General features: G+C 32.2%; 1 protein-coding gene across 2 annotated transcripts; it reads left to right on the top strand.

The window, feature by feature from the left end:
• Nucleotides 1-11,144: 11,144 nt before the first annotated feature.
• Nucleotides 11,145-42,040, top strand: LOC127714196 (sulfate anion transporter 1-like). 2 transcript variants are annotated; one of them, XM_052220215.1, is made up of 19 exons: nt 11,145-11,246; nt 16,734-17,138; nt 18,269-18,379; nt 19,662-19,867; nt 20,289-20,453; nt 21,308-21,463; nt 22,045-22,127; nt 22,835-22,982; nt 23,679-23,792; nt 25,911-25,988; nt 26,624-26,719; nt 31,772-31,878; nt 32,457-32,526; nt 33,332-33,496; nt 34,794-35,039; nt 36,343-36,397; nt 37,148-37,263; nt 38,001-38,086; nt 40,584-42,040. In XM_052220215.1, the coding sequence occupies exons 2-18, from the start codon at nt 16,787-16,789 to the stop codon at nt 38,082-38,084; spliced, it is 2,352 nt and encodes a 783-aa protein (XP_052076175.1). In that variant the 5' UTR covers nt 11,145-11,246; nt 16,734-16,786; the 3' UTR covers nt 38,085-38,086; nt 40,584-42,040. The 2 variants fall into 2 exon arrangements, with proteins under 2 accessions (XP_052076175.1, XP_052076176.1); XM_052220216.1 differs by lacking the exon at nt 38,001-38,086.
• The last annotated feature ends 9,884 nt before the right edge of the window (nt 42,041-51,924 follow it).

The following is a 51,924-nucleotide window of genomic DNA, read 5'->3' on the forward strand; positions in this document are numbered from 1 at the left end:
CTAAACTCCTGTGTTCCGAGTTCCTACTGTGTTCCGAGTTAAATCGGAATAGATATTTACATGTATATTTCAAATTATTTTAGGTTCAATATTTGTACTAAAATCAACAAAAAATGAATGTAAGTAAAGTATATATCAAGTGTTTATACTGATAGCATCTACATGTGTGTAGTCTCGTATCTCAAGATGTGCTTCAGCGAACACCATGTCCGTAAAAAGTACTTTGTGGTTTGTGTAATTATCGTACGTTAAATGTCGAAAATAATATAAAACATAAGTTTTAACCACAAAACGCAAGTCGTCTGAACTATCGTTTAATCTTAATATAAAAAACACAAAAAGAGACTGACAAGCTATAAAAAGAATTAAACACTAGGTTAAGTGCTTAATTTGTGCACTTACCATACTACATATGTTCATGGAACATTAGATTTAACATAGAATTTTATGTTAAAAACTTGACCTTTTTGTTTGCGTAGGATTACACTTCCTTTCATCATTTGTGAAATGTTAAGACCCATTCATTCGCACTGATGGATACAGAAGGAAATCTGCAGTAGATTTACTAACGCACCATTTGACTATTAAATATTTGCTGACTCCACGTATTAAAATTACACAGACAATATAGGTTCTACTATAAAATCTCCCGCCTAAGTAACTCAAGTAAAGTCGAATAAAAAAAAACCGAAAGAAACGAAAAAACAAACAAACCCCAAAACATAACAATATCAAAGGGTCGGGTCATACTATTTATAAATAGAAGAAGGAAAGAAAACAACATGAGAAAAAAAAAAAAAAAAAAAACGACCAACAAAACATAACACTGACAAATATACATCGAGCAACACGAACACCGCTAACAGCCATTCAAATAAACTTTCGAAATGGTCTAACTTGTTTAAATAATGGAAAAATGATCCCAGTTTTATTTATAAGGAGTTAACTTGTTATAATTTTTTTAAATACGGACGTAAAAAAGCCAGAAGCGCAGACACTTCTTATGCGCCAGACCTTCATTTCATTCGACATTTGAGATCCTCTGACCACACTAAGGCAGATCTCAAGCGACTGTCTGTTGCCATCATTGACCTCAACACTGCTTGGTCTAGGGAGGAGAGAATCATTCGGGAAAGATTTCGGATAAGGAAATTAAAAAGTTTGGCGCCAAATTGGATCAATTAAAAGATTAGTTCAAATGGCACAGGGCTAACCTCAGCAGCTGGGTGTGTTACTTTCAACTTGAATGCATATATACGCAGTATCCATTATAAAATACTTAATTCTTAATTTGCATGAACTTTGAGACTCTAGAATTATTCAAGCGTGGTTCGGTTTTTTATTTGTATGACGTTCAAGATTGTTTTAGGAAAATCAGCATAGATTGATAAGATTCAATTTACATCATACTGATAAAAAATATCCGAAATATTTCTTGATACTTGTATCGTCTATATTATTGTCAACAATCTCTTTTACGAGGGCGTTGGATCGTTATGATATATATATATAATAATATAAACCGTCTAGATAATTAAACTATCTTGCTTACGAGGTCGTTGGATCGTTATGACAAACGAAACTGTACATAATAAATTTGATCAGGGACAGTCTATACTAACTTAGTATATAAGCATAAAAAGTGAATAAAACAACACAAAAATAAAAAAAAAAAAGAAACGGTGAATACAAGTATCAACAATTATTTCGGATAACACATACCCTTCATCACTAAGATGCTGATTTTCCTAAAACAATCTTGAACGTAATACAAATTAAAAAACCGAACCACGCTTATATAGTTATAAAATCTCAAAGTTCACGCAAATTTATAAATACATATGATATGTTACGAAAAAAAACCCCTCCGATGATTAACTTTGGTATAGAAATACAGTCACAATGACCACTTATAATTCCGACAGGTACACCTGTACTTGGAGGAGTCTGGTTTACGGTGCAGGATGTATAACTGTGCATAAAGACCGGTCTGAATGTGTGTCAATAGAACCACAATATTTCATGTAAAAAAAACTTACAGTTAATCCTTGTGGCGTCCAGTGTCCTATTGGGTGGCAGTATTTCACCATTTATCCATGTGTATTCTACATTGGCTAGACGTAAAAGGGGAGGGTTGAGATCTCACAAAACATGTTTAACCCCGCCGCATTTTTGCGCCTGTCCCAAGTCAAGAACCTCTGGCCTTTGTTAGTCGTGTATGCTTTTTTTATTTTGTTCATTTATGTGTTTCGGAGTTTTGTGTGACGTCCATTTTCGCTGAACTAGCATACGTTATTGTTTAGGGGCCAGCTGAAGCCCGCCTCCGGGTGAGGGATTTCTCTGTGTTGAGGACCCATTGGTGGCCTTGGGATGTTTTCTGCTCTTTGGTCGGGTTGTTGTCTCTTTGACGCATTCCCCGTTTCCATCCTCAATTTTACCGTCTTTAATGACACTCTCAATATCCTGAATTTTAACAAGGTTTACTCACCACATAGAACATAGTTACGTTATTGATTTATTGTTTGATTTGTTCTCCTTTGTCACTGGACTACCCCCCCCCCCCCCCTAAAAAAAACAACAAAAAAACATCAAAAAAAAAGAATAAATAAATAATAACAACGAAATCGTTATGACTTAACTATTAAAACGAGACACCCTTTTTAGTAGCTAAGTTCCTAGCGTTCTGTTGGATATTTTTCTCTCTCTAAAATTAACGGTTTCATTCATGAATTGCAAAGTAGTTTATAGGCTTCAGATTTATTTTGACCTTGCAATACTCATCTACTTTATGAAATATTTCTACAAGGTTATAACCACAGTTCAATCAACATTGTTATTAAGGTTCTATATTCATATATCTTTAACTTTATGTCCCTTCTACAACTAATCATTTATGTTAAATGTTTTCATGTCAGCATTTTATCACCATTACCTGTATAAGGTGGTAGACTATTTCAATCTGAAAGTAAATCTAGTGCAATAAAGTTGCTGAAGTTTTTGTTTTTTATTTGCAACAAATTAAAACGGATATCTACCACAAACCTCCTTTGAACGGAGTAATTTAATAACAATATGCTGATTTAGAAATTGTTGCTTATTTGCAACAAATTACTTGTCATAAAGTTACGTTTATTGAAATTTTGGAAGGGGTCATGGAACATAATTAATATTGATAACAAGACTTATTCGATTGATTTAAAGTGCAATTTGTATAAACGTTTATTAATATAAAAATAAGGAGATGTGGTATGATTGCCAATGAGACAACTATCCACCAAAGTTCAAATGAAGTGGATGTAAGCAATTATAGGCAACCGTACGGTCTTCAACAATGAGAAAAACCCATACCGTATGGTCGGATATAAAAGGCCCCTATATGAAAAATATGAAACAATTCCATTGAAAAAACTAACGGCCTAATTTATAACAAAGCAATTTACGAAAAACAAATATGACAGACATGAACCAATGACAACCACTGAATTAAGTTTGCTCGCTGCTGTACTTGCCGAAATCTGATTTTTTTAAATTCCATTGTATGAAAAACATTGATTTTGACAAAAGTGCGATTTTATGGTGGATTAGTTTTCTAAACCGAACTCAGTAACATATATCGCCAACTGTTACTTTCTATAGGTATGAATCGCCGTTCTATATCGGTGCACTCCTACATAGTAGGATGGTTAATGCGCTATATACAAATATACACCCGTACCCACTAAAAGCTCAACATATTGCTACATAATGTTTCTTTAATATTCAATAATCTGTGTTTACCATTTATAGATGATCCTTTATCCCAACATAAACAGTTTTCGAGATCCTATAAAACTATTTTGATGGGGGTTAAAAGTTTTAATATTGCATTTATGTGCTAGTTTCATGTTCTCCCATCATTAAAACGTCTCAGTGGACACTGTTACAAATTACGAAACACTAAATGTATCGTATGTTTAAACGTTTATGTGACATTTATTAACTAAGTGTCGTGCGCATTGAAATCGGTGTCAAACATTAACATTATCACATACATTGCTAATTTGTCAACAGGCGCGAAAAGGAAAAGTGGGATATGAGAATGTTCATAAAAAATTGCGATGCAACCTTTGTGTTCCCTTTGCTCCATCAGATGAGCAGGTACCGAACATTTATCTTTTGTTGACGGGATGTATTTTTTCTCGGGAAATTACCCATAGGCCTTTAGATTTAAAGCGCTTTAATTTTTTCTTTCATTTTGAATCAGATTAGATCATTTAAATTACTGTGTTTTTTTTGAATGAATGAAAAACAAAGGATCAAACTCTTTTTTGAAAATCGACTGGATAAATGATAAGGACAAGATTATCAACCACAAATCAAATATACATTCCAAACCAAATTCCAAACTAAAACGTTTCCCTTAGGCAGTGCGATTCAAAATATATCATGTCAGCATTTCGCCATGATTATCCTTTCCTATATTTCATCAAGAAATATGAGGTGATTATCTCAAACAAATATGAATTGTGATGTAAACTTTGACCAACTGATATATACAAACACAGCTTTTGTACATGTTGTAATTATACAACAAACAACAATCTGTTGCGCGGTGCAATAAGATTAATATTATGCATAGTGATTCAAACAACTGCACAATGTACATAATTCTGAAAGAAAGAAAATACAAGTTGAATCATCATAAGTATTGTCATAATAAATATTTTAGATTATGAAAGACTATCTTAAATTTGAAAACTTTTCAGTTCAGCGGGGACAGGGTTAAGCTGATTTGTCTTATTTTGCATATCCAATTGTATGTAAAAGTATGTATCGAATTTATCTTATAAATTTATGCACAACCGAGAAATAATTCATTCTTTCATAATACAGAGCGGAATTTGTAATGTCAATGGCACACAAGAACTAACAGATTGAATAATAATTCAGATCTGTATGTCTTTATCGAATCGATATTTAATACATGTATGAATGTTAGCCTCCATATGACTAATAAAGTCAAAACTGTATGCAACCCATGCATTTTCTACTTTCAATGAAAAGTATTCAGACAGAACATTTTGCGGTTTCGAATGATGCAAATAGATAGTTTAATTGAATGTTTAGCCGGTAATTGTTTCATTATATTAAGAGGGGCGTAAAGGGGGGTGGGGGTATCTACACGGAAGAACGCGAAATAAAATTGCCATTTCACGATGAACGAACAATTAAAAATTTCTTGCACGTTGATCTTTTTACCGATTTCACGAAACACGGCGAATAACGAACCTTTTTCACGGCTGCACGTGAAATAAAAATGGCAAAACACGTTGCACGAAAATAACCCTTTACTACCCTCTATTAAAAGTGTATACGAATGAATCCTGCTCTGAACGAGACCGGCACACAGTCAGTTTTTTTGCCGTAATAGTCGACAAAAACATTTCGCAAGAAACCATGTATCTATCTCATCCAGTCCCATTCCAGTGTTTCCTCCTTATTCTTCGCAGGAAAGAAACTAATACCAATTCTTATGTCTATAAATGAAAGTTACACTTAATACATTTCTGGATTTACCTTCACCCGGAACGCTAAATACTAAATATGCGGGGATGCATAAATAGGCGACAACGATTATTAGGAACTATATAACCAAACAAAAGAGACCCAAAAAGAATGGCCAATTTTATCTAATGTCAACTTTGCCTGAGATAGTTGTTAACCACAAGTGGATCAGACCCACGCCTTACATCATATAATTTTAGCACCCTCCCATGCACGAGACAAATGCACCACTTTGAATGAAAATGACCTGATATAAGCATGACATAAACACGTTTTAGTACTAGTGGGTATTCTTAGATTATGGTTAACACTTGCAAATTCATTGCACGAAAGTGAAAGTTGCTCAAATGGTTAAGTATCCTGTCTACTGCTGAAGTATTCATTCCAAGTATTTATTGCAACCTTATTTCAACAAACAACATATTTTAAAGCATTTAAAAACAATTCAATTCAGTTTAAATTTTGCAGTTATAGACGTAAACAAAACCACACATAGAGTTATACATATGTTTTGCTGTCAACACTGACAAAAGCAATTTGTAAAACATGAGAAAGTTGTGTACCTCATATTCGTTTTATGTCGTTTACATAATACACAGCAAATATAAAATCGACAACTACGGAAAAGAGGTTCAGCATCTACATAACCAAACCGTAAAATTGATACACTCTACTTTAAAAGGAAACATCGAGGAACTATGGAGGAAAACAAAGCAAGTCAACTATAAGGACTTTAGAAGCACTGAAATAGCGACAAATAATCATATACTAGTATTAAAGAAGCACATGGGACGTTTTGTTTTTCATCGCTTGACACTTCCTCAAAGGTATTCAATGGTTACATATTGAGGAGCACATCTTGTAACCATAAATTACACAAAAGGCTAAAGAAGTATAATACATATACGGTGGTTCGTTGTCCAATAATGGGCACTATTATCCCTGCCATAACAACGTATACTGTCACCTAAGCACTATCAAGGTAAAGTTTACAGAAACATGAAGGTTGAAATTACGAGTTAAAAAGAGGGAAGCGAAATTTCCGTAAAAAACCCTAATATATCGCAAAATTCAAACATTTTTACAATGGTTTTATTTTTGCAAAATTTTCGACGGGATAGGTGGCGCAAAAGCAAAAAGTTGAATTTTGAATTTTGAAAGAATAATTTGCAGTTTAAACATATTTTATTGTCTAAATAAACAATAGGATTGGATACAAGTTATAACAACTTAACATAATCCTCTCCAAATAAATACAATACTAGTATACAAAATTTCAAGATGACAGCAATAATATAATATAAACAATATGAAAAATATATACAATAAATATATCATGTTTAAACAGTAACAGTTGGGTACGAGTAAATTTTAAGATACAGAAATATCAATCAAAGAATTGTTTTGTATGGCGTATATAACTATGTATATTTCTGAAAAGGATTGTGTTTTGTTCAACACTAATTTCGTTTGTTCCAAATAAAACATGTTCTATGGAAATAGCAACTAACTGTTGGATATTTTCAAAGAGCTGATTTCTAAAATGTATGTAGAGTAGAATAATTTGTATGCAGCTTTTCCTGAAGAAAAAAGTCGTTGTAATGACTCTAGTAGGACCAGAGAGCACGATATTAACATACCTTTCGTAAAATCGCACCTGATAAATTTAGAAATTATAAAGAAACTAAGGTTTCAACTCACCTGGACAAAGTTTACCTCCGATTGGATATTCTTTTTATGTCCTTTTTGTTCATAAACTCCTCAAGTATTTAATTTTATAGGTATACATCCTTGGCTTTCAAATTTTTGGGTTTAAACGTTCCTGATAAAGCTAAATTCAGGAAAGCCCGTATGACACACTAACTTTATAAAATGTTATTTTCATTTATATACACACACACTTTTATTTTTAATAATGCCCCAATCAAACCGGACGTGACTGCATATTTTTATCCATTAATATCCCGCATGTCAAAAGGACGCCCTCATGCCAGAACTGTTAATAGGACTCTTTCAGAGCTAAAGAAGCAGTGTGTTATTGCTTTTCCTCGCTTTGCAGTTGAGCACAATCATTCAATGATTAGCTAAGTAAGAGCGAATGCGATAAACATAAATCCCAAAAAGTTATACCAAAGAAGTAAGAGCGCATGTGATAACCATAAAGTATCACCAAAGATATGCTCATGAACTAAGAGCGCATGGGATTACAAAAAATTATTACACGAAATTACTCATGAACAACTAGCGCATGCGTTAACCACAACATTATCAGGAAACATATTATGCTCATGAACCAAAGCGCATGCACTAACAAATCAGATATGCTCATGAATGAAATCGTTAGGTAATTAAAAAAAAACAACAAACAAAAAAGAAGAGATATAAAGCTGCAAAATAGATTTATTAATTCCATCGTTTCCAAAGAGGAATATAGATTTGCGATAAATGCATGCAATAATAAATCATATGGTTACAAAACTTCAAGTTTTTCCTGACTTTTTCCGGGGTGTACACAAAGCAAAACACATCAAACACCGCAACATTCCGTGTAAGAAGCATTTATATATTTTTAAGAAAATTAAGGGAGACAAACACTGGATTTATTGAAGATAAGTACATTCCATATATGTACTTTAGAAAAACATAAAATTATAAATGTTGTTTTTCTTTTTTAATTAAATTATGTCGTTAATCATATCGAAACGAGAAATATTAGGTCATGACATTTAACAGGTGTATACGTCCGGTGCGTTATAATTAGCACTTTGTACGTAAGAGAAGCAAAAAACGCACAAAGCCAACTGCGATTTTTTTTTCTTTATAAATTACGATCAGACAGAATTTTCAATTAAATAAAAACATTTACCAAGCGGTAAGTATTACTTTTTAACAACGTGTATTCATCAAGTAGTATATCTTTTATTCTTTTGAATTTACGACCGAAGCGGGAAAAGTGTGGTACAGAATTACACATTTCAAGGTCATTGACGTTCACAAACCAACATACATGTAGATTGTTTTTAAGCAGTGTTTGTTTCTAATCTAGTGATATTTTTCAATAAAAAATCATGAATCTAAAAGCTGTTTTCAATTTGGACAGATGATTAATCAGAGGATGTAGTTAAACTTGTTTAACCTCGCCACATATGCACGTGCCTGTCCAAAGTCAGGAACCGTGGTAGTGATTATATTCCGTCTTATAATATTGTTTGTTATTTTGAGAATTTGGTTTTAATGGCAGATCTTGGGATCTATATGATTCATTCACAACTTTGGTTAGTCTCGTGGCGATTTAGAGGTTGTCATATTGTAAAAACACGTATTTATTATAATTGTAATCTGTTACAGACTGCATGCTGCCATCTTGTCTTTTGATTTTTTTGTCGTTGTATTAACGTCTCGTTGTCGTTTACCACTAATCTACTTTTATTGTCGTGTATAACCTGAAAAGATGATGATAAACAATGATTGATTCTTACTTGTCGGGAGAGTCATATTCCTCAGAACGATGATAGTTTGTTTTTTAACATCCTGTGGGCAAGCCAAATATAACGAAAAAAACTTTATACTCGGAGTTCCTCGTAGCTATTCTAACAATTAAGATAATAATCCGCATTGTTTTGAATTGTCTAAAAATTAAATTTTCTACATAAACAAAAATATATTCAAAACGTCTAATCCTAGTAAACCGTTTGAATGAAAAAAATAAATTGTATAGATAAAAAGCAAACCTCTTTCTCAATTACATTTTTTTACTAACCCAATGATCATATTTTTTAAAATTGCAATCCTTCCGTTTTTTTTTAAATCCTATATATCATGTACCTGACCACAGCAGGATAATTGCTCATAATTCATTAAGTTAAGAAAAACGATGAAAAATTAGTAAAAACATATCATTTGTATTCATAGAGCGAAATTCGCATATTGCGAATTATGTAAATTTGTGGCATTAACATTATATCAAAAGAAAAAAAAAACCAAGTCTGCACTAAAAGGCGTGTTTTTTGTTTACATATCGTACTGAAAGCTATGACTGGCACCATTTGTCAATGTTTACAACATTTTAATTTTTTCGTTGAATTATGACAATTCATAACAATACTTTCTTCGTGAAGAAAAATATGTTCTAAAGTGTAACAATTTGCATAAACGAGAATTATTTAAATCAGAACACGTCTCTCCCTTAAAAAGATGCATTTACAAGGGTAGGATCCAGGATTTTAAGTTAGGAAGATCGCTCCTGAAATTTGAGAATTAGAGGACTGCGCACGCCCGTCCGCATCCGCGCATGTTTACTGCTGTGTACATGCACTTGCACTTGATTGCTGGTTACTTATCGTCAAGTGAAAGTAAGATGAAGAAAAGATTCTTATTTGTTTGGCTAATCTAGATTAATCACTATAGGTATCCTGGAGTCTACAATAAGTTCCAGCTTTTACGTCCGAAGAGTACGAATTCACCGCATGAAAAGTACAACTGACCTCACGGGGCCAATGAACGTTTAGCAAACAGCAACACAACAATCGTTATACCCAGACTCATTAATATACTTCAGATGTGTGTGTTTGTTGTTTAACAGTAGAACTTATATGAATAAACATATGATTTACGTCCGCTTAATTAAACACGAACTCCTTCTGTAACTAGTATGAATGGATTTTTTTCATTTTTTTTTTCATCTTTTATAAAATGCGCATGTTGAATTTATCGCATGCCTGATTACATGCTATTCTTACATAGAATATATCATGTTTTTGATTACAACCGTCAAGGGTCAAACAGGGATCAAGAAAACATGTAATTTTTTTCATATAAAAATCGATGTCCACAATAAGTCATTTTTAAGTGTATGAGTGATTTTTGTGTCAATTCAAGCTTAAAAATGATTTTCAGGTATCCGTAGTTAAATTGAATCTTTTTCGTTGATTTAAACATTATAATGAAATATAAAGTACAATACGATAGAAAATAAAACAAAACAAGGAGAACAGAAGGTAATGACACCGTTAAAAATAAAATGAAACAAAAAATGACAAAAACAGCACTTAAACTCTTGGATTAACTGCTAGCGTAGTGGCTGCAAGCGAGTCGACTGTTAGCTTAATTCTATTGAAGTTGACACAGAAGTCAAACCACAACATTAAAACAATATTACGACACCGATATCAATGAAAAGAGGTGAAGATGTCTTTTCAAAATTATGCACTAGGTTGAACTTCAGTTCGTTTTTATATTAACATAAATAAAACATTAAATATGAGAGAGAGAGAGAGAGAGAGAGAGAGAGAGAGAGAGAGAGAGGAAATTAAATAATTTATAGTTAAACATCACGTTTATTGATTGTTTAATCGTCCTGAATATACACGAGATATTTTACATGACGGTACTTTTAGCAAATGACAATAAACCAATCGATGAAATGTAAGTAGTTTTCATTTCAAATTATTGAAAAAGAGAGAAAAAAGAAAAGAAAAATATAATACCGCCCATCTCATTGCAACCTATTGAATTTTGCCCGATATATACATCATAACTAAGTTTACCCTGACATTTGAATAAAAAAACATATATATAGATCAATACACACATCTGTTGCAGGATACTTACATGTACGACTTAACACGTCAATAAATATAGTCGCTTTCACTGTAACTCAAAAATCAACCATGGCGTGAAATGGAAGTTTCTTCAAAATTAAGGTAGGGAACTTAATATGAGGTTTACCCCCTGCATTGTTTCAGTGAAGTGTTCATTTTTTAAGTTTCGATTAGGCGAGGTCTTGTCGTCTGTTAGAAAGTTTAAAAGGTCACGGTCCGTCGTGTTGATTTTTCTTTAAATAAAACATGCAGCTAATATACAAGTAATTGACTAGTCACATACACGTTTAAAATATATATAGTAACAAAATATATATTTTGGTGCTTGATTCTCTATTTAAATTTTTTCTCATAAAAATCAATTCATGTATCTATTTAAGGACAGATGTTGACATGTCTGTAAACAGTAAATATAAATATAAACAAATCACAAAAAAGTATATGGTATATTACCCAAAGCTACGTACATGATCTCTGAACGATGAACTCGATCAGCTCAAAACTCACAACGTGAAATTGCACCATAAAAGCAGGATCTTATTTATCTATGCTAAAAAATATGAGTAAGTTTATATAGTATGCTTATCATATTACATCAAAGTCAGTCAGAATATTATAACAAAGCAAGTGAAGAAACAAATTGTTATACTTATTCAAAGATGTCTTTTCTATCTCCCAAAAAGTAAAATTTTATTTTTATATATGTTGAGTTCTAACAGAAACGCAACACATGATATTTGGCTCTTTTGTTTTAAATTTTAAGACATTCCTCGAACATTTGATTACATGCATCTGCATTTTCAAGAAAGTTAAGTTATATTATCATAGGGATCAAAAGAGAAACTCACTATTCGTTTATCAAAATGTCAGTATACGCTACCAAATTCAAAGAATATTTGTCGAACTGCATACGATTTTAAAACTGGTGAGTGAGGGATTTATCATGGCTGAACTGTACCATTCGAAGTTCAAAGTAAAACTTTTTGCAGTAAAATGTGGAATTTGTGAACGATAGGATATCAATATCGAACAGAAATAACAATTCGCAGTTTCAGAATCTAATGCATTCTGGGTAATATTCTCAAACGTGATTGGTTAAAAAAAGTCCTAAATAATGGAAATTCAACCAATGGCGTGATAATATTTTCATGTTGGGTACGGAGAATTAAATTACCCATAGTCCTTTAGATTCTGAAACATAATATCCAAAGAAATCCATAAATCTTACCATGGTAGGGGTAAGTTCCAAAGATTGACTGGTGGTTGCTTAACGTTCAGTGGCAAATAGTTCATGCATGTTCATAAAGATCCAAAGAACATGTTAGTTCGATTTTTTTTTTATTAAATTGAAAATAACCGGATGTTGGGTTTCTATACGCAGTCCGTATATAAAAAAAAAAAAAAAAAAAAGAGAAAAAAAAAGAGAACTCCACGATGACTGCATGGTAACACACCATAACCAAAAAGGAAAATAATATCATAGTTGACGCCATGCACAGTGTGCAGTAGGTCAATCGCCATTGGTTCCCATGTCAGAAGTAACGTACTTGGACAACTTCGCCAAAACGTATCAGTATATACAGACATTGCTATATTAAGAATATACGCTGTTTTTAGTACATTTGTTTTCCGTTTTCATAACATGTACCTTGTAACATGAAAATGTAAATAATTCGCACATAAGAACTTATTTGTAGTATCGTTTTAAACTTAAAATTAAAATTTGATGGTTATATTTTTTCAAGCGGAATTCTTACTATTCAGATTTTTGTATATATCCGTATTAGTGTCTAGTATGATGGGGTTTACATGATAGGGAATAGTGGTCAAAAAGTGCAGATTAAAGGGCTTCGAATTTAGAATATAGAAAGAAATAGGGAAGAATAAAGAATTAAGAATAATAGGGTGCTAAAATATGCAGAAGAGAGAATGATGTGAAAAATAGATAAAGAATACGGAAAAATGATAAAAAAATAAGGATTAAAGAAATGAAAGACCACTACTCCAGGCTCTCAGTACTGAAAAAATCTACATTGTAATCATTTGGCAAACCTGGGCAAGCGGAAGGTACCGGAATATTACGAGGTTTGCCGAATTCCCATAGACGAAGTTATAAGATATTCAACAGCTTGTGAATACTAAATTTATATTTTGTTAAAAAAATAACTCATTTGATACACGTAAACTTCAAGCGTTTATTTTGTAAATAAACTCATTATTGATACCAGGATTGAAATTGTGTACGCCAGACGTGCGTTTCGTCTACAAATGGCTCAGCAGTGACGCTGGTTTCAAAAAATTTAAAGTGCATTTACATGTACATGTATATAATTTAGGATAGACATATCCCTTATTTGAATAAATGTTTGATAAACTATTAGTTAAGTACTACGTTTTTATATATTAGTACAAGTTTATTGCTTTCTTGTTGTATCGTACTGGTAGTTATGAGTTCCTCTATTTTACTTTTTTTTTTAGAATTTCAATGATTTATGATTTTATTTCTCAGAAATTTATTAATAGAGAAATCAATTTCCTGGAATAAAATCTTTTCCATGAACCCATATATTCATGTTCATGTAATACACAGAAAATTAACTGATATCGCTGATGTTTTTGGTGACTTTTTTATATGGTTGGTTCATCTGTAATCTTATACACCCACCCCCTTTTTTTGGGTTTAAATTTCACCAGCATAAAGCTATTGTATATGTTTTAACTTAAATAAGATTTTTCAGCATTATACACTACCCCAAACGGACGCTTGCTTGGGTAAGGAATCGTAGCCTTCCACGAAAGCTCGTTGGAGATAACGAGAATGTAATCCAAGATAATAAGGCATTTTTTTTCGGATAATTTAATTGGAAGAAAAGTCAGTGCAGAAAGGTCAAATAACAATCATATAATTATAAATTACAACAATAATTATGTCCAGGAAACATTAAGAGACAAACGTCTGAAGCTATGACTCAAAAACACTAGTTCGTTAAATCTAGCGGAATTCCATGAAAAAAGGTTAATCCAAATTATGTTGTTTGAAACATGTTATATTGATCAATGCGAATAACAGACTTTACATGGTAATTGTCATTATAAAGATACAGGGTTCTGAGTACAAGTTCTTTAAAATTTAAGAACACAGACGGGGAACCAGAATTTGGATTTGGTATAGTTGTAAATTAGTATTTGTCATATTTTACATGTTTTTAATTATAATATGATATTTTTCACTCAAAGGTCAAGGTCCGAACGATGTTAGATATGAATGTTAGAGAATCTAAATAATGTTCTTGAAACATGTGCTATCAATGTTCTATATATTCTAAAAATGCAAAATGTTCTTCTTGAAAACTCTTTTAAAACTACATAATCGGCAGAATCTATAAATATTGCAGTTAAGAGTCATTTTGAAGCAATCGGTACATCTAAAATAAAAAATGTTAAAACGTCTTGAAATTTCTTGTTACTTGCATATTTTCATTTCAATTTTTACATTAATTTCGTTTCATACATTTTATATGAAAAATCAAGAGACAAAAATTCTATTGTTTCAAATGACTCTTTCTGAGAAAAAAAACCAAGTACAAGTACCTATTACTTAGACTTCCATGTTTTTTTTAAGAACCATACATTATTTATTGAAAAAGGCGCTACTGAAGGGTTAAAAAATTCACATCCTTGACGTTTTACGAATTTGGTGATGTTGTTTAAGAATTGAATGCTTTTTTTATAATTTCATTGGGGTGTAAAAGCGTTGACCGAAGCACAGTTTTCCGCGCTTTATGTTAAATCAACGCTTCATTATTAAAAGACACATCAATTCTTGTAATTACATGTTTATGCTACAACCATGAAATTGAGAGTTATATCAAATTTTACGTTTGTTTTTCAATGCATTATATTTAACATTGTCACGGATAGCATTGCAGTCATAGCTGTTATATGTTATACGGAAATGAAATATGATATTGGTTGACTGGCGATTATTGTCAGTCAATCAAAATTCCCGATTATAGCGAAACATACATATCATGTTTAACCCCGCCCCATTTTTTGCGCCTGTCCCAAGTCAGGAGGAGCCTCTTGCTTTTGTTAGTCTTGTATGTTTTTTAATTTTAGTTCATGTATATGTTTTGGAGTTTAGTGTGACGTCCATTTTCATTGAACTAGTACACATTTTTGTTTAGGGGCCAACTGAAGCCCGCCTCCGGGACTCCGGGTGCGGGATTTTCTCGCTGTGTTGAAGACCCATTGGTGGTCTTCGGCTGTTTTCTGCTCTTTGGTTGGGTTGTTGTCTCTTTGACACATTCCCCATTTCCATTCTCAATTTTATATACATGTAATGTACAATTCCCAATCCGCAATTGCATAATGCTTAATCAACTGAAAAAAACTTATAAAGGAATTGTATAGGAGAAACACTACGGGTGTTTAATGTGAAGAAGGATCTTCTTACCCTTACGGAGCACCTGAGATCGCTCTGGGTTTTTGGTGGGGTTCGTGTTGCTCAGTCTTTAGTTTTTATACGCCCGTTTACGGGTGATATTATGATATACCGTTGTCCGAAAAAAACTCAAAAACGCTTAAATCAATTTGCATGAAACTTTGATGAATTGTTTATATCTATTGACGTGAGCTCCCTTTTAATTTTTATAAATTTTAGATTTTATGTTTCAGAGTTATGGGGTTTTATTCATTGAAAAAAGGGGGATTTTCCAGTTTTCGGACAATAACTCAAAAGTGCTTTGAGCAGTTTTCATGAAACTTTGGTGACTGGTTTATATCTATTTAAATAACCTCCGTTAAGTTTTTTTTTTATAAATTTCTGAAATGACATTGAGGAGTTATGGAACTTTATTCTTTGAAAAAACGACGGGCGTATCATGCGCTCCTCATGGCGCAGCTCTTTATTTAGGTAATGTTTTGATGAATGTTGTTTGTCTTTATGTCTATTTTCATTCTTTGCCATGGTTTTGCTAGTTTGTCTTTATGTCTATTTTCGTTCTTTGCCATGGTTTTGCCAGTTTGTCTTTGTCTAGTTTCGTTCTTTGCCATGGTTTTGCCAGTTTGTCTTTATGTCTATTTTCGTTCTTTGCCATGGTTTTGCCAGTTTGACTTTATGTCTATTTTCGTTCTCTGTCATGGTTTTGCCAGTTTGTCTTTATGTCTATTTTCGTTCTTTGCCATGGTTTTGCCAGTTTGTCTTTATGTCTATTTTCGTTCTCTGCCATGGTTTTGCAAGTTTGTCTTTATGTCTATTTTCGTTCTTTGCCATGGTTTTGCCAGTTTGGCTTTATGTCTATTTTCGTTCTTTGCCATGGTTTTGCCAGTTTGACTTTATGTCTATTTTCGTTCTTTGCCATGGCTTTGCCAGTTTGTCTTTATGTCTATTTTCGTTCTTTGCCATGGTTTTGCCAGTTTGTTCTCAACTTATGAGTTTTGAATGTCCACTTGGTATCTTCCTTTTTTTTTATTTGAAAATTTTCTTTTATTGTGAATTTCAGCAGCGAATTAACTGAATTCATATTTTGGCCTTTTAAATATGTAAATACGTATTGTTTATATCATTGTTTAAACTTACTTTTCCAGACAACCTGAACAGAGAAAATTAGCTGACATTTTCTACTTCTCTAAATACAGCCATGTCCGACTCAAATGGTGACTTAAAAACAGTTCAGCAAACAGTTCAAAATGTGGACGTCGAAACCGGTTCGATTGAGGAAACATCTATATCTAATGGAAACGAACCTCAGAAACTATACCAGGCTAATACCTTCAGAAAGGAATACCGACAACCCCACAGCGAGGAATCTATTAAAGAATCGTGCTGCAATCAATTTAGCTCAATCTGCAATTGTTCATCGGAACAATTGAAGAAGGGCTTCTTTAAAACTGTACCTAGTATTAATATTATGAAAAAATATAAAATTCGAACTGATCTTCCAAACGATATCATTGCTGGATTTACCGTTGGTGTTATGCAACTTCCACAAGGTACGTCTAAATACCAACTATTGTACATTCTCATGACATTAGTCTTTGACAAGAGTAGAATAAGAGTCTTAATGAGAAAGGACAAATAAAATAAACAAAAAAATCCCAATTGTATGTACAGTAATTGAAGAAAATAATAAGTTTAACATGTTGAAGAGTACTACTGTATATATGTATGAGCGGAAATGTGGGGTTAACACCAATGAGATGGGACCAAACGACAACACCACCCTAAACCACCCCACCCATCCAAATAAAAAGACATAACTGCCATTCGGTTTTTTAGTTTTGTTTTCTGATTACACGATAGTCATTCATTTCTTTCAATTGTTTGTTAAAACCTTCTTTTTTTTCTCCATTCCGGGAATGATTTTTAAATTAGCCGATTGTCTCAATAATGATAATTCAGAAATTTCTGTCCACAGGATTCAAGTAAAAGTTAGAAATCTATGTTGCAATTGATACCTTTTAAAGGGGGACAAGATGTTATTTGTTTTGCAAACGATATTTTTTTGGACTAGAATTTTTTTTTTAAAAAGAAGTAAATATATTTGACAACTCAATCCTAAAAATATAAGATTTAAGGATTACATTTTTTTTTGTAAAAACAATATTCTGTATTTACAAATCAAAAATCACCTGCAAAATTTAGTACATGAAAAGATCAACCATACGCTGCCAAATGATATCCCTGACATGGTTATAATGTATATCCATGGGAAACGGGTACTTTGATAGGGTTTTGGGCGAGATAGTACCTGTCACTTGATTTTCCTACCATAAGAAACAAACAAAACAATTGCAGTTAAACCTTACATAAAACAAATGTATACAATTAATATTAAGGGTGCTGTAAACGCCATGACTTGGGGTGAAGTCCTGCTATTTGTTTGGTTTAGCTATTATATAAAACTAAGAAGATGTGGTAAAATTGCCAATGAGACAACTCTTCACAAGAGATTATGTATATTTTCGCATGCACTCTTAATCCGTACGTTGTTATTATTTTATACAAAACTACATTATTCGGAATACATAAACAAATTGCAAATGTCAATATATCAGAATTTAAAGTTTTTAAATATATTAACTGGAATGATTGTGTACTTTTAATGTTATATTTGTTCTAGGTATGGCCTACGCCATGTTAGCAGATCTCCCACCTATTGTCGGACTTTATGTAGCATTCTTTCCCGTTCTTCTCTATTATATTTTTGGAACATCCAAACACATTTCAATGGGTAAGTATTAAATATAGTATTTTCGTTCCATTGTGGGAGATAACTACACATGCCGATGATCCATTTGTTAATTGTCCAATTAAAAGTCTTAGTACAGTTGGCTTCGGAATAATTGTCCAATCAAAAGTCTAAGCACACTTGTCTTTTATTAGATTAAATGTCCAATGAAAAGATGCTCCGATCGTCTATGATCATGATATATAAATAGTTATTTGTGCTCATTCAAAATTAAATTTTGGGAAAGAAGAAAATGTAAAAATCAATCTTTAAGAATGTGAATAAAAAATTGTAATCCAAGAAAAAAAGGATCGTTCCTTGTCTCGTTTGAATTCTTTATATGAACAATTGAAAATAACATACGATTGCAAGTGATACGGTGACCTGTATATGAATACAATATTAGATAAGTCGTATGATTATTCCTGAAATTTGATAACAATCAGGACCAATATGTCGTTTGGTCTCTGGCAGAGAGTTGTCTCATTGGCACATCTTCTTATTTTTATATATAATCATAAAAAGGGAGGACTGATTTCTCTAAAAAAACTACTTTAATCTCGACACAATTCTGTGTGTCTGTCCCAAGCCAGGAACCTCTCCAGTAGTTGTCGTAGTTCATATCGATGTATCATGTGATTTGAAGAATTGTGTGTTGATGATTGATCTTGGAATGTTTCTGTTAACGTTTTCACAACGTTTATAGACATAAAGAGCTCGACTTATTTTATAGACTCTTTAAATACAATGTAAGTAGTGTATAATAACGCTTTCAGAGCAATAATGGGATATCAATATAGATGTTTTGCAAGTAATATGTTTGTCGTAAATGAAGCTATGTCCTTCAAGGAAGTTATGCGAAAGTCAATGTTTAGTTTGTTAAATGGCTTGAAAAAATCATTTGGTTAATACAATTCTCAGAAGTGGTTTTTGTATTTAGAGTATGGTACAATGGATATATCTAAATTTTTAACTATAACTACTATAATACTGTAAATATTTTAACTATGTATCCTTTTCAGACAGAATATTTGGTGTCATGTATATATATATATATATGGATCTTATGAGTCTGGAATAAGGAGCATCTTATCTTATCTTATCTATTATAGACAAATGCCTATTGTTGAAGACAAGATCTTGCCCTCTAAATGTCTTTTGATTGTGTTTGTTATTGGGTTTCTGTCTCATTGACGTGTACCCAACAACTCTTTTTATTCATTTACAGCATCTCCTCCTTTAATATATAGCAATTTGTCTTATCTAATTTATTATTCTATTTAAGGCACTGTGGCTGTTGTGAGTCTTATGACTGGATCTATTGTTTCACAACTGAAAGAAAAGCCAGGAGTTATAACAGTCGAACCCTACAATGTGACCGGTGGCAATTATACCACAACAACACCGGGTACACCTGATCTTATTTCTGCACTAGATGTAGAAAAGATGGCGTTAGCAGCGTCTGTATGTTTTCTTGTCGGTGTGATACAAGTAAGTGAATCTAAAATTTATATTTACATTTTTAATGATTTCCGTCGTTCTATTTTTTCCTTTGCCTTTTTCTTCACTTTTAATTTCCATGTGGGAATTTGGTGTTGGTGGTGTATGCCGTTTGCGGTAACTATTACATGTAAATATAGCTTGACGAACCAATCATAAAGCTTAACAAATAATATTGACACTTGCCATTTTTAAAGAGCGTATACTAAGTTAACTTCAAGATTGTTTTTATCATATTGTTGGGATGCTGTCTTATTGACTGGCCTCTAAACAATAATTTATACTAGTTCAGTGAAATGGATGCCATACTAAACTCCGAAACATTCAAATGAAAGAAGAAAAAAAAAACACCCAAGACTAACAAAGGCTAGAGGTTATAGTATTGTTACTGTATATTAATAATTTATTTCAGGTATTATTTGGTGTTTTCCGTTTGGGATTTGTCACCACATATATGTCCGACCCTCTGGTCAGTGGATTCACCACCGGGGCTGCTGTACACGTGTTTACTAGTCAAGTCAAGTACATATTTGGATTAAAAATAAAACGGTTTCCAAACCTATATCAAATATTTAATGTAAGTATATTTTAAGAAATCAAAAGTTCAGTTTATTTATGTTTTAACTACAGTTGTTGTAAAATGTAACGTTATAGAGGCAAAACAAACCCAGAAAATCCAACTTCCGAAGCAAGATCATCATTCGGCTCTCATAAAGTTCTGTGTTGAATCGCCGGGCCGAGTTTACGAGATTCGGTCAATTTACAGAAAATCCTGCAATTTTGCATTAGTATTACCCCTCTCCCCAAGAAAACAAAACAAAAAACAACACAAATATCGTTAGTCATATCAATATAGTAATTGGATGAATCTTTTTGAAATAATGGAGTACTATTATACTACAAACGAACTAACTTACATCGTGATGAACTGCTAGACTTGTTTTTATTCTACTTTAATTTGAGTGGATACTATATATGTTAAATTATAATACTGACTGAAAGCCAGGAAATAGTCCTAATGAGAAAAGCAGAAAGTCAGCATAATTCTCTGTGATATGTTTAAGTATAGCATATTAGTATCGCTTAGACGTATTACACAACATTCAACACGCTTGTTTGCAAGTGTAAACTTTCAATATTCTAGAAAGATTTTGTTTAATGTATTATTAACAAATTTCTTATTGCTTGATATTAAATTCACGATTTACAATATTTTACAGCAAATCAGCAATCTTAAGATAATTTTTAATAGATTTGTTATTTACAGCAAATTAGCACTTCCTAGTGACAAGTTTAAATACTTTTGTTTACGACAATAAGCACTTTCAAGATAAGTTGAAACATTTTGTTATTTTACAAAAAATACGCAATGTATGAAGTTATTTCATAGTTTTTTTAAGATAAGTTAAATTATCATTTTTATTTTTTCAGACGTACAAAGCAATTATTGAGAACATTGGTGATACAAATCCCGCTACAATTATAATGTCGGCGATTTGTATTGTGATTTTATATATAGTGAAGGTTCAGGTCAACACAAGATTCAAGAAACACTTGAAGATACCTATACCTGTTGAATTAGTAGTGGTGAGTGTAGATTAGAGGGGGAGGTTTTGCGATCTCTAGTTTGAAGGCTTATTGGTAAAAAAAATGTCACGTGGACATCGCGTTTGGACGAGAAACTGGGAATGCAAATTGATATACGGCATTAAGAGCCATGGACAGAATTGTGATAATCTAAAACAATTTTGAAACCATAAAAGCTATTACGGAGTTAATAACCTAACACCATTAGGATACACACGAATGTAACAGCCCACACGGTATGGGGTTTTCTCATTGATGAAGGGCGTACGGTGGCCTATGATATAGAAATAAGGAGATGTGGTATGGTTGCCAATGAGACAACTATCATACCGCATCTCCTTATTTTTTATATTGTAATACAAACTTATGAAATATTAAAAAAGTCATAATAACAAGATTGCAGTATTTATCAACTAATAAAAAATGAGTTGCACGATAGTAAACAATGTTTATATTATTTATTTATTTGTTTTGCTATTTTTTTTACGATATTTTGATTGATATATAAACAAGGACACAGCTGTTACATTAGCTTTCCTCGTTTTTTATATCCCATTTGCTAAATATGTTCTCTACTGTAGGTAATCATTGGTACACTGGCGTCTCATTATGGACATTTTCATGATACATATGGAATGAAAACTGTTGGGAAAGTTCCTGCTGGGTAAACATATACTTATATGATAATCTTGTCATTTAAAGTACTTTATAGTACTTTACATACGTATGCATATTTTGTTATACTAAAATAATCTAAAGTTTATCAAAATAAAGTGACATTTAAATTGTCACAACATTTTTTATTTCATAATCCAAGGTTCTTTCTTTGATTGCTCAACAAAAGATCGCGGACAATTTCAAGAGTCATTTCACAGTCAAGTTAAAGGTTATTGCCGTCCGTCTTGACGAGACCATAAGCTTTCCTCAATGAACCTCGATTTAGATTGATACATTGACAATCAGAAAACAACCTACGGCCAACTTATTTCATCAATAACTTAACATAAAGCATGACGAAACATATTGAATAAATGAGTAACATATACAAAAGTCGTATTTTCCCTTAAGTCATAATTTTAATTTAATATTTTGTGTAGTAGTAATCAAATGTTTTATTTTATCTGTTCGTATACTAGTTTCCAGTCAAAATATATGTTACAGAATTCGATGTTTCAGTGTCTAATGAATTCTAGGTAACGTTTTTCAAAAGCGTATACCAAACCGTTGTGGTTGGCTAACAACTTCATAAACAATAGGAATTCAACCAATGACTTTATGTTTTTTCTATCTTTTTGGGTACGAACTATGATTTACCCACCGTCTTTTAAATTCTCAAACTTCGAATTTCAAGGACAATTAATTTTTTTTCAGGTTACCGGAACCTAAAATCCCTTCATTCAGAGATGCTGCAGATAATTTCAGTGAAGCTATCATTGTCGCCGTTGTTGCATTTGCTCAGTCTGTTTCTCTTGCTGCCCTTATGGCAAAGAAACATCATTACAGAATAGATTCAAACCAGGTATACCTTGTCTAAATATTTTCCGATTTGTGTTTTCCATTTTGTATAGTAAATTCTCTTAATGTCTTTGGTTCGTTTTTGGTTATATCTTCTGTACATTTATATTATCAACAAACAGCTTAAGTACTATATTTATATTTTTAGTACATAGTTTTATAAGATCTCAGTTCTTAGTTTATACAATTTCCATCATAAATCAAGGATTGTTTTGAAAGACAATTTTTTTCTAAGACATAGAGGCGTAAGTTCTGTGAAAAAAACGAATACGAAACACATAGTCTTTTTTAACTTTCCAAAGAATTCAATGCATATATATGACACATAAACACATACAACTTTTAACTAATCTAGGAATTCACCGCATATGTATGACAGATAGAAACACATACTCTTTTTTACTATTATAGGATTCGTTGCTTATATATGACTCATAAAAACACATACTGTTTGTAACTAACCTAGGAATTCATTGCACATATATATGACACATAAAAACACATACTCCTTTTCACTATTCTAGGAATTCATTGCTTATATTTGACACATAAAAACACATGCTCTTTTTCACTATTCTAGGAATTCATTGCGTATACTAGGAACCATAAAACACATACTCTTTTTCACTATTCTAGGAATTAATTGCATATACATTGTATATGACACATATAAAACACATACTCTTTTTCACTATTCTAGGAATTCATTGCATATGGAGTATCTAATATATTTGGATCTTTTTTCTCCTGTTACCCTGCTGCAGCGTCTGTTTCCCGTAGCTCTGTTCAAGAATCAGCAGGAGGTAAAACCCAGGTAAATAATCCATGTTGATTACTGAAAGACAGAAAATGTAATGGAATGATTTAAATCTAGACCCACAAAGGTTGAAGATTCCTAATTGGAAGACAAACTGATATCGTCTAGCAAAAAACAAAGAACGACCAAAAGACAAACAGCAATCTATATGGCACAACACAGAAAACTAAAGAGTGAGCAACATGGTCCTCACCAAAGTCTGGTGTGTGAGGAACATGATCCTCACCAAAGTATAGTGTGTGAGCAACATGATCCTCACCAAAGTCTGGCGTGTGAGCAACATGATCCTCACCAAAGTCTGGTGTGTGAGGAACATGATCCTCACCAAAGTCTGGCGTGTGAGCAACATGATCCTCACCAAAGTCTGGTGTGTGAGCAACATGATCCTCACCAAAGTCTGGTGTTTGAGCAACATGATCTTCACCAAAGTCTAGTGTGTGAGCAACATGATCCTCACCAAAGTCTGGTGTGTGAGCACCATGATCCTCACCAACGTCTTGTGTTTAAGGAACATGATCCTCACAAAAGTCTGGTGTGTGAGCAGCATGATCCTCACCAAAGTCTGGTATTTGAGCAACATGATCTTCACCAAAGTCTGGTGTGTGAGCAACATGATCCTCACCAAAGTCTGGTGTTAATATGATCCTCACCAAAGTCTGGTGTTTGCAACATGATCCTCACCAAAGTCTGGTGTGTGAGCAACATGATCCTCACCAAAGTCTGGTGTTTGCAATTCGGTAGAACAATATGTATAGCTGAACAGGCGATGTGCTGGTTGACATGATTTTTATACACTTTATTGTTGAAGACCGTATGTTGACCTCCATATGGTTTTAATATGGTGCAGGTTGCTGTCTCATATTGACTGGTACCCCACATGTCCTTTTACACATAGATACAATTACACATGCACGGCAGCAGCATTTGCTGAACATTCACTCTAGTATTGTGGAAAAAAGTAAAATAACAAAAATACCACACTCCACTGAAAATTTCAAAACGGAAAGTCCCTTATCAAATTGCAAAATCAAAAGCTCAAACACATCAAACGAATTGTAAACAACTGTCATAGTCCTCCTGACTTGGTAGAGGCATTTCCTTAGGTATAAAAATGGTGGATTAAACTTGGTTTTATAGCTAGCTAAACCTCTCACTTGTATGACAGTCGCATAGAATTCCATTATATTGACAACAATGTGTGAGCAAAACAAACAGACAATAATAGGTAAAAATGTCAAAAATTGCTTTAATATGACCATCGTTTTTCTTCGATTGGAAAAGGCATAGTAGAATATTGAATAACACGCATTTATTGATCCTAATAGACTAATAAAATGATTGTTCTGACCAAAGACATATTTTCTTACACATAATGATTTATTGATAGCTATAACGTTCAAGTCACAATTATAATATTAATACATGATTAACATGTGTTGCATTGCTAATAATGTTATGTCTTTTATTATGAAAACAATCAATTATCAATTGTATACTTTAAACGAAGTGTTTATACGTACACACAAAATGGTCTTGATTTATAAGTTATCTGTAATAGAATATTAGTCTTTAAACGTCAATGTCATCATGCAATGTACTATCCCTTCGGAACACCATATCAACGTGACTTGCCGTGTACAAAACAGAAGATTTCTGCCAATGTCGGCATGTTTGAATTATCAATTAACAATCGGAACTCCTCGACATTTTTCTCTGTGACATAGCTTTGATATATGTTTTGCCTCTCATCACAAGCTACGCTATTGACAAATTCCTTATAAAATGATAACTGTCCTTTTTATTTTGTTTTTATAAATACATTTTTTTTCTGTAGACAGTAACATATTTTTTTTCATTTGAGTGCGAAAAGAAAATAGTAACTGTTTTTCTAATCTATAACACAATAATGAATATTACCAGAACAAAACTTGTATCTGAAACAGTCAATAGTATGATAAACTGTTTTATTAGTTCACTTTAGACCTGGTCGAAGAAACCTATCATTATTCAACGTATAGTTGACAGAAACATCTATAAAAACAGGAAAATTATAAGACGGAAAATTTGATTAAATAATATTCATATTTTAAAAGAAAATTTCTTCTTTCCTTTTAGCTTACGAGTGTATTTTCTGCAGCTCTTGTTCTCATTGTAATTTTGGTTATTGGACCTCTCTTTGAAGATCTACCAAATGTAAGTATTTCTTAAATAGGATAATTTATCCATCTTGCTGATATGTTTATCACTGTTAAACAAAAAGTGACACGAACCTAAATAGAACAACAAAGAGATAATCATGCAATTATTTGAATTATCTTCATGAGGATCTGGATGTGGCGTGTACAAAATAGAGAATAATGGGTCCAAAAAAATAACAACAAAAAGAGAAAAATGAATTAAAATAAAACAAAAGGGAATAATGATGTCCTGAATTATATATATTAAAAAGATACAGAATACTTGGACAAAAAAGAAGGAATAGAGAAAAATAGCCTTAGAAATTAAGGAATGCAGAAATAAAGAACCCCTTCCAGACCGTCCGGTACCTGAAAACCAAACATGTAAACCTTCTTTGAGTATCAAAACCACAAAGGACACAAAAATAACAAACAAAACATAGTTATTGTGACACTATGGATTCACTTATGTACTTAACAAAAAAGTATAACAATGATGCTACTTCTGGATCAAATTATTTACCTTTACTGTCTGTCAAAGCAATTATTATTTTTATACATGAACTATAGCCACTATAGTCATAAAGTTTTTTTTAAAGCATTGATCGAACATCATTCTTCATAAACATTGCAATTAACTTATACTTCCAGTGTGTATTATCATCAATCATCGTGGTAGCATTGAGAAGTATGTTCATGCAGTTGTTCCAGCTTAAAAAGCTGTTTCATGTATCAGCTTACGATTTTGTAAGTATGATTAAGAAACGCCATAGCAAAGTGAAAGTTCCAATTTTTAAAGAGGGTATTTAATATTCGCTGTCTCAAATTATATTGCCAAATATAATACGTAAAACTTTTATAAAAATAGCATGGTGATATTTAATATTTAATAAAATCTAATACAGAAATCATCAGTGATGTAGTCTGGCATTTTCAAAAAATTGGAAGGAGCCAATTTTGCTCGAAAAAGGGCAACCAAGAAAACCAGATAGAACAATTTGCAAAATACCAGAAAAAACCAACAACAGTCCATAAAACACCACATAAATAAAGGCAACAGTAGTATACCGATGTTCGAAATTCATAAATCGATTGAGAAAAAAACAAATCCGGGTTACAAACTAAAACTGAGGGAAACACATCAAATATAAGAGAACTACGACACAACAGAAACACAACATTAAAATGTAACACACACACAGAAACGAACTATAATATAACAATGGCCATTTTCCTGACTTGGTACAGGACATTTTAAGAAAAAAATGGTGGGTTGAACCTGGTTTTGTGGCTAGCCAAACCTCGCACTTTTATGGCAATGTTAAATATAACACTAAATGACACCATTACATGACATGAATACAGTACAACATTACGGACAGAGAATTATGCAAATAAACAATACAATATAGTACCTTTGGACAACGAAACAACAGAAACACTGAAATGAACAAACAACAAACGACAATGCAACACACACAGAAACAAACTATACGATAACAATTGCCATTTCCCGACTTGGTACAGGACATTTTTAAGAAAAAAATGGTGGGTTGAACCTGGTTTTGTGGCTAGACAAACCTCCTGCTTTTATGGCAATGTTAAATATAACATTAAAATGACAACAGTACATGACAGGACTACAGTACAAATAAATGGGAGAACATATAGGACAGAGAAACATACGAATAATAGTTAACAAAAGGTTTTAAATTTAATACGCAAGACGCGCGTTTCGTCCACACAAGACTAACCAGTGACGCTAAGATCAAAAAAGTACGAAAGCCAAAACAAGTACAAAGTTGAAGAGCATTGAGGACCAAAAGTTCTAAAAAGTTGTGCCAACTACGGCTAAGGTTATATGTCTGGGATAAGAAAATCCTTAGTATTTAGAATAATTCATACTTTTGCAAACAGTAAATTTATAAAAATGGCTATATAATAGATATACATGATAACACCGAAGTGGTGACTAACTACAGAATAAAAAAGGATACATAAAACAACATAAACCAGCACTTAAAATTTCACAGCCGAGTTAGCCAAAGAGATCAACGCAAAAAAAAGGGTGACGTCACATTTGAATAATGAACTAAACTAGTTTAACCCCGCCACATTCTATATGTGCCTGTCCCAAGTCAGGAGCGAGTTATTGAGTGGTGATTGTTGTTTTTTGCTGTTTATCATATTTGTTTTTCGTTTATTGTTTTGCATAGTGTGTTCTTGTGTTGTGCTGTTGCACCGCTGTCCCAGGTTAGTGGGAGGGTTTGGCGCCATCTAACTAGTTTAACCCCGACACATTCTGTATGTAACTGTCCCAAGTCAGGAGCCTGTAATTCAGTGGTTGTCGTTTGTTGCTGTGTAACATATTTTTTTTCGTTCTTCATTTTGTACATTAATTAGGCCGTTAGTTTTCTCGTTTGAATTGCATCACATTTGTCATTTCGGGGCCTGTTATAGCTGACAATGCGGTATGGGATTTTCTCATTATTGAAGGCCTCACGGTGACATATAGTTGTTTATTCCTGTATCATTTGGTCTCTTGTGGAGAGTTGTCTCATTGGCAATCCTACCACATCTTTTTATTTTTATACACAGAATACTATGGAGTGAGCTACACGAACCCCTACAAATGCCAGGTATGAAGTCAGGTGTTTTGCAAAACCCATTAAAAACTAGTCATGTGTTTCGTAGGAGTCAGCAGTTCCCGTTCCACTAGTGGCAAACACCATGTTATTCCTCTTAAAATACGTTGATGCATCATATTAAGTGTTTAGAGATATCACAACGCACAATAACGGACTCATGGATGTCTCTTGTCTTACAGTCCGTTTCTATGTATGTTGGCGTTTGCTTTTGTTGTAGTTCAGTGTTTCTGTTGTTCCGTTGTTTTCCTCTTATAGTTGATGTGTTTCCTTCGATTTTAGTTTGTCACCCGATTTTGTTTTTGCTTAATCGAAATATGACTATTGAACAGCGCTATACTACTGTTGCCTTTATTTACCCTAAGATATCCCCAAATCTAGAAACCATTAGAAGATGTAAATTATCAATTCCAAAACATTGACTCAATGGGTCAATTTGAAATTAAAACAATGTTTTGAAGACAAAAGATGACGATTCGGTTACCGTGTAGAAATAACATGGACAGCATTGAAAAATAACACTAAAAAAACTGCAGCAAAAGAAACACATATTATGTTTAGACAATGTGACTACTTCAAAAATACTACGCCATTGGCAATATCCTTCATAAATGATAACTGTTCTCATTCATGCTGAAATGAATGTAAGTGTAAATCGAACCCCCTTAAACATAATTATATTTATCCTGCAATCGACCTTTCTACTATTCTAATGCAGGTGTACAGATAACACGAAGTGATATTCGTATATTAGACGTATATAATCTCCTGGTATCCTGCTTCTGTTGCGAGCGAATGGTTATATCAAATAACTGCTTACGTCACAGTTTAATTTGGGGTCCTTATTGCGGTCCGCGTTTAAGTCATGTCGATTTCTTTCAAAAACAAATTCAACGATTGGGATGGAAAAGAAATGTACAAAATTAATTGCAGGATAAAGACAATAACTGTTTGTCTTTACTCGGCTCAAAACAGGAGTAATAGCTCGCTGAAGCTCGCATTACACCTGTTTCTTAGCCTCGTACAAATACAGCTGATATTTAAAGACACTAAACAGTTATTGTCTATATATACCACTGACAAATCATCAAAATCAAATTTTCTCAAAACCTATGCTTGCAATATTCATATCAATCAATTATGTACCTTTGTGAAATGTACACAAAATAAAATATATATATTTTAAATTGATGGCAATTGGTATAAACACCAGGAGATTTATTGTAATTGACAAAAATGTAAACCGCCTTCAACACATTTGTTGACCTAAAAATTTTATAAACAGGCGTTGTTAATGTGTTGCCTTATTCCTTTTAATAATTTTTTATATATCATAATACGCCATTTCAGAATCTAAAGCACTACATATAATTCAATTGTTGGCAGCCGAAAACGAAAAAGGCGTCACTTCATCAGTTGAATTTCTTTTCTACGGTTGCTGTTAGCCAATCACAACATTTTTGTCTATGCTTTTGAAAATTTCCCCCAGAATGCCTCAGATTCTGAAATGACGAATTAAGGTAGCACAATACAAAGATTTTTTCATCCCCAATCATACAACTTTAAACTGATGTAATTTCTTTCATCAAGCTTTAAATATTATAAATAATTAAGGTACCAAAAGAAAGAAGAAATATTAATCTTTCAAATGGTGATAATTTCATCATGACATAATTATTACATAATTAATTATTATGTAATTAGTTGCTTTATTGTGATGTCCACACATGAATGAAATTAGCTTCTTTGTTATTCATACCATCCCAAAATATTTTATAGATTCTTGTACAACACAGTTTGACCTCCAAAACTGTGTCTCAGATTTTTCCTATCGTATTTCATTCTTTCATAAACCTTCAATGAAGTTTTCAACCCCAATTCATAAGAGATCACTAAATTTAATTAGGTATAAAATTTGTTCTATTGATGTTTTTGGAAATCTGAGACATGGTTTTGAAGATAACTGGTCAAGTAACAACATATGTGAAAATCAGGCATATGGGGGCACCCATCTAGGAGCTAATTTCATTTAAAACTACATTTTCATGACAAAAATGAATGTGTCACAATTGAATAAATAAGGATTTTCCTACTTGTACCCCATTAACTTCGATATAATTCAAACATGTACCATGCTTCAGGATTGGCCTTTAATCAAAAATCAATTAGGTTTTGACCAGTAAGAAAGCATTCCATGTGAGCAATTCTAAATATATAAAGAAAATGCTCACCCTATGCATCAAAAATCAGATCTGGCGGGAGATGTTATATCATTATTGACCTAGCTGTAAGTCAATTGCTACTGATATGGTCAAAACTCCGGCCACCATGATAAACTTTGACTATTAATGATCTCAGAAGTTTAATTACACATTGCATTTATTTTTTTTTCAAAATGGATTTTATTCTTTTAGTATATAAAATAATATATTTTGATTTTTGCTTTGTTACAAAAAGTAAGTTATGCATGTGTACACAAAATGATTAGTTGGTCAGTCTAGAGGATCCTTATGGGGGATTTCTAGAATTACAATTGTATACAATGAAAATATGGTGTTTTACACAAAGTAGATTTTTTTCTTTTTTGCAGTTTGAAAATGAAATATTTAATTTGTATTTTCCTTTAAAAAAGAATTCATATTTAAACATTCTCCTCAGGAAATTCTAGTATAAACATCAGCAACATTAATTGTTGTACAATTATCTTTTTTTAATATCTGTACATTTATATTTTGATTCCCTCTATATCTTCAAATAGTGTTTTTTTTTCTCCTGGCAGCTCAAATATAGAAATGTATTTTTATTTGGAATTCATTATCTTCATTTTTCCATAAATCCCTAATCCACCTCTTTTTTCATAACTGTTATTTTTATTGCTGGTCAGTGGTCATAAAGCTACCAAATGATTCTATTGATAAACCACATGTTCTTATCTTGTATCAGTCAGACACCTGCATTTGTTTATAAAACTAATTATCATCAAAACTCATTAACAGTGCAAGATATGTAAATAAATTTTTCTTCAGTGGTTTTGGAATATTAAGAAGTAACAAAAACAGCTGAAAATGAAATTTTGATAAAATTTAGTTGCTTTTGTATTGTGCTACCTTAACTACTGATATTTACTACATGCATTTTATCTTATACTTTGTAGGTTATATGGATAGTTACATTTATATCAGTGGTAGTGTTCTATGTAGACATTGGATTGTGGGTAGGAATTGGCTTTTCTTTTGTAACAGTTGTCGTCAGGACCCAGGTGTAAGTTTGTGCTAATATAATTGATTGTATGGATTTGTACATTCTCTAAAATCTTTTTTTTTTAATATTTACATCTTGCATGTTGTCTATTATTAAAAATTTACAAAATTTATCAATTTTCTGATTTAAATTGCTTGAAACTCACTAAATCTGCAAAACCGCTTTAAATTTCAAATGGAATACATTGTTATAAAACTGTCTCCATTATTTAAAAAGTCATAATAAGAAAAATGGTTGACCGATGTGTCGTCAAATGGATGTCACGAAAACAACCATACACAAGTCAATCATTCGATTACTTCGAACCCCCCACACAGTGTTTATCGTATGGAAACTGAACTGTTTTTTTAAATCAGTGCGAATCTTGCATTTCACAAATTCCCGACAGTATAAGTTACAAATGTAAGAAAAAAGAAATAATCATTGATATAAATATGACTCATGTCTGCTATACAAGCTGTTTTTGAAATCGTAAAAAGTGAGATCAAATTTGCAGTACAAAAGAATAGCCTTAACATTTAGTTAAAGACATTATCCTAATTGTTGCATATATATTAAATACAGGATTTATTTTTCAGTGCTAAGGCCAGGATATTAAAGAAAATCGATCCTGTTAATGCATTTGCAGATGAATCTAAATATATTAAGGTACATATATAATTGTAATGGTATTTAGTTATGAAACGGAAATTTTGAAGAACTTAAGACAGTTTTTTTTTAACAGAAAAAAATAATGGGGGACACAGTCTTTCTCGTAGATAAAAACCCCATTTTCAGTTCTGACATGAAGTGTCACCGATCATATGATTTCCTCCGACAACTTTATTTTAAACCTAAAAATATGGTACAAGAATACAGAAATGTAGAAAATACCAAATAACAGTATTTGAATGGGGTAGAGTTTCAATGTAGAAAAGTACAACAAAAATATCGAACTCCAAGGTAAATTCAAAAAGGGGGAATTCCATAAAAACTGACAAAATCAAACCTTATCAACCGACTACTTTCCAATATATTCTCTTGGGTTTAGCAACCATTTGATGGGACTTCTCTATGGTAGTCAGTAACCCATTCACCTCCTGCTCCATGGTATGATAAGGAACCCGTACAACAATTGGTCACATGATAAATTAAATCGACTTCCAATTATCTCAGAAAACTTCAATAAAACATAAGTTCAAATGAAAGTAAAGTTGAACAGTCTGGATATTCCCAAATATAATATATAGCAGCACCATAATTGTCATCATCATGAAACGAACAACTGTATAACTTAATTTCATTTAACTTACAGACTCGTCATCATGATAAGCACATTTGTATAACTTAATTTCATTTAATTTACAGACTCGTCATCATGATACGCACATTTGTACAACTTAATTTCATTTAACTTACAGACTTATTATGATGAAACGAACACATGTATAACTTGATTTGATTTAATTCACAGACTCGTGGATTCTCGGGAATAAGGATTGTTGGTTTCAACGCGCCACTGTATTTTGCTAACGGCGATCTTTTCCTCCGACAAGTGTATACCTTATCCGATACCAAACCAGAACGTGTAAGGAAACAAATAAAAAGGCTTGGATCCATATCGGAATTCAGAAGACAGGTATGAAAGTAAACTTTCTTAAAAAGATGTTTTAAAACGTGTTAAATGTATAAATGAATGCGATCTTTATTAAGTATCGCTGAAGTTGCAAGATTCTAGACAATATAAATGAATTGTTATGATGAGGGTTTCAAAGGAACTCACAAGTTCCTACTAGCAATTGTCTCAATTATTTTGTTGAGTATCGTATATATATTTACCAATTTTCATTAAATCGTGAAAAGTTTATCAGTTAACACATGTAACACATGCGATCAGACACAATATTACCTATCACGAAATATATACAACAAAAAAATGTCTGTTTCAATTTTTTCCTTCCTAGATATCAAAGGGACGACAGGTCGATGTTTTTTCAGTTCAAAATTCGGAAATATCAAATCTGATTAAAATACAAATCCTGTGTCCATACTTTACTTACAATGATCTGACAACACTCTGTTCTTCTTTCTGTTCTGGTAATTATTACTTAAGCCAATGAAACTTCAGCCTTCAAATATTTAAAGGTGTATATCATTACGTCAAAACCAGAGGATCCCGAAAGATTTTTAAAGCAGAAAGTAGAATGTTAGTTACTTGTTATCGAAGCGTGGACACATGATCTGCAGTTCAATCAGATTTGGAAAATATCGTTTTTTTTGTCAACGTTTACTTGTTCCTTCTAACAGAAGTTCCTTAGAAAACTGTGTTATAAACAATGCTATAGTATCTTTTCCTGTTAGAACAATCATTCCATACCCAATATTTCACCAGGAGCGAATGGTGTTATATCTCTTCCAATGGAAATAATTTTTCGGAATATTTCTTCCATTTATATCTATTCTATAATATTATAAAAGTTCTATTTTTCATTACATTTTCAACGCTTACGGTATCATACATATCGCTTTAGACTTTAGAGGAGTAACTCCATTTTCGATTTTCTACAAACAAATTGACGGTTGTTGAAGGAAGAACTCACCAATTCTGTTGCGTATTCTGGTTAAGTATGAAAACGGCTACAGCAACAGATATGGTGGCAAGTGTTTTCACGAAAATATCATAGAAATCGGTGCTCAATCTATTTTCAGTCCGGAAAACCTAAAGACATGTTTGTTTTGGCCTTAGGAGTACTGTACATGTTTATTATTTTAGTTTCCTAGCAGATACATGGTTCCGATAATAGTTTTATATCATTTCCATTCCGCCCTTATTATATGACATACCTATATTTGAACCAAAACAAAAAAACGTACATGCTCATATAATGTTTTATAAAGATCAAAGTCATTCTGATGTTGTTTTGTTTTTAATCTAGAGTTCCCTCAAATCGCTAGAGTCTATATCATCATTCCGTTCAGCTCGTTCTGATTCCTCGACTAGAAGTTCAAATACAGGAAACTCGTTAGAAGAGAATGGATTCTTGCCAACATCCAATGATCTTGCTCCAATGGGAAGACCAATAGATACCAGTATGGCCGACTGTGGATACGTCCATCATATAATTCTTGACTGTTCCTCCATATGTTTTATTGATACGGTGGGCGGAAAGATTCTTAAACAGGTAATGTTTCGAATCGCTTCTTTCTTAAGAGCTGATTTGCTTTGGACCTTACGATAACCGTAACATATACGACTTCTTAGATGAAAATATTATCATTTGAATCAGAATAAGTTTATTGTTAACTTCTTCGCCATTTGGGGCTTCAGCAGGGTATGCCTTTAGGTCACAAGTTCATGTTCTAAATTGCCTCAGGTCACCAGGTCACTTTTAACCAAATTTGGCAGGTTTATATTTTAACAATAAACCTGTGGTAAAGGTCACAGATCCTTGTACATGAGACGTCAGATCGTAAGGTCTCCTGGCACACTCCAAGGTCGCAGTTCGGAGTTGACCTTGTTCGAGCCACTCATTAGGTCTCTTGTTGAAAGTTGTCTTATTGACAATCATATCACAGCTTCTTATTTTTCTTTTAACTACATTATTAGTTTTTAATAGTACTAGCTGAGAATGAAATACTAAGAGAATCATCACACTGGATAAAGATACTTCAAACTTTAAGTTCCTGCAGAAAGTAAGAAAACGTATGATATGACTACAGTGTGTGAAATGAGCGTTTCTTGAGTGACATTCATACTGTACCTCTGATGAATATATTAATGAAGTAAAAACCGTATTTCAAAAGGACGTAGTGGCTCAGGAAATTTCAACCTTGTCTCGCCTGGTATTATTGGCTAATACTCATTCTAAAAATTGTTTATATGTTCATAATTCACGCCAATGCTTGTCTGTTTATACCTAGGCTTATGATAGGTATGTTACACATGTTAGCACATTGTACATAATAGACATCAAATAAGACAAAACAAATCAAGTTTTGAACAATCTCATTTAATAAAATACACACAAAACTAAGCGTCTCAGTGAAGAGCAAAACAGCATATTCGTTTTGGCAAATATCACGGCAGAGGTATTTATATACTGGTAATGGTGAAATATGCTTATAAAAGAAAATACAAGCAAAATACAATATCCACCAATTTAAATCCAGGATACATATGCAACGTTTTGTTATCACACTAATTGAGCAACTTTTTCTCATCATAATTCTTTGGCATCTAGTGCATTGTTTTATCATTAGCAATCGTACCATATTTCCATTTTATGATAACTATAGTTTAAAGGGAGGTAAATGATATAATTGACAATGTAGTAATTATTTTAACAGTCAATTCTAACGTGACCAGTCAACTATTTAGCTAATACTTCGAACACTTTCTGAAATGAAGAAGGTAATGGAGTAGACAAGAAATGATTACTTTTAAGTTGATAAAAAATAAATAGATGTTTAATTTATTTTTTTCAGTTGTGTGATGATTATAAATCAATTCATGTAACAGTGCTTCTGGCGTGCGTCTGTGGTATGTATAGATAAATTTGAAAATAAAAATAATATCGACATGATAGTAATAATATGTATGCATGTCCAATGTCATCAGTCAAAAATGGTTATTTAGAAATGTTGTTTTAAATTTTAATCGGTATATGCTTTTTTGATACAAATAAGTTATTTAAAATAATATATATTTCTAGTAACAATGGAGTTTTAGATAAATCATTAGTATCAATAGTTTGTTTTTAAAATTAAACTAAAACAAATTTCGACTGTCAAAATTGTGAAACATTGGGTTTGACAACTAAATGTCTAAGTTGTTTGTTCTCTGACGTAAGGTCACACTCAAAATAGAATCTGATGGAAACCCATGGAAAGAATAAAAGCACAACGCTTTGAATCAGGGTTCTGGCAAAAATATTGTTCATAATAACTGAACTATAAGTATAAAATGTCATTTATTTGAACGAGCCAATGAAGGGAATCAGACTGCACTAAAACAGTAAAAAAAAGAGAGATAATTCAAATTATTTTTCAGCTGCGAATGCTGAATCGGAAATTTTAAAATCAGTAAGGAGAGAAACGGTACTGTTCGTTAGCTGCGAATGCTGAATAACAATTCATAGTCGAGTTAAGGTGCAACAGGATTTTCAAAAAATGGCAACTATAACTGAAATATCTACTACTCTAAAATATTGTTTTATAATCATGTTTTGGTTTTTTAAGCACAACTCATGCCATTTTATTTGAAACTTACACATAGATATTCCTGTTTCAGATCAGGCATGGTCAGTGCTAGAAAAGACAAAGTTTGTGGAAAAACATGGAGACGTTATGTATATGACAGTTGAAGATGCAGTTACTGCTGCTAGACTTGCATCACCAGCAGAAGAGGTAGGCAATTATTTCAATGATTTCAGTTTTAAAATACAGCTATGTTTCATCCATAAATTTTGATATCAAATTTGTAACACTGACAATGTTTGCTCTACTAACAAATAAGATTAACAGCTTAATGACAATGTCAAATACACAGTAATGTTCATTAGTCAATAAGTTTTTTTTTATTTTTGCGGTATTGCAAAATTTTTAGAAAAGGTTGAATTGAAAATTATTAACTGGGACATGTTAAATCAGATGTTAAATGTTGTACACGTGTTTCATCTATAAAAAATTTGAAAAGGTCAAATAAAGATTTTGAAGAGCATTGAGGACCCAAAATTCCGAAAGATTTTGCCAAATACAGATAAGGTAATCTTTTACTTGGGTAGAACATCCTTATTATTTCCAAACATTCAAAGTTTGGGAAACAATTTCTTTATAATTATGACCACATCATTGTTAATTCATGTCAACACAGCAGTGCTGACAACTAGGCTTGTGATAACCTGTGGAAGGAAACCTCCACCAGCATTGGTAACTTTCATAAACGATAGGAAAACGTTCTTATATGGATAATGAGACGCTTGGAGCATAAACTACTTTTATTGGTCTCTAATATGATAATGAAAACTTAATATCTTTATAGGCAGTGGAATTTTTATAAATAACAGTAATGGTTTTTTTTAAACTAGTGATATTTTGTTTGCATGCACATGACTAACAGAACTAACAAATTTACGAATTTTCAGAGAAAATTGCAAATTTATCTTGATACTATCATGGAAGAATCCGAAATTAACACAGAGACACAATTGATTTCTGTTAATACTTGACAGTGAGTAATGGGATTCAATGGGGATTATTATCGCTACTTTCCCACATACATTTATTTGAACTACTTTTTAGTTTTAGTTGATCGTATTATCATATACTGCCATCTTATTAATTTTAAATGGTGGTAAAGGCTAGGAAAATGAATGAACGGATATGAATGGGATTCACTGGGAAATACTATCGCTACTTTCCCATATACATTTTCTCTCAATCTATTTTTAGTTTTAGTTCATCTTATTTTCATATACTGTCAGCATACTAATTGAAATGGTGGTAATTACTTAGAAAATTAATGAGATAATATGAGCAGGTTTGGTCATTACGCGTTGAATTTAAACAATGAAAGAGACAACACTTTTGAGAACTCAAATAACTCATTCTGATCGGTAGTTTTTCTACTTAATTTCTCTTAATTTTGTTGCATCGATTTGAATGAATTTGAATAAATGGTACAGCTGCGGGAATATAAATGACACAATGATTAAATATGTTAAAATGAAAGTACTTAATCCACTATTTTCTACATAAGGAAATGCCTGTACCAATTCAGGAATATGACAGTCGGTTTCCATTTGTTTGATGCGTCTGAGCTTTTGATTTTGCCATTTGTTAAGGAACTTTCCGTTACCAATTTTCCTTGGAATTCGAATTTTTATAATTTTACTTTTGACATGAAAAGGCCAGTTTTGAAAAGTATAGAATTCTGTAACTTGTAAAATGAATAGAAGAATTGAAAATGTCACATGAAGACTACAGTTTCTTTTCGTAAAGAAAATATCGTTTCACTGTTACTTTTATGTTTTGATATAATATCAAAAAGTAAATGAAAAACAATAAACATATAATATCATGCCTGTACTTCCAGTCAGTTTTTGCCTTAATTTTTTTAAATACAATATTTTGGCACACCGTCGTATAATCTAAGTAACGTCAAGAATTTAGTTTGAATACCACCTAAAAGACGTTTTGCACATTCACAGGTTTTCATGATATTGTCTTACAAATATAGGTAATAGGTACAAATGTACCTACATTCGGTTGTTACATACAACATATCCTTTATTTGAGTGCACATAGACATTTTGACGTTTCAACTCTGCTATGTTGCTTTGAATTAAATGAAATCAATAAAATAGTACCGAAGAACTACTTAATATTTGCATGCAATTTAGTGTTATGTACAGTATATGTTCTTATTTTTAGAGAATTCAATACTATTTTGTTATTTCTAAATTATACTAATTTCTCTAATGGAGTGGTGCTTTGAGGTGTTGGTCTTTTATTGGTATGTTTTTCATATAAAATCTAAATGTAAAATAATGCAATCAGATATTTATTATTTCAATTATAAAACTTTGACAAACTCTTTCAATAGTTCAGAGAATTTCAGCAATTTTCCATCAACATTTTTTTTTCTTTTGCGATCTGTTGCTATTGACTATGAAAATGTGTTATTAACTTCATGAATTCGAAAACAATTATATATTTGATGGGAAATATAATTTAACGAAAGCATCTTCTTATGTAAAACATAGAGGCATTATAAGCATTACCACTTTGTGTCAATTCAAGCCCTATCGCCTATTGTCCTTTTTTAGTTGAGCAATAAAGTTACTTTTTCACCCAACTTGATTCAGCTCCCATTTGTGCATGAGTTGTCACTCCTGGATATGTATTGACATCGAAAATTGAAAAACATCATGCATATCTGTGGAAATACATGTTGACCAAAATTTATACTTAAAATTAACTGAAACTTCTAGTATCATACATGTACCAGACATCATACCATCGGAAATTGAAAAAAAGATTTAAAGAAAAGAAATGTTATACAAACTACTTGAAAGTTTCTAACCGAATTGAAGACTGTTAAGACAAAACGTGCTATAGCGATATGCGAGGATCTAAAGATGAAAAGACCTTTACATGTAGTGGACATATGTTAGGAAAGATCATTATTGAAAATCAGTGATGCTCTTGAAATATCCCATTTTCATTTATGCTTTTTAAGCAATCACGTGAAACTGAATTCAAAGTAACTGTGTAGTTTAGAAGCTAAGAATATGTTTATGAAAAATGTTGCCATAAACATACCGTTGACTTGTCAGAGTTTTATCCCTTAACCCCTTTAGTAATGCATACTTTGATTGACCACGTGATTGTTAAAAAGCCCAGGATGTAGGTTCAGAAGTGAGGCCATGAGTTTGATAACCTTCTGTTAATTTATTTTATGCAACTCCCCGAAACAGCGTCTTATACGTTAAATACAGAATAGGGTCAATGTTGGAATAGTTTATTTGATATTATATGTATATCTTACGAATAACCAATTTGGATAATCATTAAGAGTGCATAATAATATTATTAGATAGAAAGATTTCATAAATTAATAATAAAACTTAAATTCGTTTACTTGTTGTTAATTACTCTCTCATTGTGTTAACAACATAACATTTGTGAATATAGTATTTTAATAAACTTATCTTCTTTATTTTCAGCCCGAAAATATACACATGTAAATAAATCCAGTAGGAGCATACGGGTACCAGTTATCACGCATGAAATTCGAGCAGTGGAAAGTAAGGGTAAAACGAAGATTGAACTCCGATCATTGCAAAAGGACATACGAACTAATAAACCAGTGATTCCACATTGCACCATTTTAAGTTTCTGTTACACTTTTAAACAAATATTGTTTTAATCCCACTAGTGCCTCTGTGATACATGTTAAGAATATAACTTTACCCCAGAAATCGTTCATATGTTTATCCGTTTTCCTGAAGGTAATATTGTTAATTTTAATAAGCTTTATCGAGGTCATTATTTAGGTTTAATTCCTTGAGGTTTGGCAAACCACATTCAAATAGTTATTGATGAAATTAAAATAGAATATAGCATGGGCACTTGCAACACATGGTGTAATATTTGAATGATGTCTATTGTAACTCTTAACACTAGTATATTTTTTTTTTACAACTGTCCCCATAAATGAGTAACCCTAATAAATGCAATGCTTTACGTCATTTGCCAAATCAAGTTATACTTGTATGCATAAAGCATACTGTTTTGGTCATATGAGTCACTGACATATGGCAATGCATTTTAAAGTATAGTGCATGAATTTTTCTTCAAAACAAGACATTTCGTAATATTGGCATCATTGTTAAATATTGTTCATCTCACTTTGCCTTATTTATCACACTGTATGTATACATTTATTTTGTGTTTGCTTCATATTCTATTAATCTTCTTAATATGTATTTTTTCTTCCTTCCTTTCATAAACTGTTTATTTAATCAGGGTATTATGTTATGTAGAATAGATTATAACTCATGTCATTGTGACGAGTTCAGTGTAGATGGGATAAGTCACTAGTTGTTTTGCGCGTCCATGATTTTTTTTACTGTGTATGAAAAGACCATTGAACTATGTTCTTAATAATAAAAAATTTTATGTCTGTTTTTTTTTTAAATCTTCATCAGATACAAGGCGTTTAAAAATGTGATTGACATTTCACATATATTGGATTTTTTTTATTGCAATCGTACATGCAGCTGCACGTTTTGCTACTCGTTTTTAAGAAAGTTAAACGTTTTATTGTCTGAAATAGACTTTCTATTGAGGTTGATTTCATATGACCTGAAAGATTCTCTTTCAATCTTTCACATGTTTCAGTGATAGAGGGACCAATATTAGATTATAGGCTTGTACAGATTATGAACTTTAAAAATGTTTACGACGCCATATGCAATTTTCTTTATTCATCGTTGTTGCAATAGGTAAAATGCCGACACAGAGAACCAAAGATCGTTTGTATCGGTCTGCCAAAATAATGTGTATACACTGTACAGACTATAGATATACGATTACATGTGATATTCTTGTTAAACGGTTTTTTTGACGACATTGTATAATATAAATGCATTAACTGTAAATAAAAATATTGTTATGTTAATGTAGTTTTGTATTAATCGATAAATACCACAAAGGTTGACTGGGAGACAGAAAGATTGTCATCTCTGGACTTTCCCTTTCCTGCGATTAAATCCTTACTAAAGTGGGCTGTGCTTTTGGTTCAGCTGAATGTAGAGATTCCCAGCAACGTCTGTTCGAAATTGCAAGGTTAAATCCGATGAGTCTTGTATGGTTAGTGTCACGCACTCTGCACGTTTAAAATCCCTTGCAAAAACTCTCTGATTACCCGTATGTTGCAAGGCAAAAGTCTTCCTGTATTTAAATTATCCTTATTATTTAGTCGCGGTCAAAAATCCCTGCCCTTATCCCGGTTGTGACATCTAGCAGATAAATTGTTAATATGTTCTCGTCCTGAAAATGCATGGAATAAGTGTCACTGGACGTTAAGGAATGAACAATCATTCAATCAATCAATCAATATCAATATTGTATGAATTTCCATCTTTCAAATTTTCATCCATAGTAAATATGTTGTTCCCCCATGTTTTATTTGTTTTAAGGGAATATGATACAATTCTCTTTAGTGTTGTAGTTTATATACACCTGACATAAAGTATTACGTTAACTTACTACACAGTTTGTCAAACAAGATGATGTCTTGGGTAATAAAAATAGACAATGTTTAACTTTGGATGCTTGAAAGTAGAAAAGTTCAATAGTGCAATTTCTTTTGTTTGGCAAATATGAATATATGTCAGTGATTACAATACACACGACAATGTTCCATACAAAGTGAAGAAACCGTTCACACGAAACTCCGATGCTAACCGTTTTCTCATTTCATGGATCAAACATCAAATTTGTTGTTGTGGTAGTCTTTGCCTTTTTTTGGTGCAAAGCTTATGATAAATTATCGAAATTTGAAGTGGTGGTACTCTCTCACGGACACGACGGCCAATTATGTCGGAAGACATGCTCAATCGACGATTCATCTCAATTCTTTTAACAAAAAATGACAGAGATTACTAACACAACAAATTGTTATAAATAGGGCGTAGATAATGTGACGACAATATGTCGTAAACCAAGTTTTATTCACACTGAAAAAACATAATCCTAATAAACATTTATTTCAGATGCTAACTTGAAGATTCCTTGAATTTGAACTGTGATTTTGTTGGGAAAACATGCATTATAAGGCTACGAAAGTACCTGAAAATAGCGAAAAGTTATATATCCAACAACTTTTTTTTACATGCGTGCTTAAGGTTGCACTTTGGTTAATACAGCTGTTTCACAAGCCACGCCTCTTTTGGGTAGATATATAATATTCATAGATATTTTGTTTTGTTTGCGTACTGGTTCCCGGATATAATCTCTTTGTTGCATCTCATAGGGAGATAACTTGGGAATGTTACCAGTAAAAATACACATGGATAGCGGTCAAATTGAATTCTGAGGAAGTCCCTAAGTGAAGGGAGGGGTAATACCGAATTTTAGTATAAGTTAAAACTCTAAGAAGTTCGGGGCATATAAATGTTGAAAATATGCCACACAGCCCTATGTTTTGACCTTTAAAAAAATTGTAGTGCCTATGAACTATTCATTCTATGATATAATATTTTACGAAACTTCATAGTAAAAGTGGTACATTTTTAGCCGTAAAATGAGTTCCTATGGGCAATTGCATTGTCTATATTTACAGAAGTGGAACCTATATTGGATGAAAAAAGAGAACATGTAGAAATTCACCAAATCTGGTTTATCTTCAGAGATATTAATGAAATTAAGTCAAATATAAAGTTTTATAAATATTTCATGAAGATTGAGAAAATCCTGGGACGTAACGATGATGACTCAGCATAAATTCACTATAGTTTACCTAAAGCCCTGGAAACAAGGTAAAATCATTATATATGCATATTTGTAATTTAAATTATTAAGAAGTGCTTATATTTACTATTCGCAGTCATTGAAACTCATAGACCCTCAATGAATATTGTTGTTGGGGTGTTTCTGTCCTGTCGAAAACCCACATATAACCCGTAACACCTGAATGTGCTTTCTTGTGACTGCGGCATAAAAAATACAAGCTAGAGATACAGAAATACCTCAATAAAAATAACAATAGACAGTGTGTTCTATCTTAAAAATGTACTAAATATTCCATATTCACAAAAACAGCAGAATTATTTAGCAAATTTGATGCCCCAGTGGCAAAAAACAGAGAAAAATACCTAACCCCTGGGTCATAAATAAAGGCAACAGTAGTATACCGCTGTTCAAAAGTCATAAATCGATTGAGAGAAAACAAATCCGGGTTACAAACTAAAACCGAGGGAAACACATTAAATATAAGAGGAAAACAAAGGAACAACAAAAACACTGAAATGCCACAAAAACAAACGCCAACATACATAGAAACGAACTAATTGATAACAACTGCCATATTCCTTACTTGGCACAGAAACAATGGTGGGTTGAACCTGGTTTTATGGTTAGCCAAAACCGATAATTTAACCTGTAAAGGCTATTATTTTATTATTATAAAGGTTTTTTTTTATAGAAAACAATAAATGTGCTATGAAGTTATGCCAACCCCCCTCCAGATTTAAGCAGTCAGATCGAATAAACTTTTAGTGAATTCATATATCAAACTGGTAACCTCATACATACAACTTTTGCAAATATGGCTTAGTTTAAGCACTTCTAGTTCATTATATTAGCCAAATTATGTTAGATATATGGTTAGAGATGATATTATTGTGACAAAATTTCTAAACGGACCATTTGAGGTAGGAATTGTGAACTTTTATAGATAAATGGGCATACAGTAAGATGTGGACTGGACACATAGGCAGGATTGGATACTTTATATAATCTGGAATGTTGGAATGATTAACTACTAAACTTTATATTTATAGTATTCTGAAATGCTTTCAATTTGTTATCAGACCAGTTTCATACAGGTATAACGCATTTCATGTCAGAAAACATGCACATAGCTGACAATAATGAAAGTTTTGTTTTCCTTACTGTTCGTATCGAACATACCCGATGAAGGGCATAAGAAAAAAAAAATCACGTGTTTGCACAGAAATCATTTGTTCAATATCATTACTTTCATGTTATTGGTAGGAAAATCACAGGTAAACCAGAATTGTTCGGCAATTTACCTGCAACCACTATCTCGTAATACGTTATAGAAAGCAAAATGACGGTTCTAAGCGTGACGCTACAAAATATTCTGTCCTGCACTCTTATTCATTTCTTTCAATACATTTTATGTCTTGTATTAAAAAGGTTGCTCTCCGTAAGTAAATTATTACTTGCAAATAGCTCTTTGACAGGTCCAGAACGGAACTATTGCAAAGTAAAATTTCTGCCACCGTCATCATTCACTCTTTTTCCAGTGGTAGTCTAAATTTCCCGCTGTCTATTCGGACGACCCATGATTCAACACTATAGACCGAATTAAAAAAAATATATCTAAATTGCGAAACAAAATTTGTTCAAAAAAGAGCAAATAACAAAAACTATACTTGTTGACCAATAGAAATTGTTTGAGCAAGTACATTGCATATTTATCTTAAAGTCGAAGAGATTTGCAGTCATATTTGTAAATACTAGAAAACTTCCAAAAGCTTTAAAATTATGAACATCGTTAAAGTTATCCACATTGTTTTGCCTGTGAGGAAATGGGATATTAAATACTGCGCTAGAGGCAGACTGTTCTTAAAAAGGAAAAACAATACTCAAATAAAAAAAAATAAATGTATTGAATTTCTCTGATCTTTTACCATTTCAAAACATAAGGTAAGTACAACTTTAATAATAATTTTGATGTAATGGGAAAACACAAGTTAAAGCGGCATGTAATAACGTTGTTACTCCCATCCATATCACCATTATTTGTCCCTTTTCGTTTCAGTTAGAACTCTAAATTATTTCGATGATTTTATCGACATCATCGATATTATATGCTTCTTTCCCTGATTAAATGTGCTACTGTACACGTATTCGTTTATTTCTTCAAACTCCATTACATAAGCAAAAATAGATCTTCATGAACTATTTAGATATGCTACATAATAACCCTTAAAAATTACAGGAAAAAAAATCCGTTTATATTTCAAAGCAAGCATTATTTACATAAGTTTGAAATAACTAAATGTTACGACGCAATGCCGTTTCTTAAAACGTGCATTTTATGGAATAACCGTTTCACAGATGATATAGGATATGTTCATTATGTCGTAACTACAATACCCTTCCCTTTTCACGAATGTGACTTACCGAATTAGACTATTTACCGGATTTGTAATAACATAAGCAACACGACGGGTGCCACATGTGGAGCCGGATCTGCTTACCCTTCCGGAGCATCTGAGATCACCCCAAGTTTTTGGTGGGGTTCGTGTTGCTTAGTCTTTAGTTTTCTATGTTGTGTCATCTGTACTATTATTTGTCTGTTTGTCTTTTTATTTTTGGCCATGGCGTTGTCAGTTTGTTTTCAATCTATGAGTTTGACTGTCCCTCTGGTATCTTTCGTCCCTCTTTTACTTATGCAGACGATGTATTTCACTTTAAACCCCAACCCCTACTTGATATATTGAGTGGTAGATATTAGACTATGCAGGTTTATTTTTCATTACGTCACCTTACACAGTTTTTTTTAACTCGTTCAATTAGGTAACAATAATAATGACACTATGTCTGTAATATGGTATACATAAAAAAAAAGATAAGATGAAGTAAGGTACTTGGTACCATCGCTTCTTATCCAAAACACAACTATATTCAATTTCTCATCGAGAATGTCCATATTCAAATGGATGAGATTAACATATGATTTGCATCATTTGTTCATACTATGATATTTAATTATTAACAGATAAGTCTATGTACGATTTAAAAAAAAAAAAGATCAATAATAAAATCAAGGTAAGAAATATATTTAACTGATTGTATTTGAAAATCGAATTGTAATTTAGATTTTTGCTTTTTGGCAAGAATTAATACATGCACAACTCGTGTAAATAAAAATCTTTAGATAGACAATATCTTGGTAAATGAAAGTAAATAAGGTAAAAAGAGTTAAAGTTGCAGTTCAGTGTTTCTGTTGTTCCGTTGTTTTCCTCTTATAGTTGATGTGTTTCTCTCGGTTTTGGTTTGTGAACCGGATTTGTTTTCGCTTAATCGATTTATGACTATAGAACAGCGGAATGCTACTGTTGCCTTTATTTATATGCATGTGTTAGATCTTTAATATCTTTCAAGAATCATTCTTATTACATTGTTTCAACACAACTTTTGTAAAATGGATGAACCATAAATCCTGCATGCTTTATAGCTCTATGCATTCGTGTTTTAACCTTTCTAATAAAATAAACGAGAACATGGAGAAGCAACATTCTCACGTTCTAATTCAGTAATCGTTTGTAACTTTCTTTAACATGCATGGTGCAGTTAAAAGAAAACTATAACTTATGAAATACATTTTACATATACATGAACCCTTTTAATTCTTAAAACTATATTCAAATAAGGGGATGTGGATGAATTTAGTTTTGTAGATGGAGTTCCAATTGTTGGTAACGTCAAATCTATGATATATTATTATCGAGGCCAGAGAGAACAGGCTGTGAAAGCATTCCTACGTGCAAAAAAAAATACAGGAGTGACACTCTTTGGAGTTTTGGGAAGAGTTCTAACTGATCATGCAGAATCTATTGCAGACATTGTTGCAGGACCCATTGCAAGTGGTATCATAGGAGGAATATGTATTGATGCATTAATAAGTACATACAATTTAAAGTGCTATTGGTATGTCAGCTATGTTGAAAAGTTGATGAATCGGAACTTTAAGGAAGACGATTTGTTAGATTTAGGAAAATTGACATTCAAAGATGGAATGATAGGACTATCAGCTTTTATAGTATATATGCTTGCAACGCATATGACGTTTAATGTACAACTTGTTAGCATTAAATTTGTTTTATGAATTTATTGTAATCATTCATAACATCTATCAATTTCTTCGTCTGTTGATTTCACGGACGCAATCACGAGTTGGTTGACCGTTATGGAATAACCGTTTCACAGATGATATCGGATATGTTCCTTATGTCGTAACTACAATCCCCTTCCCTTTTCATGAATGTGACCTACTGATTTAGACTATTTACTGGATTTATAATAACATGAGCAACACGACGGTTTCCATATTGGGAGCAGGATCTGCTTACCCTTTAGGAGCACCTGAGGTCACCCATAGTTTTTGGAGGCGTTCGTGTTGCTTAGTCTTACGTTTTCTATGTTGTGTCTTGTGTGCTATTGTTTGTCTGTTTATCGTTTTCTTTTTTAGCCATGGTGTCGTCAGTTTGTTTTCGATCTTAGAGTTTGACTGTCCCTCTGGTATCTTTCGACCCTCTTTTAAAACCTATCATATTTCTTTGTTTTTGTTTTGAAAGGGAAGTAACTCCTTAATAACAACAATAACAACTTGTTAGCTTCAAATGTGTTTTATGAATTTATTTAAATCTTTCATCATAAATTTCTTCGTCTGTGAAACCTTTCAGATTTATCTTCGACACCGCGTTGTTTTTATAAAAGGACGCCTTCTTTTTTGTTTTGAAAGGGAAGTAACTCTTTACTAACCCCATATGGTAACTATAAACCCTATATGGTAAATAACCCCATATTGTTTAAGACACCCTATATCATATATATATAGTCACCACGTGTAGTCCTTTAACCAATACCTATACATTTATAGGAGGTAAAATAAATGTATATGTATATTTGATATGTCTTTAACTCTTATATTAATTTTTAATCAAATCTAAAGATTTCGGGACGACGCGAAAGATCAGAGCGGATACCAGAATGGTGAAAGGTGTTCATAATTCCTGAAACCTTAATTATAAAAGCCGAACTTGATTCATAATTATATAAACAAATATCGAGAGAAAAAATTTTTCTCTCAAAATAGAAGAATACAACCAATTCCTCAAATGTTATTGTACGAGAAAAAAAACACAGACAGAAACATTTGTTATGCATATAATAATAATAATAATAATAATAATAAAAACACAGGGTTTTCCGTTTTACCATTGATAAGATTTACCGATAGCGTCAAATAATAACACAATTAAAACATGCAATAGTGAATAAAAATGGAAACGGAATATGATTCGAACAGCGAGTTTAACGTTTTACAATAGAACTCATGCAAAGATTTAAGTAATAATAATCATGATAATACGGTAAGGTCTTATCAATACATGAATTGGTACAAAAATAAATCAATGTAAAACAGATATGGAATGGAGATATGGATTATCAAACTTGAGATTACAAATTTCTGCTGTATTCTAATAATACTGACTTGTCTTCCTTACAACTTTTTTTAAGACAAAAGTTGTTATCTCCCATGTCTAAATTGTCAAGGTGAGTCTAAGAAAGATAACTCAAATTTGTTACAAGATGTAAGTAGAATTATGCTTTTAAATAATATTATGGTATTTCCTATTTGCCTCGACTGGAGAAGCAACATTCTCACGTTCTAATTCAGTAATCGTTTGTAACTTTCTTTAACACGCATGGTGCAGTTAAAAGAAAACTATAACTTATGAAATACATTTTACATATACATGAACCCTTTTAATTCTTAAAACTATATTCAAATAAGGGGATGTGGATGAATTTAGTTTTGTAGATGGAGTTCCAATTGTTGGTAACGTCAAATCTATGATATATTATTATCGAGGCCAGAGAGAACAGGCTGTGAAAGCATTCCTACGTGCAAAAAAAAATACAGGAGTGACACTCTTTGGAGTTTTGGGAAGAGTTCTAACTGATCATGCAGAATCTATTGCAGACATTGTTGCAGGACCCATTGTAAGTGGTATCATAGGAGGAATATGTATTGATGCATTAATAAGTACATACAATTTAAAGTGCTATTGGTATGTCAGCTATGTTGAAAAGTTGATGAATCGGAACTTTAAGGAAGACGATTTGTTAGACTTAGGAAAATTGATATTCAAAGATGGAATGATAGGACTATCAGCCTTTATAGTATATATGCTTGCAACGCATATGACGTCTAATGTAGAACAACAAAATGAAATAAACGGTCACATTTTAACGGATGAAACAGGAAGAGGTATTAATGAAAATTAATATAATTTGAAAGCATTCCTACATTAACAAGCCCCTACCTTTTAAGATTAAGATGATAACACAATGTTGACTGATGTACCCCTATTTTTGACATTTTTACCTATTGTGTCTGTTTGTTTTGTTCACGCATCGTTGTCAATATAATGGAATTTGATGCGACTGTCATACAAGTGAGAGGTTTAGCTAGCTATAAAACCAGGTTCAATCCACCATTTTCTACATAAGAAAATGCCTGTACCAAGTCAGGAATATGGCAGTTGTTATCCATTCGTTTGATGTGTTTGTTTTTTTGATTTTGCCATTTGATTGGGGACTTTCCTTTTTGAATTTTCCTCGGAGTTCAGTATTTTTGTGATTTTACTTTTTCATTGCGTTTAGACAAACAAGTTCACAAAACACTAAATAGACAACTAAAGACTGAGCAACATGAACTAAATCATAAGATAGGGTGATCATAGGTGCTCCGGAAGCGTAAACAGACGCTGCACTACTAGTGGCATCCGTTGTGTTGCATTTTAGTGGCAAGTACACATTTTGTTGATGTCACAATCTAGGAGGAAAACAGGAAGGGTTTGTATTTACGACAATTTGAACACATTTTCCATAAGAGTTAACCAACTCATGACGAAAAAACTTTCGAAAGAATGACTTCAAATTCAGCACCCATAAATCCTTGGTCATATTGGTTCAATTACTTCCTTGTAAACAGTAAGACTGAGCAACAAGAATATGAATATTATATGAAAATGAAAGTAAACATTTAACTATTATTATATATTGTTTAATTTTAGCAAGAAGCTAAAAAATTAAAGTGGACAACATTTTGCAATTAAAACCTGGAGATCATATCGTGTATGAAAGAAGGATCAGTGAGAAGTCCCATCTATATGATCATCACGCTATTGTAGCAAGGTACCCCCTTCTTTTTTTTTTTTTTTTGTAAAGAGTATTTTATTTGTAGGTGCAATGCTGTTATATGACAAGACTTATATACTGTGGTCTAGACAGCTGGCCAAAACATAATTGGCTTTATATATATCTTATAATTGATTATACCAGAGATTCTTCAAAGTTTCTGAAGTTTTCATTTCTGACATTTTTATCAGATTTTGGATATGTTCAAAAATTTCTATTTTTTATACTTGTGTTCTCACATATTGCTTCTAAGAATTTATGAGTGTGTTAACTGTGTATAACTTTCGTAGTTTGGATATGTTTTGTTTGAATATGGATGTAATTTTACCTGAAATGTGATTTTCAGAACGTTTATATATTTTGAGATTTTCCCTCATTGTAAAAGTTGCAGAAACCGAAAACGACGTTCATTCACACGGACTTTAAGTAATAATTGAGTCATGTCAGTTAAACTTACTTACACACACATTTTCCTGAAGTCGAATTGACTTTCAGAATTCACTTTAGATCAGTACGAAGTTGTAAATAACGGCTTAATCTGTCGAACTTTGTGTCGCTGCAACTTGTGCCATCATCGCAATCCGCCATTGTAAACAACTACGGTCTGCGATCCGATTGGCTGGGAAAACTAAAATTCTTATTTTTATTCTTTTATTAAAATAACTTTGTACAATACATCATTTTTATGTACATACAAGAAAAGATATGTGAAACTTATTTTAAAATATGTTTAGTATTTCAAATATTCGATTCGTTGTGTCAGAATCACTGTGCACACTTGCGCGCAGTTGAACTCTCAAAAGGTCAACGGGGCACTTG

This window comes from Mytilus californianus, unplaced genomic scaffold (assembly GCF_021869535.1).
Source record: "Mytilus californianus isolate M0D057914Y unplaced genomic scaffold, xbMytCali1.0.p SCAF_9, whole genome shotgun sequence".
Classification (NCBI taxonomy): Eukaryota; Metazoa; Mollusca; class Bivalvia; order Mytilida; family Mytilidae; genus Mytilus; species Mytilus californianus.

What these genes read in the sequence shown, in the direction of transcription:
- LOC127714196 (XM_052220215.1), top strand. Translation starts at nt 16,787, where the DNA reads ATGTCCGACTCAAATGGTGACTTAAAAACAGTTCAGCAAACAGTTCAA. An exon ending in ACCTATATCAAATATTTAAT is followed by an intron (nt 20,454 to 21,307) that starts GTAAGTATATTT and finishes TTATTTTTTCAG; the next exon opens with ACGTACAAAGCAATTATTGA. An exon ending in ACAGAATAGATTCAAACCAG is followed by an intron (nt 22,983 to 23,678) that starts GTATACCTTGTC and finishes TCACTATTCTAG; the next exon opens with GAATTCATTGCATATGGAGT.